The sequence below is a fragment of the Neltuma alba genome, unplaced genomic scaffold, assembly GCF_004799145.2.
Source record: "Neltuma alba isolate B1F8T4 unplaced genomic scaffold, ASM479914v2 tig00003199_pilon, whole genome shotgun sequence".
In the NCBI taxonomy this organism is placed as follows: domain Eukaryota; kingdom Viridiplantae; phylum Streptophyta; class Magnoliopsida; order Fabales; family Fabaceae; genus Neltuma; species Neltuma alba.
In genome coordinates this window covers 34,058-105,538 of record NW_021633185.1, presented here as the reverse complement: position 1 = coordinate 105,538, position 71,481 = coordinate 34,058, and the positions used below count along the sequence as shown (strand labels likewise).

The window sequence follows — 71,481 nt, the reverse complement described above, 5'->3', positions numbered from 1 at the left end:
CGTTGTTTTTTTTTTTGCCAAAAAATATCGGTGTTTATGTCTGAATTCCGAGAGGATTGTCCGAATTTAACTAGGGGAAAGTGACATTTAAATGCTTACTGCTAAAATAAATTTTTAAAGATTTTCAGATGTGAAAAATAAGAAAATGAGAAATATTTAAAAAGCATGACCAACTATTGAACCATTTTAGATATTATTTCATCATTCAATGGTTGCGTTGTGATCCAGTCATAAATAATTAGTATGTTTCAATCAATATCTGCTAAAAATAATAGTTATATGTAATAATGTTAATAATAGAAATGAATATTTAAATTGAAAGAAAAATAATATAACAAAAAAGGGCAATATGCCAATATCCATGAATGATTCACCTCTTCGTACAAATTATGTATACTTCTTTCATAAGTTACAATTTTAGAATACACACGTTTGTGGCGTATTTGTTAGCTTTCTCTATTTCCCACCGCTTTTTCGGGTACAATTATTTCCCCCTGTTTGTTAGGTACAAATATGCTTTTGCTAAAATACTCCTCTGCTCCTTAATATAAAACCCATTTAACTAATTTGATTAGATTAAGGAAGTTAGGTAAGTTAGTTAATTATAAAAAAAGTGACGTATTTTTCCTAAAACATCATAATCATCTTTCTTAATACCCATTCTCCTTTTTCTACTTAATTATGGTTGAGAGAGTATCTATATGGGTAATTAAGAAAAAATTGATACATATAACAAATGGGTCTTATATTTAGGACCAAAACTAACTCAAAAATTGGATCCTATATTAAGGACCGGAAGAGTATTAGCCAACAATAATTAGTTTAGATAATAAAGAGTCGGTTCATAATTTACAAGTTCGTGAATTTAAATCTTATTATCAATATGAGAATTTAATAAATATATTACGTACAGATATGCATAACCGGCCCACCATCGATTCCACTAGCCCGGGGTGGGTATTCTTGTCCTTCGGTTTGGTTTTATGTCTATTAGACACTAGATTGATTTCAATCCCATCCCGTCAGCTGGATTCTTATAAAAATGAAATGAATAGTGAATAAGGAATTTTATTTGGGACAAAAAATGAATATTGAATTTAAGAAATTAAATTATGATGAGATTTTAATTTAATATTAATTTGGGAAAATCTCAAAAAAGGCCCTTGAAATATAGAGAATTTCAGATTGGGCTTTGGAATTGTGTAAATAGCAAAAAGGGTCAATGACCTAATCTATCATTTGTAAAATCAAGAAGAATTGACAACTTTGCCCTCATTTGTATTCATTCACTACAATAATTTAAGGAATCACTATAAGGGTTTAGACATTACCTAGATTCGTGTAGAAAATAACTACTTACTTTTTCGTAGTCAAGTATCTTGTTATTAACTACAACTAATCAAATAATCACTAGAACAGTATAAGCATTACCTAGATTCATATAGAGAATAACTACTAACTTTTTCGTAGTCAAGTACCTTATTATTAACTACAACTAATCATGTAATCACTAGAACAGTGTAAGGGTTACCTAGATTTGTTTAGAGAATAACTACTCACTTTTGCTTAGCCAATGCAAAGTTGTCGGTTCCTTTTGATTTTACAAAAGACAGATTGGGTCATTGACTCTTTCTGTCATTTGCACAATTTCAAGACCCAGTTAGGAATTTCCTATGGAATTTTCCCTATTAATTTTCTTATAATTTTTTTTTTTGTAACAATTTTCTCATAAAGTTTTGAATAGTCGTTTTCCTGTCAATGTAGTTAAATGAGGACCAGAGAGAGTGGGAGGAGGAATCCATAAATGGTTGGGCCCAGAAGGCGATCAGGGAACAAAACACATTGATGCCTATAATTTCGATTTTCAACGGATGTGGCTCTTTTTGAGTTTTAAAGGTCCTTTGGCTGCTGCTCCTTCTTCGTCTTTAAATCTTAGAGAGTTGTTTCAGAATTAAGAAAAGGAAAGGAAATCCAGAGACTTGTCAAATTCGGGCAGATCACATGACGGAACGTGTGCACGAAAGAGCACATGGACACATTCTTATCACCACTAATCCATTCAATTTGAGACTAATCAACCCATCATTAATGACACGTGCTAATCATTATTTTTTCAAAATCATCTTATACGTCTGACGTGGGGACACACCAAAGTTTATATCAACTGGATTTAAGCTTTGTGAGAGGCACGGACCATGGGGTGATTAATTTCTAATAAATAGATAGCTTAATTGCTCCAAGAAACCAAGCCTAATGTCATGTTGTGTTAATTTATTAAACTCCAAGATGTTCAAACTGTCTTAGGACCTGCTTGGTTTGAGAGGGGGGAGGGAAGGATGAAGTAAGGGAGGGTGAGGGAGGTTTTAACCTTACCTTATTTAGTTTGATTAAAAAAAACGAGAGAGATATTTAATGATCATTTATTTAATTTAAGGGAGGGAAGGAAGAGATAGTAATAATCAATTTATCATTTTACCTTTACATATTAGTTTATATTTTTATTTATATATTATATAAATTCATTTACATCTTATTTCTAATAAATAGATAGCTTGATTGCCCCAAGACTAGTGTCATGTTGTGGTTAATTTATTAAACTCCAAGATATTCAAACTGTCTTAGTTGGGCTATTGAGAAATAATCAGTATTGGGCTGAAATTTACGGTCGCCGACCGAAGTTGGAGCCCAATCCTACTGGGCCACTCCTGATCTTCCAAGTCTTGCGTCAGATTTAGTGATTTTGTGTGGGTTTGGTATGTTTTTGCTACATGAGACGCATCAAACTGTGGGCTAAAGTTGTAGAAACCATTATTTTGGGTCCGAAAAAGGCAAAAATATATTTGCATTTCTAAACACATATAATTTCTTCCCTTTTTTCAAAAAGTTTAGATTGATAGGGTTGTAGAGGCCCATCGAGGCATGACATGTCTCCAGACTAAAAAAAACACTTACAAAAATATTTATAAATGACCCGTAAACAAACTTATTACATTGATAATGGGATCTGAACTCATAGGCTATGTTTGGATTGCAGTTAGAGAAGCCAAAAGCACATGGGAAAGCGTGAAACTAATGTTAGTGGCTTATTGGGACTTAGAAGATTGTTTGGATGGGACTCCTTTTCTAACTGACTTATAGTAAAAAGTAACTTTTCTAACTGACTTATCCAACGTAATCTGAATCAACTTTTCTAACTGACTTATGAGAAAATTGTGCAAAGCTTACAATCTAATTAATCATGTAATTTCGTTTACTTTAATTAGAGACCAAATAAATTTTAATTTATATTCTTGTTTATCCATTATGTATATTTTATTAATTATCTACAATGTTTTTTCAAATTTTTCTCCATAACAAATATTTTTATTTTATAATCTCACAAATAAACTATTTATATTTTATCGTAATAATTTTACATATTTTTTAAACTATTATCACATTAAAAACATTAAATTTCAAACACTACTATTCAATAAAGTCCATGCCCTTTTCGGTCATTTACAACTAAACTAACTTTTCTATTAATTATCCAAACAACTTTTAACTTTTTCAACTGACTTTTTATAAGCACCTATCCAAACATAAATCATATTACACTAACTGACTTTTACTCTAACTTCAGTTATAAAAGTCAGTTAAACTATAAGTCAATTTTGTCCAACGCCAATCCAAACATACCCATAATTGTAATCTTATGAATTAGAGACCAAATTCCTATCAAATGCTCAGGATTAACTTCTGTGAATCCACTCACTTTCTAATGGTCGGGAGGCCCGAGTATTTAATTAGCTGATGATTTTCTTCCTTATGCTTGTGGTGAATTAGTAGTTTATTATTACTTCCGGTCCTTAATATAAGACCTCATTTGATTTTTATTTTAGTTCTAAATATAAGATTCTAATTCACTTTGTCTCTAATATTTATACATTTTTTTCAAGGTAATCCATCTAATAGTGGTAGTTTTAACCAACACCTATTTATTACAAATAACTAACTTAACTTATTTCCTTAATTTTCTTAAATTAGTCAATTAGTTCTTATAATTAGGACCGGAGGTAGTATTATAATAGCTGTTCCCTATTTTCTTTCACCTCCAAAAATACCAATTGAATCCCCAATCATTTGAAGCCTCAAGTGTACTTTTTATTCTTTTAGTTTTTACCTTCACTCAAGTGTACGTTATTTGTGGCGTGAGATAAAAATTTTAGTATTTCAAAGACCTAATATTGAGGGTATGGTTCAGGGTTCCTAGTGAAATTATTTAAAATTGAAGTTTATTTTATTATGACTCCGTTAATAATTGACATGGATGGACCCATTCTTAAACTCCTCCAGAGAGAGGACAATCTAATCTCACTGTGCACAAAAGTTGACCCAAAATACTTTTAACTGTGATGGGGGCCCCTAAATCCTCCACCCTTTTGTCCCTTTTTTTCTTTTTTACCCTTTTAAACATAATGGATAACTCTCCCTCAACAAATCGATGCATACAAAAGAATGAAATATCAGTCAGGAAAAACAAAATAATCAAAAGAAAGCAAGGGACGACCTTTTCTAAGATTTTAAACGAACAACAGGTTCAGTAATCAGCAAGTACCTATAATTTCATGTGATTTTTAATCAGCCTCGTACTTTTTCTAAGTAATCATGTAAAACTACAGGAATCTAATTAAGAATAAGGCAAAACTGTAAGGGCCTCCTAAGAAAACCACATGAAACTAATAAAAAATTAGGCGCAACTTTAAGACCTGAGCAGATTAATTTTTGTTTTTATTGATCATCTGAAGTTATAGGGATCTAATTAAAAATAAGGCAAAGCTTTAGCGATCTGTATGCAAAAAAAAAAAACACATGACACCAATTAAGAATTAGGTTGAACTATAAAAACAGATAGATGAGATCAATTTTTCCTTGAAAAAACTGAAGAGCGAATGAGGGAACACAATCCAATGATGATGGTGGGAAAGCAAAAGAGATGTAATGAGGAAGCAAGTGCTTTAAGGTACAGAGAAAAGATGGAAGGAGAGAGGCATGGTTGAACACAGTGAGAAGGTTATGGGCAGTTCTTGAGACATAACAGCAGAAAAGGGGGAATTTGGCGCCATGAAAGGGTCCAATTCTAGTTAGTGATGAGATTCCAAAATGATTCAGATTGTGTGCCACCGAAAGAAGGAGAATGGTGGATTCAGTTTAGGTGATGAGATTAATTTAATGAGTTAGTTAAGGTGTTTGTGGCATCCACCAGACAAAGATCCCTTTTAGCTGTGGACACAGACACACACCAACGTGGTAGGCAATCTGCATGAAATATATTTCTAAGTTGCGACATCACATTACGGCTCTTATCTTAATCTCCTTCATTTGATGTCCACCTTACTACTAATTTACAGCTATATATATATAATCATTGATTTATGAGAATATCATAACCTTAAATTATGCACACTTTTGTGGTCAAAAGTTGTTTGATTAATTTATGTTGTTGCCCACAGCACGATCTCGATAAGCTCATTTTAAGCCCACCCAACAACCCGCTAATCAAGGTGACATGTTCCTTCTTCCCCTTTCTTCCGTGTTCCCCTTTCTTTTTACAACCTAGCTTCACCCAACTCACTTCTTTATAATATCTTTCATCTTCCACAAATTTTATTTTGTTCTTCTATCCCAACACTTTTTTTTTTTTTTACATTATATGTAACTTGAGGTGAATCATGTTACTTATAAGGATGTTTGGGTAAAAAGTAATTTTATGGTATATAAAACAACTATGTGAGAAGAATTTTGTTTTGACTTGTATGATAAAAAATGATACGATATGTTGTTATAAGTTGAAAAGAAATAAGTTATTTTACCTATTTATAAGTCACATTATTAAATTTTTTATATTAATTAATGTATAATTCCAACTTTTTTTATTATTATGTAGACTGTTATTTTCTTAAAATATATAAAATATAAATAAAATTAAAAAAGTTATTAGATTTGAAAACGGAGTTTATTGGTGAGATTTAATGTTTTTTCTTTCTTATGATAAAACATGCTAGAAGTAGTTTATAAATGGGATTTAAGAAATATAGTTCAATACTCCCCATATTAAATATAGATATTAATTAGAGAGCTGATGTTAGTTTTAAATATAAATCCTTAATCAATTTTATTTCTCGTCTTTATTATTTTTTTCTTAGCAAATTTATCGAAATGATATACAATTTCATGTTACATAAGGTTAGTTTGGGAACATCATATCATATTTGTTAAAATTAAATAATTTAATTAATTTTGTAATCTATCTAAATTTTTTTTTTTGATCTGACTATCTAAATTAAATGAGTAGTTCTTACATTACATTAAGAAATGATGAAGTACTGTAATAGGTTGGTTTTCAACAAGCGAGTGATTTATGGGAAATGGACTTTTAGTTTTATTTTCAATGCTGTCCAACGTTTCTTGTCATACCTAAAAAACAAAAAAATGACATTATTCGCATAATTTGGTATTTTCCCAAATATGTATTTCTTTCTTTGTTTTGACGGAACGGTTTGTTTAGGCAGAAAAAATAGGATCAAAGGATTGAAAGTGGGGGACTAAACAGGGTAATTAAAACCTAGGACATGATTATATTAAGATATTCTATTTTGTGTCTTACAATCTAAGATTCAAGAAAAATTATAAAAATGTTCAACTTGGGCATGCTAATAAAAACATTTTTCTCAAAAACCTAGGACATTTTTTTCTGCTTTAAAAAAACATTTTTCTCAACACTGTGAAACAAAAATCAAACAAGGGGCGGATATATAGGTTGTGGAGGGTCTCCTGATTAATGAAAGTTTTAATTTCGTTAATCAATAATCACAAGGGAATGATCACATGGGATTGCGTAAAGAAAGAAAATGATGACCTTTCTATTATAATTACTACTATTAAACTTCATTCCTACGCCATCTCTGCTTATTTTTGAACATATTCTTCATTCCCGATCCCGCTGGCAAGAATAAAATTCTTGATCCCTCATACGCCAACACACAACCATATTTCTTCATTAAACATTAAACATGTGTCATTATATATATATATATATATATATCCTATTTTCAAGCTTTTGATTGTAGCTGTTCACTAAGATTTGACGATGAAACAAATTCAGTTTTCCAGAAGAGTCACAAGCATGTAATACTACCTTCAGAATTTAATATAAAACCTCATTTAACTTTTATTTTGATCCTAAATATAAGATTGTAATCTATTTTGTCTTCTATATTTATCTATTTTTTTCTTAAGATAGTTTTTCTAATAATGGTAGTTCTAGCCAACAAACTTGATTAACAAAGATACTCCTCCGATCCTTAATATAAGAGCCATTTAACTAATTTGATTAAATTAAGGAAGTTAGGTAAGTTAGTTAATTATAAGAAAAGTGACACATTTTTCCTAAAACACCATAACCATCTTTCTTAATACCCTATCTCCCTTTTCTACTTTATTATGGTTGAGGGAGTATCTATAAGGGTAATTTAGAAAAAATTAATAAATATGAGAAATGGGTCTTATATTTAGAACCAAAACTAACTCAAGAATTAGGTCCTATATTAAGGACCGGAGGAGTATTTTAGAAAAGACGATATTTATTTATTACAAATAACTAACTTAACTTATTTTCTTAATCTATTCAAATTAATTAACTAGTTCTTATATTTAGAACCGAAAGTAATATCTAGTACGAATTAGGTTGGATATTATAAACCATTTTTTGTCAGGCTTGGAGTCTCTACTTGAGCAATATTGTTAGGTACACTTTATATCTCAGGTTTTTTAATAAAAAGAAATAAATAAATAAATTTAGGAATAATAAGTCGTATCATTCATCATGCGGAATTACGGATTGATATGGAGTTACGGACCTTATTGACTTTACAGAGAAAGGACCTTATTGGGACATATACACACACTTCTTCCGGTCCTAATTATAAGAGTTAGTTGACTAATTTGAGGAGATTAAGAAAGTAAGTTGAGTTAGTTATTTATCCTAAATAAATGTTGTCTTTCCTAAAATATTTTTACTAATCAAGTGTATTGACTAAAACTATCATTATTAGAATGACTACTTTAACAAAAAATATATAAATATAAGAGACAAAGTAGATTAGGATCTTGTATTTAAGATTAAAATAAAAGTCAAACAATATCTTATATTAAAGACTGGAGCTAGTATATATGGATGGATCATCAATTTGAGTTTGCAGAATCAATTCTTACAAGCTAAGCTTTGTGGCCCCCCCTTGTTTGTGAAAAGAAAAGATTAAAACAGAAAAGGGAAAAGGGGCGGTGCCTTGTGATCTGATGAACAAGAGATTCTGGACTATATAAGTCTGATAGTTTGTTTTTAGTTGATTATTTTTAAAAACTAAAAAATCAAAATAATTTTTATATGTTTTTTTTGTTTTTGTTTTTATATTTTATATTTTTTGTTTTGAAAAATTTTAAGAAACCTTCTTCTCTTCTCTCATACTATCCACCACTTATTATTACCAGTCACACCCATTACTTATTAAGTGTGATTTTCTATAGATTTTTTTCCCAACATGATTTTTTCAAATTATTATCCAAGTAATTCTTTTGTTTTTTTTTTTTTCCAAAACTTGTTCTAAGAAACACGCAGGTAGTACAAATTCCACCTAATCATTATACTATCCTCTTCCGATGCTTAATATAATACTCAAATAACTAATTTAAAGATATAAAAAGTTTATTAAATTATTTAATTATAACACATTATGATCTCTCTAAAATATTTAGATGTATTATTAGATTACATATTGATTTATAAGTGAGGCAAATTAATTTCAAGAAAAACTATAAATATAAATATTAAGGAATTTACTAACTTTTTTTAATACCCTCAAATTATTTAATTAGATTTTATATTAAAGATTAAAAGTAATTTTTAAATTAAATCTCTCATCATTCTTCTTGTCCATATTCTACACACACTCCAAATATATAAAAATATATCTATAAATAAAAGAAAAATGTGAAAGCGGGGGGCTTTGAATAGTTTAGACGAAACTTGATACTTACTCAACATATTAGAAAGGAATGGGAAACAAGTAAAGTCTCCAACTAATTTTCAGCAGAATGTGTTTTTAATGGTATTGCTATTTCACTCTTATATGTTTTAATGAGGCTTGACCTTTTAAATTTTAATTATAGAGAGACATGAAAATTGGAAAGTGTGACCCACAAATCCATCTGGATTCCACTCTCCCACTTTCTAAGGGCTCAGGCATCTCCACATGGGTATGCATATATAATTACCAAAATATATTTCATTGTCTATTTAAAATAAATTTTGCAATAACGATGTTTGCAGATTAATTAAAAAAATAATAATAAATTCTAGAAGTCCAAGTGATGTTACAGACAGTTTCTGTGATCAGGTAATCTGAGTTAAAAGAAGTTTGCTCCATGCTTCTCATAATCCGTAGCAAACAAAATAGATTAAAATATGTGTGATTTTAATTTTAAGGTTGGATATAAATATATTACCATAAAAGAGACCATAAGGGATAAGGAAGAGGAGACATATATACGAGGCGTTGAGCGGCGGTTGTTGGAGAGCAGCAGCAAGCGATTGGGCCACGTGGACTCAGTTCGAGGCAAGGGCCCCACCAGAATGCGGTCTCCATGTGCGCGGGCTCACCGTACTGCAGACCTTCTCACGTGCCGGCGCTGCCTCTCCCTCGTTTGGCCCCCAACCCTCCCGACTCCCTTTTTTTTTTTTTTTTTTTCTTTTTTTATTGCTTTCTTTTTATTATAAAAAAATTATTGATTAATGTACAAATTTGTTCTAATTATTTAAAATCATAATAATATTATTTTATCTTATTAAAGATGTTAATTATCAGTATTATTATTTTAACAGTTAATGTTAGTTTTTTTATAATAGTGCTACAATTTTAAATTTTTTAGATAAATTTGCTTCAAAAAAAATTTCAGATACTCAAGGCTCCTGAATAAAAACTTTCAAGACAAATTTACACTTTAATCTGAAAAATTAATCGCCATCTTTGTAATTCTATACTCCTCAACTAATTTGAATATATTAAAATAAATTGAATAAATTACTTAATTTTGATTAATGTCACACAATCTCCCAAAACACCCATGTGTAACACTACCTTGGTCTTATTTATAAGACACTTCTAACATATTTCATATAATCAAGAAAAACTTTAAAACACATTAACTTTTCATTAAAATATAACAACTTTTTAACTTTACTCCTATTTAAATATACATCTTTTTAAAAAAAATAACTACCTACACTATAATAACTAAAAGACGAAATATTATAGTCACACTAAAAATTTAATCAAATGACTTATAAATAGGCAAAAAAAAAACTTTATCTCTGCTTTATAAATAGGACCAGAGGATTATTAAATTATATATATGAGTTTTATGAGTTATATAAATTAATTTTTAAAAAAAGATAAATATGTGAGATAATATGTAGAGAAAATGACAGATAAGGATTGTAAAAATTACAAAATCCCAAAATAGGATTCATTACAACACTTTAACAAGTTTTAACAACAACTTACCCATGAATAATAGCACATTTTTGTGAAAATTTCTAATTTAGGATTTGTACTTTTATAGTATTTTTTTATCATCTTTTCTAATTTGTATTGAGGAATTTATTGAACTTTTTGATTGGTTTTTATATTTAGAACAAAAAACATAATCCATTAAGCCAAAGGGCGTCTTCTCCCATCACTTGAAAGCTTTTCGGATAATTGGTTAATTAATCAACCGTCACGTACCCTTTGTTTTAACTTTTGGGTTGATGCTCTTCATTTTCCTTCTACAAACTTACTCGCCCCTCTAATCACTCGCTTCTTCCCCAAGTTTTCTCTGTTGCTTACATATCCTTAATCAGTCATTCACTCCACGTAATCAATTAATCCTGCTCTAAATCATACAGTCATTGGATGGTCAATCAATTGCAATATAGCTCTTGGAATTCATAACTAAATGATCAAAACTCATGAGTGATTATATTATGAATTTTAAAAAAAGTATACTCTATAATTATAAGTTTTGTTCTTTCTTTATTTTCTGAATTTAAGGTCAAATAAAATCATACAAATGAAAAGAAAAAGATTAACGATTAACATGAGCTCTCTACATTTAGTTAGAGACCGTTTGGAATGACTTATAGGTAATTTCTCAATCATAACTTACGAAATGTGAGATAAACATGTGATAGTAGTTTTGTCTCGATTTATGTAAAATATGCTTATAAGTAATTTTAATTATAATCCCAAATAAGGCCTTAGTATGTTAATATCAAGAAGTTTATTGCTCGCATCCTTATAATAAAATATGTGAAATGAGTTTTATTTAGTAAAATGTAAATTTCTTTAATTAATTGTTGTACTTCACAAGCAGACGCTACAGGCCTATTTATATTAATATTTGGAGTAAAATCTGAATAGTGTAATGCAACTTTTCAGATTAAAAAAAAAGTTAAAAACCAGAAATTAGAAGTTGCCTCTAGCTTAGCTAATATAAAAGTATATATAAATATCTAAGAGAAACAGGCGCACACATAATACTTATTAAACGGGGCAATGGTATTGGGTGGGGATTGGGGTTCGTCCAACAGTGGAAAGGCAGGCTAGGGTTCCATGCGCCGCCGGATTTCTCAACCCCATCTCCATCTCATCCAAATATGCCATATTTCTAAAGCGTTTCCATCAAATATCCAAGGCGAATGCGTTTCGGCCATTTGCAAGCCTCCTTTATTTTATTACTCCTCCTGTCTTTATTATAAGACCCTATTTGACTTTTTATTTGGTCCTAATTATAAGACCCTAATCCATTTTGTCTATTATATTTATGCATTTTTTTCCAAGATAATCCTTCTAATAATGATAGTTTTAGCCAATATACTTAATTAGCAAGGATATTTTAGGAATGACAACACTTATTTATTATAAATAACCAACTTAACTTACTTCTTTAATTTCCTCAAATAAGTCAATTGGGTTTTATAATTAGGACCGAATGAGTATTATTTTATGAAAGCGCGTGCTTATTTAGAATTTTAGATTGCACGCTGTACACGCGGAGCCAACCAAAATTCCCCCCTCCCACGAGTGCGCGGCACGTGATCTCTATCTTCCTCATTTTTGTTTGGTTTTCTCGTTGACTTCCCCCCGCCCTGTGTCAATCTATCCTGGAAAATTTAAACAAATTTTTATCACCTGTTATTACTTATAGTGCCATATAAAGCATTAGTTAAATTTTCTCGCATATCAAAATATGTTAGTTAGGTTACCAAATACTATCTCCGGTTCTAATTATAAAAGCCAATTGACTAATTTGAGAAAATTAAAAAAAGAAGTTAAGTTAGTTATTTGTAATAAATAGATGTTGTCTTTTTTAAAATATCTTTACTAGTCAAGTATATTGGCTAAAACTATAATTATTAGAAGGATTATTTTGAAAAAAATTGAATAAATGTGATAGACAAAATGGATTGGGGTTTTATATTTAGGGTCAACATAAAAATCAAACGGGGTCTTATATTAAGAACCGGAGGTAGTATGTTTTAAATTAATAAATATTATCTATTTTATTTTTACTAAAGAGCGTGGTCTCATCTTTCTTATCCATTTGAAACTCTTGTTATTCCTTATAAAAAAGAGTAAAAATAAAAAACTATCATTAGTTACTTCATGAACTTCTTATAACTTTGGATCAAACTTTTCTTCCAGAAGACTTTTTATATCATGGAATGGGGAGTGGTTAGAAGAGTTATTGTTAATAACACTAAATAAATACTAATTAATATTATTTTTAAAAAAACTCCTCTAATCCTTAATATAAGACATATTTAATTAATTTAATTAGATTAAAAAAATTAAGTAAGTTAGTTAGTTAATTATAAGAAATATGGTATGTTTTTCCTAAAACAAAATAATCATCTTTCTTATTATTCTCCCTCTTTCTTCTATTTGATTATGGTTGATGGAGTATTTATAGAGGTAATTTAGGAAAAACTGATAAATATAAGAAACAGATTTTATATTTAGGGCCAAAATTAACTCAATAATTAGATCTTATGTTAAAGACTGAAGGAGTATCTTCTTTGTGCCAACTGGGCCAAGTTAATATTTTAAGAGTTTTCCACATTCACCAACAATATTTTAATTGAATTGGAAATTTATTTTATCCTGTCTGCAAATAATCATGACTTGTTACTTTGTGCGAAATGAAATGCCATCTATAATCTACACACCTGCCACTATATAAAATTCAGAATAACTAATATTCATTGAATTTAACATGCATTTATAGGCTCACCACTTCTGGTGGAAAGGGAATATGAATTTGAACTTAGGCTTTTTGGTTAAAGGAAAAAATACATATTTTTCTCCGAAAGAACTGGATACAGCTCAGAAGTCTGACTACATATTTATTGTCCTATTGCATGAGACTTCACAGAAAAGGAGATAACTGGCAAAAATTATTTTGCAGTCCAGATCCTTTTTTTACAGTGAATTCACGATATTACTACTATTATGAATGTGCAATATTTGAATTTTTCATTGACAAAATCTTACGTTTTTTCAAACCAGATCATATAAGTGGGTTTTGTCTCTCCCAGTTAGGTCTTGTTCATATGCTAAATTCAAGATTAAATTTTTTCCCAATCATTTAGAGAGATTTTTTCCCCATATTGCAAGTCTTTTAAAAACTCAAAGCAACAGTTATGAATATTATCTCCGATCCTTAATACAAGAATTCGTTTAACTTTTATTTTAATCCTAAATATAAGACCATAAATTCACTGTATCTATCATATTTATCTATTTTTTTGAAGATAGCCCTTATAATAATAGTGGTTCTAACTAATACAATTAATTAGTAAGGATATTTTAGAAAAAACAACATCTATTTATTATAAATAACTAACTTAATTAATTTTCTTAATTCACTCAAATTAGTCAACTATTATATTAAAGACTGGAGGTAGTATTTTCCTATTTTAGATTTATTCACCTCAATAATTTTAGACGAGGATAAAATTTACGAAAATAAATGAGGGGCCAATTTGACAATGCAGTGAATAATACGTTTTAAAAGACCGATATTATGAAATGGAAGGCGGAGGAACACCATGGCCCCGAAAGAAGTATCCTAGAAGGCAAAGCCCACTGGAAAGGGAAGATATTAGCTGTGAACCGTGCTTTTCGAGATTTCTCATCTTTTTAAGTTTCCATTTTACCCACGTTACACCCCGTCAACTGGCAGAGATATGCAATATTACCTTCCATCCTTAATATAAAAACTAATTGATTAATTTAAGTATATTAAAAAAATTTACCAGGTTAGTTATTTATAATTATTTATAATAAATAAGTGTTGTGTTTCTTAAAATATTTTTAGGAATCAAGTGTATTGATTAGAATTACTATTATTACAATAACTGCCATGAAATAAAATAGATAAATATGAGAGACAGAGTGGATTGAGGTCTTATATTTATAACCAAAATAAAAGTTAAATAAGTTCTTATATTAAGGATCGGAGATAATATTAGAACAGATGATTTTGCAGAGTTCAAAATTTTTATTTAAAAGCAAAATGTTTAATTATAAATTTGATTGTTATTATTATAAAGTTTATCAACCTATATCCGAAGACATAAAATTGTCTAAAACTTTTTTTTTCCTGGATAATTGTCCTTGAAAGGGCCAATGAAACATGAACTTATCCAAACGAAATGGAATAAATTAAATCAGATACGAGCTACTCCTACCTGAATTTCCACAGGATTGTCATTCACATGATTCGCAATCAAAGCTCAGACATACTTTGACCAAAAAAAAGAGGTGGAAATAGTCACATAGAAAAAAATTAGTGGGAGGCATGCATGATGCATGAGGGATGATGCAGCGGCAGGAGGAGGCCGTCCAACGACGGCCGTTTTTGAGAGGGTTTACAAGATGCGGTGTCGGTACCATGAAAACGACAGCGTTCCGCAAGGCCTTGAAAATCAGACCCAGTACACGTGTAACGTTAGGCCACCCACACAGGACTACTGTTGCCGCCACGTCTGCCCTATCATTCCTCCTCGTCGTAACCACCACGGCAATTACCACCACAGCGTATATTCAAATTTTTTTGAAAAAAAATATAGAGAAAATCCCAAAAAAATGATGGTTAAATTTTAAAATTCTAAATCAATTTTTGTTACTGTGCTCATAAAAAAAAGATTATATTCAAAAAACAAATGACAATACATTTTTGTAGTAATTTCTAATTTGAAATTTTGAATTTCAACAATTATTTTTTACTTTGGATTTTTGTCAAAAATATAACTGTCGATCCTCTTAAATTATTATAAAAATCAATTTGAACAGGAACAAATTATTGGCCCCTCTCCGCACAGTCATTTTCTTAACTGCCGCTAATACACGTTTTCTACGCAAAACAATGATTATCCCTTTCGACGTAACGTGCGAATATTTGCTTATATCACACAGAAATACCAGAAATTTGGAAAACCAATCCAATAGTACTAAGCGTAATCCATGCGCTACGGATTTATTCCTGGTCACACGAGCGCTTACCACTCCTTCTTCTTCTTCTTCTTCTGCTCGTTGTCCAAATTTCTCCCTCGTTAAGATTTTTCATTAAAAAAAAAAAAACACGTCCACGTGTCAAATTCTGATATATTTACACACGCGTATAAGGAAATGACCATTTGTGAGAATAAATGGATTTGACTAAGATAGGTTAGACAGTTGAATGTCCTTTAAAATCAAGGCCCACGAGTTTTTGGCTTTTTCTTTATGGTTTTAAAAGGGGTTTAAAATTTAAATGTTATTGTTGTGTGTTGGTGAAGGACTTATTAGGGGGGTTAGGGAAGGGACATTTAGAGTCTAAAAACGGAGAAAAGGCGGAAATAGGTGACAAAAACAAGTCAAAAGAGAAGTGCAGGCTTGGGCATTTAGGCAAATATGAAAACTTACAAGCAAAGGATGCCTTAGCCAATGTGTTTTCATTCCTTTTCTTTTTTAATTTATTAAATATATATATTTTTTAATTGCTAATGGGGTCGTGGGTGTAATGCCAAATGTAGTACGTGTAAAAACAAATGCCAAATGGCAGTCCGACTTCACCGCCGCGTTTTCTTTTCTATATTTTCCTCCCAAAAAAAGAGAGTACAATGTCTTTTTATATTACTAAATATAAAATAAAAAAGTCATATTTTTCTGCCGGTAAACCAGAAATAAGATTCAAATTTCAATCTATTTTTTGAAATATTGGGAAATATGAATAATGAATAAGAAGGATAGAGAGAGAATCAGACAATGGAGGGAGAGGGGAAGTGGGGGCCCACGGGGAGTGTATAGTGGTTAGTGGGGGGACGCCTCAACCGCTAAAAGCGAAGGGAGCGGAGAAGGGGGGCAGGGCACCAAAACAACGCCTCTCCCACTCACGTCGTGCCCAGCATACACACATACATGCTTCGCTCGTTTCATTTCCGGATTTAAATTAATTAATTTCAAATTTAAAAATAATACTGCGGAGTGGGAGCAACTGGCAATCAATCATCTTCACACCTCGCACATGTGAGATGCACCTCCCTTCTCTTTCTTGCCTTTGTCCGCTTTGGAAACCCTAATTTTGCCCCCCCTCCCCTCCCCTCCCCTTTTGCATGTCTTGCGCGTGTCTCCACCTTCCTCTTCGCCATAAAAAGCCTCAATTTAATCCTCCTTCCTCACCCCTCTCTCTCTCTACCGTCTTTTGCTTTTTTGATTTCCCTGGGACCCAGACGCCCTGCATATCCAGGTGTATAACCGGCTGGGCACTCCCCCCCACCCCCTTCTTCACTATTAAATCTCAGCGAAGCAGCAAAGCCCTCCATTCATAGTCCAAATCTCTGATACTTTCTGCCCCTGCTTTCTCCTCGCTGTCTTCCCCCTCCTCCCCCCCACCACGCCCAAAGGAATGGCTGAGAATTTGGATGACGGTGAGTTCTGGCTGCCTCCGCAGTTCCTTGACGACGACGTTTTCCTGGAGGACACCACCGGCGGTCTCAAGCTCAACTCCAATGCCCTGCTTCGTGCTGTTTCCCCCAAGGATCTCTTCTTCCCTTCCGAGTTTCCTTATGACTTCGAATCCTGTGGCGCTTCTTCTGATCTCAGTTCTCCGGTTGAGTCCGTGGTCGGTTCTAGTGAAACAGAGAGTGACGAGGAAGAGCGCGTGCCTGACCTCACCCGTCGGATGGCTCGCACCGCTCTTGAAGTTGATTCTACTTCTGACAAACCCAAGGTTCTCATTATTACTGTCATTTTTTTGGTGGATGTTCATTTGGCGCTTTTTCCCCCGACTCTTCGATTTTCCCCCCTGCTTTCTTAACTATTGAGTGCGACTAATGGCAGGAAATGTTCGTCTCTGGTTCGCCGCAGTCCACCCTCTGGGCCTTTGGAAGTGGGTGTGGATGCCGGAAAGGTTCGAGCAACGGTAGCCCCAATAGTGCTGGGAAGGTGTCGTCTCCGACTGCGACATGGGATCTACTGCACGCAGCCGCAGGGGAAGTTGAGAAGATGAAGCTGGGCGACGAAGTGTTTGCCTACAATCATAACCAACGCCCCTTGGGTGCCTATCCGTTGAATCTCCCTGTCAGTAACTCAAACCCTCCTGAGTTTAAATTGGTCACCCATCGCCCGCTTTCTCACCAGCAATTGCAGATCCTTCGAGTAAGTTACCTGCTTATGCTGGGGTTCATTTGTTTTTCCAACTATCACACGCGTCCTTTAATCTATTTTAACTCGAGCGTTGTTATTTCTTGTCTCAGTTTCAGATGCTGAGGGAGCAACAGATGGCGAAGTTGCGGAATTCCTCTTTTGGTCTCTACCAACAGAGACGAAGTAACCTAATAGCCCCAGTCTGTGGAGGGAATAGTGAAATTTCTGGTCCCAGAAGCGCTTGCCCTGTGAGTTTCTCTTCACCTGCCTGGCCTCAACAGGCCAAGTTCCCGGCTCAGACTCAGCAATTTGGATCCGGAATGAGAGCTGTCTTCCTCGAGAACCCTTCTGGTAAAAAAAGGGAGTGTACTGGAACAGGGGTTTTCTTGCCTCGTCGTGTTGACAACCCATCTGAATCAAAGAGGAAGCCAGGTAGAGAACAGGGACACTGTTTTCTTCTCTATTGAGCAATTTTCTTGAGTAGGCATGCATATTTAGTTGGATTTAGGTCGGTCGTTGACATTTTTACTAGGACGAGCTTGTTCGATTTAAATCGTTTTCGCGTATAAATGTTTGCTGCTGGTTCGGCATGGAATTTGTGGGGATTTATTGCTGTTTCTTGAAATTTCTCATGGTTCTTGTTGTTTCAATAAATGCTCCTAGGTAAGGTCATTATTAATCTATTTCTGAATCGGAATTTAATGAGCTATTGCCTTTTCCCGTTTGCAGCATGTTCAACTGTTCTGGTGCCTGATAGAGTGGCGCAGGCCCTAAACCTAAACCTGGACAAAATGAGCGGCCAGCCTCAACGTCAAGAACCCCCTCGATTTAATGTGGCGCCTAACATGGACAGTGGTACGCAAAGTTAGTTAATGACAATTTGCAACTGTAATTTATTTTCGCATGCCGTCTTTTTGGGTTTGGACATAAAAATTTCTAGGAGAAATTTATTATAGTATTTTGCAATATCTCATTTCCGTAGTAATTTTTTGTTTCCGTATGCCCTGGAGTTTCTCCTTGTTTTGATTTAGCGAGGAGAAACTCAAGTCAAAAAGTAATAGTCGTATCGCCAGTTAGACCAATTGTTTGTGTATGAAATTGGGACTAATGATTTTTTTGCCCGGTGAAGTTATTCTTGTATTCATCAAACATCAATTTTTGAAGATTATAAGCGATTTATTTATTATCATGTGGCCTTATTGAGCCGTGTGAATCTTTGATTGTGCAGAAGCAGCTTTTCCCAAGCTTCAGAGAAATCCGGGACTTCACCACCAGAAACGCAGCTTGCGGCCGCAACCTCCGCTGAACCACGACCTGCGGCTACCACAAGAGTGGACCTACTGATTATCCAAGTGCTTCTTGTTGGATGCTTTGGTTTTTTGTCTTCAGAGCTACTATAGGAATAGGGTAGGAATTCGATTCGGGGAATAGTAAAGTTAGTTTTTCTGTAGCTTTCAAAAGGAATAGTGTTACAAGATGAAACAGGTTTTTGTTTGGAATGAAAGAAAGAAAGGGGGGAAAAAAAAGAAAAAGAGATGAAAGCGATATATATGATGTAGGAGTGGCAAAAGATAGTGGCATTATTAAGGCATTATTAGGTAGAAAATAATGCTCAGGGAGAATGAAGAACTGCTAATACAGCAGAATATTACTAGCAGTAGAAAATAAGAAAGGGTTGGACCGAATTTGCAGGGCAGAAAATGAAATATGAATGAAATCTGATTCCAATCTGCAATCTCTGTTTGTTAACCCGACATTGCTATAATAATAGTAATAGAAGGAATAGTAACATGTCTTCTCTGCTTCTACAATCTGTGCATATCACTGTATCTTCTTTGTTATCCGTTTGACTTGGATGATTCTTGATTTATTGGTATTGGAGAAATGGGTGGCAATAATGGAATTAAACGAGTTTGACGATTCTAGATGTTATAAATATTGGTGAAGGTGCATGGTGCCTGCTTTTATAAATGCAAGGTATAAAGCAAATAACTTTTGCTTTGTCCAAGACGGTGCGGTGGCAGCTGTGAATGAAGTGTCATGCTCATACATCATCTAAAGTCTAAACCTACCGGGGATCTTTCTGCAATCAAGGCAAAACGGCGGGGGGGGGGTGTTCGGTTGGATATGAGATTTCCTGGTTGCTAAAGGGGCAATGAAAATAAATTTTTGGTAATTGGGAATATTAATCAATAAGATTTGTAAAGATTCTATTCTAGCCAAGAGGCATGACGAGGAGTAGACGCAAGAGGAGGGGCTCTTTGGGTTGTATGTGAGCTTTTTGACTTGGTCTTTACAATGTGCTGGCATTACTCTGTCATCCCTCCTGATTGCTTTCTTATTCGTTTAATGAAATTTAAAATAACGAGTCTTGTATACTCTCCGGGAGTTGGTTTCTTGATTAAAATGCAATACAGGGTAAAAAAATTTAAATATAGAGTTTCACCAAAAAATAAAAACAATCTAGAGACCAGTTAAAATTTGAACAAAAATTAAATATAGGTCATAGCCTCTTTCCTGTGCTATACTGCACTACAGCTGGCCTTGCCCTTTTTCCAAGATTTCACATCACAGCTAACCTTTTCCGGATTAATTTCTATTAATATTTTTTGAGCAAGTAGAGAAAGTAATTTATGATATGAATATATGATTTTATTTATAATTTACTTTCCTTTATATGAGAAATATTTGATCAAATTACGTGAACAAAAGTTTAATTAAAAATAGCACGCAAATATGTAAAAATGGCAGTTTCATTCTAAAAAAATTTCATTTATAGGGGAGAAAATATAAGGAAAAAAATACGAAAATTACTAAAATAAAGATAATGATGTTTCAAAAAATGAGATAATAAATATATTGACTATTAAAAACAAAAATTAAAAAAATAGGAAACTAGTTAAAAAATTTGAGATATCTTGTACTAAATATTTCTTATAAATAGAGACAAGATAGATGATTACTTTTTATATGAGAGAGAGAGAGAGTATTATTTTGAAGCCTATTATTTTTTTTAAAGTGTATATATATCAAGGGTAGAGTTGAAAACTTTTTAAAATTTTGCAATTTAATTTTTTTCTTAATTTTAATTAAACATTAGATATACCGTATAAATAAGGCTTTCTCTGAAAGTTACAATGTCTCTTCGACTACTAGTGACAGAGAGACTGTCGGAATGTCCCATTGAAATAGTCATCGGTGACATTTATGAGAAAACTAATGAATATGCTAATTATTTAGTTAAGCATGAATGTCATTTTATTTTATTTTTTCGTTTACAAATCCAACCTTGGCAGGCAGGATATACTTTGATTGAGTGAGATCATCAATTAATTAGCTTGCCCTGTTTTACATAAATTAAGAAATTTACAATAAATACATTAAAATGTTGATTACATCACAAAACTTGTTCCTACCTAATGTGCGAAAATAAATTAAAGTTATTAGAGTAAAATAATTAACAAATACTGGTTTGAACTTACAAAGGTGCAAATAAAACGAAACAACAACATTCCTCCAAAAATTCTGTGAGGGAATATATGTACTACCTTCGGTCCTTAATATAAGACCTCGCTTGACTTTTATTTTGGTTCTAAATATAAGATCCTAATCCAGTTTATTTCTCATATTTATATAATTTTTTCTAAGATAGTCCTTTTAATAATGATAGTTTTAGCCAATATACTTGATTAACAAGGATATTTTAGGAAAAACAACACCTATTTATTACAAATAACTAACTTAACTTATTTTTTTAATTTTCTTAAATTAGTCAATCAGTTTTTATAATTAGGATCGGAAGTAATAATAAGTTTAAATTTTATGATCTTAATGCGACTCCCTCTGAACAGTGGACTGTGGACGCTAGAGTACACAAAATAGAGTAATAATAATAATAATAAAGTTGAAAGAAGAAATATGTGTGTGGATGGATGGGGAAGAGGAGTCGGAAATAGGAAGGGTGCATCAGAAGCAAAGCAAAGGAAAGGAAAGCGTGTTTGTTACTCATCCATTTCATAGAACTTTATGATTCCGCACAAAAAACCAAGAGACCACAAAGCAGAGTGGATATGTGTCTGTGTAGAAATTTGCTTATATGTCTAATTAATGGGGTATTTTATGGTGGGAGTGACAATAAATAATTATGACAATTCTCCGTTATAATGTGCCTGTTTGTCATCACTTATTTTGAGCTTATAAGTAGCTTATAAGCTCTATAAGCTCGATTGACACAATTGGGTCTGTTTGGATCAGCTTTTTCTGCAATCGGGCTTTTGTCTGAAAAGCTACAATAAGCTATAAGCTAAAATTAACAGCTTATGACTTATAGCTTATGGCTTATAGCTTTTGAAATATGGAGAGAGAAAAAGTTAAGAAATTTATTACCTCTTTTGGTTCTTATTATAAGCCTCAAATAACTAATTTGTAGATAATAAAAAATCAGTTAAAATTAGTTGAAAGTAATGAATAAGTTAGAAATATATATATATATTTTAAATATGCTCCTAAAAATATACTTTTATTTTTTCATGTTTCACTTTATATTTAAAATATTTTTATGACTTCTTCATATTAAATTATTTTAATTTCATTGTATTATGTGAAATTATTTTTTTAATCATGTTTCATTATTTATTAAAACTCATATCTATTTTGGTCATTTTATAAGCAAACTTAATTTTACTCAATCATAATCCAAACAACCTTTTACCAATCTCACTTTTGCAATCTAGTTTTTCTGAACTCTAATCCAAACACAATTCAACTTATCCAATTTAGCTTTTATCCAATTTCACTTCTCTATAAGCTACTTTTTTAATAAGCTGCTTTTCCAATCGCTGATCCAAACGGACCCAATATCCCGTTTTAAATTTATTTACTTATTTATTTATGACTCATTTTCTATGGAGTATTTATTAAAAGAACACAAAATGAAAAGAAACTTAAATTACTAATTAACACTTTTTTGCTATTTATAAGTCACTTGCACATAAAAATTTTGTTTCTGAATATAAGTAATTTATAAAGTAAATAATAAATTTCTTTTTCAATTTTACCCATATTGATTTAATAAATATAAGGAGAAAGATAAAGTAGATAGGTGAAAAAAAAATATAAAATACATTTTTAATACCAATAGAGTGATAGCTTTTTTCTCTCCAGAAAATATGATATAATGACATTTTAATCATTTGACTACATTTGTAAAATATTGGATCAGACATAACTTTCTCTTTTAATATTTTGACCTCTTAGGTTGTTTGAATTGGAATATTATAATTTTTAAAGTTTTTATGTTATTTTTCCAATATCTTATATATGAATTTGATATCAGGAAAAAAAAACAAAGAAAGAGGGGCCGAATGCAATAAAAGAAGAGTCCAAGAGTGGCCGGCACAGATTCAACGGTTAGCTCAACTCCCAACCGACCCTTTCACTATCATCGCTCCTCTTTTTAGGGTCAAACCTCCTTCCTCTCCCGCTTTTAAATGTATCCACCTCTTCTTATTGCATTATTTTCCCTCCCCCAATATTTTCCGAAATAATACTAGTAGTGCTACCATCTGAACTTTACTTGCTGAAGACCTAAAAATATCGTAATTTTTCTCTCTCTAAATCTACTCTTATTAAGAATTACATATTACATTAGGTGAAAGACGACGAATTAATTGTATAGAAGTATAAACTATGAAAAATAATGATAAGTGCATTAGTATGTACTCCTTTCCATTCAAAATATAATCATCAAATAAGTAACTTACGTTTTGGCAGGAAAAAACTAACTTAAGCACCTCAAAAAATTAATGAAAAATAATAAATATGTAAAAATTACAACTTAGTTTTTTATTTATTTAAAAAAACACCCTTATTTATGGAAAGGGTGAATGGGAGAGAGAAATAGAATGAGTGAAAAAATAAATAAAAGAGAATGGGTAAAAAAAAAAAAGATACTACCTCCAGTCCTGTTTATAAGACCTCGTTTATAGATTATGAATGAGGTCTTATAATTAGGACCAGAAGTAATAGAAGAAAGACATATGATTAATTAGCGGTAAAACTTAAAAAATACAATAAATGATTCAATAAATCAAAATTTTTTTATATATATAAAAAAAACCTTTCAAATGTTTGATGCTTAAATTTTGGACAGAGGGCGTGTTAGTGAACGATAGTTGCTGGTAAAAAGAAAAAAAGAATGATACTTGATATTTTAAATCAAGACAGAGTTGACAAAAGATCACCTGCATATTATGGGCTATAGTGGGAGTTGATGAAAATATTAAGTAATTGCGCAAAAATTATTATATTTTTAAATTTATATTATATTATAGTTATCTTAGGATATACTCACATAGTAATATTCTAGTTATGTTTGTTTGTTTTCCTTGCAGGCCTGTATAAATTGACATGAACCAGGAACACACAAAAGATTGAATTGAGTCGATAATCAATTATTGGAGGTCAGCTCCGTTGTCATAGGGCTCGATCCCACCATGTCGACCTTGAGGTCAACCAACTTTGTTCTGTTTATTCGGCAGCTTAAACAAATGAGATTTAGTTCGTTAGATTGCATCATTTCTTTGAAGATTTACCTTCTAAAAAAGATATTAAAGTAGTAACGAGAAATCCCACTTCACAGTATGAGGTGCAATGAAAATGCCCGACATGGTTGAGTTTTATCATCAGCAAGTCCACTGCCAATTAAATTCCTTGGAATGAACACCGAAGCTCCGATAAGCTAAGCGGCAAGCATTTATTGCTGGGAAGGACGATGATGAACAACTCATATCCCACTCAAGACCTGCAAATTCTGGACTTTATACCTATTTCATGCTAAAAGCTGTGTACCCGTACCAGTCTTTTTGACTCTGATTAATGTCATCTCCAATATGATGCATGCATGTGAGATGTTTTGATATCACAAAAGTATTGAAATAAAAGGAAGCTGCTGTATTTTCCTGTCTCCGTTCTTTCCTTATAAGCAAAACAAGCTCGTTCACAAAACGTAGACAACTTGTACAACCCCAAGAATTCATTTACTGAAATTAGGAGGTGTTTGACTATTACCAAAAATATTTTTTAAAAATATTTTTTTATAAAACGAGATAAATTTCTTAACATATTTGTTTTGTAAATTGTAAAAATATTTTTGAAATCTGATTTTCATCTAAATATCTCCTAAATCTTATTGCTCTGTTCTTTCTCTTTGCCTTTCCCGACTCATCCTTTCTTTTCTTTCTCCATGGCTTCCCCTGTTCCTCTTTCCTACAGCAACATGATTTCTATCATTTTACTAACTTCCAACGATTTCTTGTATTAACTCTGCCTTTTCATCTTTTTGACATTTCTTTCAAGGATAAACACAAACTCCCAATCTCCAAGGCGTTTTCCATTAACGTTTTGCCTCTTTTGTAATCCAGCGTTTTAAACTTCATATTTTTTCCCCTTGGAAAACACCACGTTTGACACTTGAATTTCGTGCCGCCAGCATGTTGACGAAATCAGCTGAGGAAGCTGACATAACTTGAACGGTTCAATGCAGAGGCTTTGCAATTGAAGGAATCGGCATACTTTGAGAGAAAGCATTAAATAACGATTCAGTTCATACTCGTCGAGATTTACGATGATTATCTTTAGTCCCTTGTCTCGATGAATCACACATAAGGCTTTGCTAAGTGAATCCATTCTTTAACCCTTGTTCTTCTGCGCTCATGAAATTAAAGACTGTTTCTTGGTATAGCTGAAGTAGAAGTTCTGAAATTTGAGCAAAGAATGTGGGTAGGTCCCATACACAAGAAGAACCACGTTGCATTATGTTTGGAAAATCAAAGGTAGTCACCTCTCTTAACAGTTTTCTCTAATCTCATTATGGGTCCCTATATTGTAACGAGCGGTGAGAGGAAAAAGGAAAAGTTGAGAGAAAATATTGAATATCGTGGAGTACACGTGTCCTTATATACACAAGTGGTAGGCATAAGTTAGTGACAGCTGTAATCTAAAACTTCCTCACTAAAACAGTTATTAATACTCTTATACTACCGGTCCTAATTATAAAATTTTGTTTATAAACTATAAACGGGGTTTTATAATTAATACGGAGGTAGTATATTGCAGCAAGCATGTGAAATCGTGTTGTTTCAGTTTTATATCTTCTTATCCTTTCTTCTTATTTTCAGGTCCTTCTCTACCATTCTAAATTTGAAAGAAAAACGACTCACGTAAGAGCAATGTATTAGTCCTATCTGTCATAAATATCCAAACTCTGTTCTTCGCTCGTTACAAATCTTGCGATTTTATAATTGATATTTGATGATTTGAGAAGCCCTGCCGTTAGAATTTTGTAAATACACAAGCAGCTGGTTTTTATTATGACCTTTGATACGCACACATACATATGTAGGAACCTTAAATTGTCTCTACAGGGCATATTTTTCAAATTTCAAGTTAAAAGAAACAAAGAAACTTGACAAAAGAGTTTGAGTTTAAGAACGAACAAAGATATTCAGACTTCGGATCAAATATAAAGACCATAACAAATGAACATTTTATTTTGGGGGGCCAAATATAAAGAGGGTTGTAGCTGTAGTTGTAATTTTTGAAAAATTATGATAATTATCTATACTTGTGAGGACATTACAGATATAAATCTATTTAAATGATTAGATCATGTGACGTATTTGTATTATTATTGTTATTGTTTTGCCTTGCATGTAGTTCTGCTATTGAGATCTCAATCATATTCATATATTACCTCTAGTTTTAATTATAAGACCTCGTTTGCAGTCTATAAAAAAAGTCTTGTATTTAGAACTAGAGTCTAGAGGTAGTATTAATTAGTTAATGCCCTGTTCGTAGTTCATGCGATGCTTTTCTCATTAGATAATAAGCAGCCCTGTCTTTAGACAAGTTCAGAAAGATTGAAAACAAGTTTAAGGGCTTTTGGACAACAAAAACAGGACAGAACAGGGACATAAAACGTTTAGTAAAAATTCTTCATACGTAAAAAAAACCAAACATGAAAACCAGAAAACAGCTGGACAATTCAATAAAAAGTAAACCCAGAAGCTTGCTCGAGAACCAACAACAAGTTTAATTCACAGAACAACAAGGACAGCCAGGCCCAGCCAATAATGGAAAAGAGAAAAAACAGCAAAATCAAACATGAATTTCTGCTCAACTCTTTTAAACCTTGTGATTAATAAGGGAGGACCTGTTGTGATCATCTGTGTCGGCCTGGTCTGTATTAACTTTCTTGTATTAACTCTGCCTTTTCATCATTTTGACATTTCTTTCATGGATAAATATAAACTTCCAGTCTCCAAGCCGTTTTCTATTAACCTTTTGCCTGCTTTTGTAATCCAGCGTTTTAAACTTCATATTTTTTTCCCCCTTGAAAAACACCACGTTTGACACTTGAATTTCGTGCCTCCAGCATGTTGACGAAATCAGCTGATGAAGCTGACATAACTTGAACGGTTCAATGCGGAGGCTTTGCAATCGATGAAATCGGCATCCTTTGAGAGAAAGCATTAAATAACGATTCAGTTCATACTCGTCGAGATTTACGATGATTATCTTTAGTCCCTTGTCTCGATGAATCACACATAAGGCTTTGCTAAATGAGTCCATTCTTGAACCCTTGTTCTTCTGCGCTCATGAAATTAAAGAATGTTTGTTAGCATAGCTGAAGTAAAAGTTCTGAGATTTGAGCAAAGAATGTGGGTAGTTCCCATACACAAGAAGAACCACGCTGCATTATGTTTGGAAAATCAAAGGTAGCCACTCCTCTTACTGTTTTTTCAAATCTCATTATGTGTCCCTGTATTGCTGCAAGAATGTGAAATTCATTTGTTTCAGTTTTGTATCTTCTTGTCCTTTCTTCGTATTTTCTGGTCCTTCTCTACAATTCTCCTAAATCTAAGAGAAACAAGAATCATGTAAGAGCAATGTATTTAGTCCTATCTGTCATATAAATACCCAAACTCTGTTCTTCGCTCGTTACAAAATCTTGTCATTTTATATTTGATTTGAGCAGCCCTATCCTTAGAATTTTGCATTATGTAGGAACCGTAAATTGCCTCTACCGGGCATATTTTCCAAATCTCAAGGGAAAAAAAAACGGAAATTTGACAAAAGAGTTTGAGTTTAAGAACAAACACAGATATTTAGACTTCGGATGTTGTAGTTGTAATTGTAATTGTAGTGTTTTGAAAAATTATGATAATTGTCTATATTTGTGAGGATATTACAGATATAAATCCATTTAAGTAATTAGATGATGTGAAGTATTTGTACTACTATTGTTTTTGTTTTGCGTTGTGTGTAGTTCTGCTATTGAGATCTCAATCATATTCATATACTAGTTAGTTAAGGCCCTCTTCTTCATAGTTCATACGATGCTTTTCTCATGAGATTATGAGCATTGAGCAGCCCTGTCTTTAGACAAGTTTGAAAAGATTGAAATAAGTTTAAGGGCTTTTGGACGACAAAAACAGAACAGAACAGAACAGAATAGGGACATAAAAAGTTTAGTAAACATTCCTCATACGTGAATCGATGATACATCAAGACATTGCTTCATGCTGATAAAACAACCTTTGAAAACCAGAAAGAAGCTGGACAATTCAATAAAAGTAAAACCGGAAGCTTGCTCGAGAACCAACAACAAGTTTAATTTACAGATCAAGACGGACAGCGAGGCCCAGCCAATAATGGAAAAGAGAAAAAACAACAAAATAAAACATGAATTTCTGCTAAACTCTTTTAAACCTTGTGATTAATATGGGAGGACCCGTTGCGATCATCTGTGTTGGCCTGGTCAATATGTCGATAATACTTGGAGATAAAGAATCCCAAGGTGTGGCCAGCGACAGCAGCTATGAAAATGCCGAGGTTGAAGGACATAACAGCCAGCATCACCAAATAAGAGAAGCTGATATGAAACAAATGGAAAACAGCCTTATATAAGCCTGCAAGGAGAGGGTTAGTCCCACGTTTAAGGGCAGGCTGATTGGAAACAAGTTCAGAGAGAATGGCCAGAACGAAGACGAAGAAGATAGCCAAAATATACATTCCAAGACTGTGGTTGGGCCAGTTAGAGAAGAGGACTATGGCATCTTTGCCCCAGTAGAAGCTCATCTTCATCTTCATGGCGGACTCATTCGCCATTGGCATGGGATCCATCGATAAGACAGAGGGATGGATAAGTGTAAGGGTGGGTGGTTGTTTGATTTGCGTGTAGGGTTTTTATGGTATTGATGACAAGATGGAAACAACGTAGGAGCCCAGCACGCATGAAAAGGGGTGATAATTACAAACAACTAACAAAACTACGTGATGTTAATTATCCAAGGGTTGATTATGGGCAGCCTAACTGAACGGTGTTGTTATTATTGTTGTCGTTGTTGGTACGTAATTAGCATCCATTGATGATGATCCAAACCAACGATGTCCTCGAAGGACATGTTCGATTGCCATCTCCAGCTGGCACATATGATTCATTATTTTTTAAAAAATAAATAAATTATATTTTCATATCTAGGAAACCCATGGACGGTCTCTTGTTTTTTCACCTACGATATATAAAGAAAGTTGATGGGGAAAAAAAAACATAATGAAAAAAAATCTGATCCCTCCCATAAGTCCACATCACCCGACGGTGTGGGTAATTACTAATTGCCAGCACGGTAAAGTGACGTTTAATCCAAGGAAAAATTGGTAATTTTACTCATTATCATCGCATAATATAAACATATTAAATTCTTTTTATGCTGCCTTTTTGCATGAACCAAGGAGGAATATCCGTTGCTCTGGAAAAATTAAGAAAAAAAATCTCCTATTAAAAATTTTATTTGTGATAATGACTTAAATCATCAGAATTTGAGCCCATATGAATACAAAGAACACTTTTAGAAGAACTACTGTTAATTAATCTGACTTATAATAACATAGTCAGATAACTATATTAAGAAAAAAGAATTTGTGTTATTCATCAACTTATAATAATTTCTTTCTATTACAAAATCATACATATTTTTTTTAATTTTGATGTACAGATTGATATACATGAATTGACGATATGCTGAGACAGTGTTCTTTTTGGCTAGATGTATCTGAAACCTGACGAAGCTTGACAAATGAAATCACACCAAAAAGTCCAAAAGCTTTCTGAAAAATCAACAACAAAAGAGCCTTACCACTAGAAGAAGAGGAAAACATTAACAGAACCACACTACCTTGCATGATACATGAATTTATAGAGTACTTGAATGGATAGAACGAGGAAAGACTTCTAAAATACTTCCTCTGGTCCTAATTATAAGACCTTATTTGTAGTCTATAAACGAGGTCTTATAATTAGGAACAGTTGTAATAACTATTTTTTTATGCTATTTTTAGAAGTTTTCTGCCCTAGTATTCTTTCATACACCGGGGTCCTTGTTGGTGCAGTGAATAGCTCGATACTTGAGGATAAGGAAGCCATGGGTGTGGCCAACCATAGCAGCGATGAAGATGCCAAGGTTGAAGGACATAACAGCAAGCATCACCAAATAATGGAAGCCAATATGAAAGAAGTAGAAAACAGAGTGGGACAACCCTCCAAGGAGATGGCTAGTCCCTGGTTCTAGGGTTGGATTTTTAGAGAAAAGCTCACAAAGCAGAGCTAGGAGGAAGGTGAGGAAGATAGCTAATATGTACATGCCGAGGCTGTGGTTTGGCCAGCCAGAGAAAAGGGCTGTGGCATCTTTTCCCCAATAAAAGCTCACCATGTGCATATTCATCTTCTTGGTTCTTTTCATGGACCTGTGCATGTGATCCATCTTTTGCTACCCAATTGCTTGTTCACACACACAGATACAAGTGCGAGACAAATTTTGAGGCTGGTGTTTATATATTGTTTGGTTTCCTTCCAAAGATTAGATCTTATTTATAATTAAGCTCATGAAATATCATGCTACAAAATCGCTGGCCCCTCCATTGTTAATAATCAAACTCATATATAACTCAATGTCTCCTCAAAGTACGTACATGTCACAATGCTCATGTACAGTGTCTTGTTGACTATATGGTAAGTGAATTTTTTTTCACGACAATATGGAAATGACTCAATATATATAACCTCAAAGTCTTGGAGTACTTTAACGTTTTAATCAATTAGACTATATTTATATCAATAATTTTACCTCGCAAGTGGGACATGCATCATATTGACTGTTTAATTATTCTCGATCTCACGCCTTCTAATGATTAAATCAAGCAGTATATCTTGATTTGATGTGGTAATGAAACAATGGGTTTATTGCTTTAATAATGAATATTGGTCTTTCATTCACCACAAATTACAAAACTGGAAGAAATCGACCGTCAACTAATTATGTCGAATTTTGGCCAAAAAAGAAAAAAAACAGAATATGCGCGTGTGAAATTGCAATGATGTCCGCCAAGCACCAGTGCCTGAATTGCAATATTGGCCCCCGGTTTGGCCATGTAAATGAGATTAATAATTATCTGCTATGTGTGATTTTTTTTATGAGAAAGAAGTAATACACATGTACATATTACTACGATTAGCACCGAAATTGGTTCTTTTGTTGCGATGGGAAACATGATGAAAATTAAATATGAATTCACGGAGAACCTCCGTTCTACTTTAATTGTTCGGTCACTTTAATCATGAAGTCTGACTTAAAGTTTTTTTTTTATTGCTCAGAATATTCTCCCACCCGAATCATGAGAGACTAATATCTCGGAATACTGTCAGGCTCCATAACGGGAACCCCTCCTAATAATATTTGTTCCATATACACCGTTTCAGGAATCAAACTCAAAACATGATATTTCAGGTACCTAAGTTTCTTCTACTTAGACTAACACTTATTAGTGTCTGACTTAAAGTTTTGTGTATAAAGTGATGAGAAACATATTTTCAAGTCTTTTTTTTTTTTTGGTAAAGGGATATTTTCAAGTCTTTGGGCTCGAGCATTAGCTCCCATTTAATCATTTGCCCAAACTGGAGATATGGTGGTGGAAGCAAAAGCGGGGTCAAGCATTCTCTGTATTTTTTCCTTGGGTCAACGGTCAAGTATTCATATTGGAATAAATGTTTTTCTCCACTGAATTGGTTTCTTTACTTTTTCCCAAAAAAAAAAATCATGACGGTGTTATGCTTGTTCGGCTCTAAGTTTGAGTTCTGGTATGAGGAAAGATGAGCTGAGCATAAATATGAAGACACATGGTTTGGGTTTGCTTTCTTATTAGTTGAAAAAAAAAGTGATTAATTAGGTCCATGTATATATATTTTATTACATCTAGCTTGTTTGGGTTTTAAATTAAATATGTGGCTATGATTTCATACCTTGCTTTGATTCAGATATTGCTTTCCAACAAGGAAGGAGAAAACCGAAGGAAGAGGGGGGCCAAAATAGAATTTTGTTGGGGATATTCTGGTCTTCTTACTTCGGATCTGATTTAATTTGCAAGGTATCAAAGTAAATATTTTTCCAACATTCTTAATGCTATAAAAATCATCGTATTTATTTGGGTAAACACCACCATTTCATTTCATTCCTTTCTATAACCATCCATTCCATGAACGAAATGGACCCATATTTCTTCTTTGTCTATACAAGCACAAAACGAGAAAATGGCTGGACGAAATTAAAGCTTCCAAGAAAATTAACCAAGTACAAAAAAAGCTTGAGAAGTCGAGATTCACAGATAATTAAACACAGAGACATGTATACTACTAATTAATAGAAGATCAGGAACTAAACATGAACAAAACAAGGCTAGTGTTTATGATACGTGACTAATTAATTTCTGCTGCTAAACTGTTTTAAACTTTAGGGGAAGAAGGGACGGAGGACACGTTGGGGTCTTTGTTGGCTGATGAGCGAATAGGTCGATAGTTGAAGATGAGGAAGCCAAGGGTGTGGCCAACCAAAGCAGCTATGAAGATGCCGATGTTGAAGGACATAACAGCAAGCATCACCAAGTAATGGAAGCCAATATGAAAGAAGTAGAAAATAGAGTGGGACAACCCTCCAAGGAGAGGGCTAGTCCCTGGTTTTAGGGTTGGATGTTTAGAGAAAAGCTCACAAAGCAGGGCTAGGAGGAAGACGACGAGGATAGATGATATGTACATGCCAAGGCTGCGATTAGGCCAGTTAGCGAAGAGGACTGTGGCATCTTTTCCCCAGTACAGACTCAGATGCATCTCCATCTCTTTTGGGCTATTCATGGACGTGTGCATGTGATCCATCTTTTAATTACCAGAACGCAGAATCACAGGGAGAGAGATGGGTTTCTGGTTGGTATTGCTTGGTTTCCTCGAAAAGTTTATGCTCTGTTTATAACTGAGATATGATAGAAACAGTTAAGTACAATCGGCAATGTAAAGTACTCACTTTTGCAAAATGATGCATGAATTGTGCCATACAACTTTGACGAATTGTTTACTAATACATTTTGCTATAGATTAAGAAATAGGTTGCACTATTCATGAACGGAAAATGGTGCAACTTGTTCAAAAATATTATATAATACTTCTGATCCTAATTATAAGACCTCGTTTGTAATCTATAAACCTGGTCCTAATTATAAGACCTTATTTGTAATCTACAAACGAGGTTTTATAATTAGGACTAGAAGTAGTATTTTGTATTATTAATAAATATGCCTTTAATTAATAGGGATAAATTAAAATGCAAAGTTGAATGGGTGGAGCTTCTAGATGTCTCAAATTTAATGGCAAAAGAAAGTCAACATTAAAAATAAAAAATAAGAATAAAGTCGTGGAAAAAAAAAAGAAAGTTATGACAAGTTCGAATAAATTGCAGTTATCTCCTTCATAAATTGTGCCAATAATAATTAGGAAAATTTTCAGTAGATTGCATGAATTTGTGAATTTAGATGTATTGTTGTTTATATATACAAATAATACAAGTGTGGCATTATTAGCATGCCGTCCATCCGTTGGGACCAAAACTGAAAGAGTTGACCTTCCAGTTTGTGATAAATTTAATTAATTAAAGGCCAAAAAATGGCAATATGTCCCTAGCGACCATGAGTTTTGCCACAAAATCTAATGTTTATGGGTATGTGATGCCATGTTTATATAGCATGTTTAACTCCATTACTTATTATAAATTTTATAATTTTAATTTATGGTCTTTATTTTTGAATGGGTACATCATTGACATCTCCTATTAGAAGCAACATATTCAAAGTACTGTCGGATACTAAATGTAGACATTTCTCCCAATAGGGATCCAAGTCTTGGTTCACCATATTGTGGGAAACCAGCCTTTTCTATTAGACCTAACCTCTGATAGTATGCATCATTGAGATTTATTTGCATATATAATTCTTGCATTTTTCTTTTTGTTTTTTCCCCATCCAAGCAAATTACACAAACTGAAAGAGCTGACCTTCAAGTTATATCAAATCAGAAGACATAAAAAAGTTCTATCTTTTTTTTTTTTTTAAATGTGCGATCACATTGATATCCCTCACGAATCATGCCTTAAATTCATGATGAGTTATTACTAAATAGGTGTGGATATTTGTGGCATGAAATTTAAAGGACTAGAAAAATTAGAATGCCCATACTTAAGTAAAATTGAACCATGTCTGACTTAAAAATGTTGGAGCTAATCTTATTTGAAGTATTATTAGGAACTAAACATGGGTATATCTTGCAACAGAGACTTGAGTTTTAATTGGCCACTAGACTCCGTATTCTTTTTCGGTCTGAGTTTTTCAGATGCTCTATATGTGTGTGTACGTATATGCATATGGGTTAGCTTAAAAATGAAGACCCGATTCTGTGATTAAGAAAAAAGCATTTTGGGCCCATTACAAGAGTATGCGTGGTGGAGTGGAAGCTTAAATTATGTTTTTCGCTGAGACAATCATATTCAAAATACTGTTATGTACTACCTTCGGTCTTTAATATAAGATCCCATTTGACTTTTTGTTTGTCCTAATTGTAAGACCTCATTCCATTTTTTCTCTCATATTTATGCATTTTTTTCCAAGATAGTCCTTCTAATAATGATAGTTCTAGCCAATACACTTAATTAGCAAGGATATTTTAGGAATAACAACACTTATTTATTACAAATAACTAACTTAATATACTTCTTTAATCTCCTCAAATAAGTCAACTGGGTCTTATAATTAGGACCGGAGGTAGTATTAAATGTAGGTATTTCTTTATGTGAGAATTCAAAAATTGATTCACTATATTATAAGAGATTAGCCCATTCCACTAAATCCAAACCTGTTAGTAACTTAAATTATATGTTATTCTATACAAAGTTTAAGAAACATCAATGAACTTCACCTGCCCATTTTTGTTTAAAATTAAATTTCTGCAGTTTAAAAGTACTGTTCAAATTTACCAACGTAACCAACTATATGCGATCTTTATATTTTTTTTAATATGTACTTGTTTAAATTGATAAAGAGATAAAAACTATATACGGAAGCGAGATAAACATATAAAGCTCACGGGTATGATATGTATTCAGCTTTTTAATTAAGGGGCTTGGGGAAATTCATTTCAATCAACCATATACCAAATACGAAGATGATATATGTATAGTTTGCATAGTTGCGCGGACAAAATTGTGATGATCGAACTTTGCATGAACACGAGTTTAAATTATAAGAACATGCATAGCAAGATTTTTAATCTTGTACTTCTCCGGTCCTAAATATAAGATCTCTATATACACTTGTATAGGTGTCTTATATTTCAGACCAGAAGAGAATTAGACTACGTTCTATTGTTTGAATACGAAATTACAAAGACAAGTCAAAGCAGATTGGAGGCCTTCACTTATATAAGTACAATCCCGGACCGTCACCCATATATATTGGAAAGAAGAACAAAAATCCACATCTCTCACACTCTAAATTATACATACATATACATATATATATATATAGCATCAAACTTATTATGTGATTTCAGATACAAGCTAAGAGGATATACATATATAATTATGTATATATTATGAAGTTCAAATAAAGGAAGACAGAGAAATTAATCTGGCTTATTATCTTCCTAATTATTTATGTAGATTTCATAACACCATAGAGCCAGCAAGCAAGCTTTCATTCATTATCTTGTAATTATTAATTACTACGATATTACTAGCTGGATGGAAGGTTTTGCTTTCAGTTGCCAGAAATGTTAATGAGTCTGGGCCTTCTGGCCTGATTATAGTAATTAGCAACCTCGTACTTGGGCACAGTCACCGTCAGGACACCGCCGTCCATGTAGGCCTTGACTTGGCTCATCTTGGCGTTCTGCGGCAGACTCAGACGCTGCACCATCCTTCCCGTGCTCCGCTCCATCTGATACCAATTCCCCTTCCTCTCCTCCCTCTCCAGCTTCTTCTCTCCGGTGATGACAACCACCCTCTCGTCCTCCTCCACCTCCACCTTCACCTCGTCCGGCCTCAGCCCCGGCAGGTGCACCTTGTACACATGGGCTTCTGGGTTGTCCTTCCACTCTATGTGGTTCGACGTCAGCGCCGTGTGCAGCTCTGGGTCGTCGTATGGACCATTCCGTATTTGAGGGACGGATGGTTCATTTCGCCGATTGCCGTAACCACCGCCGCCACCGTAACCACTACCACTTCCGTAACCACCGCCGCCACTGTAACCACTACCACCTCCGTAACCACCGCCGCCACCGTAACCACTACCACCTCCGTAACCACCGCCGTCACCGTAACCACCGCCGCCACCGTAACCACTGCCACCGCCGTAACGACCGCGGGGAACAAGGGACATTTTTGTTTGCAGGCAAAGTGGTGTTTATTTATGTGTTAATGATTTGCGAGTGAAGAACAAGTTATTTATAGTGTAGTTGATTGGGGGTGATGACGAAGGTATAGATATATATGAAAGAATATGAGATCGTTACGTATGGGGTGTCACAGATTAAGACGATGGAATCCAGGCATCTGAGGGCCACAGGCCAGTGGAATTGGTTCCTTTTCTCTTGATCGAACACATTAATGAGCAGCTTGATTGATGTCTAGTTTTGAATTTTTTTTTTGTTATATAATTCATGATCAAACTAATTTCTTATTAATTTTTCTTAATTCCTGCGGCTCATATTCAATTGTTCAAAACATGTTAGAAAAGGAACATTTCTTTTAAATTTAAACTAATTTATTCATATTGCCTGCTTGCATAGTGAGAGTGCTACAAATAATTAATTAATAGCTATTAAATTTGGCTTAAAATGACTTTCGTAAGGTGATATACACACGCAGAGACAAATCTTTGCTTTCAAAATTTAGTAGTAAAGTGTCTTGACAATCGGAAAAATATTGGTATGAAATATCAAATTTTATAAGAATTCAAAGTTCAAAATAAATTCAAATATTTTTTAAAAAAACTTAGAGCTAATATTTTCCAACAAAATTTAAAATTTTAACGAGGGTGACATTTTTAATTTGCGATGGAAAGCAGAAATGAGCGATGGAAAATAAAAATAGAAAAGCAGGGAATACTTTAAAAAAAGAGAAGATCTTTAATTAGTGGATACGTCTCTTCAGCATATATAGGAATTTGAAAGCAGCGTGAATATGAAGTTGAATGGCGTTGTCGTGGTGTTGTGCTATTCACACACACGTTTTTTTAGCTATATTTAGAAGTTACTTCTAACATCTTTCACACAGACCAATAAAAATCTTAAACTTCATTAACTTTCATGTAAAATTTAACTACTTTCTAACTTTATTCTTATTTAATATACAATATACCTCATAAAAACAAAGTCAACACAATAGTAAATGAAAGTAAAGTTATATATTCATATAAAAAAAAATTCTATGTCCTATAAATAGGACCAGAGGAGTATATATACGTGATGTTTCATTTCCACACAAGTTTCTTTTTTCTAAAAATAAATAAATATATGGTTGCCCAAAAGATTGCATTATATTACCTCTGATTTTTAATATAACAGCTCGTTTAACTTTTATTTTGATTATAAATATAAAACCTCAATTTACTTTATCTATCATATTTATCCATTTTATTTATAAAATAGTCATTGAAATAATAGTAGTTCTAACCAATATACTTGATTAGTAAGGATATTTTAGAAAAGACAACACTTGTTTATTACAAATAACTAACTTAACTAATTTTTCTAATCTGATCAAATTAGTCAACTAGCTTTTATATTAATAAGCGAAAGTAGTATTATAAAGAGCACACACATATATACTGTTGCTAGTCATAAAATGGAATGAGGAACAGAATATATAAGAGTGAATGGATTGTGTACTGATAAATAAGCATCAATTCTTTCTATAAGATAAATCCTCCCTCATTATAATGCTGCTTTACCCAGATTCCCTGTTGGGTATAATTCGCAGTGCCATTCCTTTCACTATCACAGCTGTGTACATATATGAATGCATAATTTAAGTTCTAGAAGCTGGAAAATTATGATGCGAGTGTAAGAAAACTACGATACCTGGTTCGTTGAAACTATATGTTCATATGATTTAGAGAGTATTTGGGTGAAAACCAAGTCACCATTTTAGAAGTAATTTTACAGAGTTAAAGATAAATATGTAAGAGGAATTTTGTGTCAATTTGTATGAAATTATTTTTTTTGGCAGGTGCAAATTTGACATATTTCTATCAATACGGCTATCAAATTATTACTTGGATGAGTGTTGTCCTCATGATCATAATTGTTTTCTTTAATTTACTTCTTTTCAAACTGCCCTCATGAAACTGTACTGTTCTTTGGAATTGATTTTGGGCCATCAGCACATGACTTTTAGGTTGCGGTCATAGGCCCAATTCACATAGAAATAGAGTCTTAAATAAACTATAATTCAAAACACCTAAGAGGTTAAAGACTTATTTGGAATAGCTTATAAGTTATTTTTTAATCGTGATTTACAGAATACAAAGTAAATATGTGACAAGAATTTTGTTTAGGTTTACTTTAAATGTGTTTATAAATAATTTTAATCGTAACGGCAAACAGGGGCTAAATCTAATAAAAAGTACTAATTCCTTCCAAACCAAACAAACTACTATTAGATTACCATACGAAATATTCCTCCGTGATGTGTGATGTGCAATTAGGCGTGGTTATTTTTTTTCAATAAAATGCTTTTATAGGGGAATCGCATCTAAAGTTGGTGGTTATGCTGTACACAAAGTTTATAATTGACAATCAAAGTACAGATTTTAAAACACTGCTGTAAAAATGAGCTTTTTTTTTTTATATAACCATTTTAGATCTTATTTGACAGTTAATATTCAGGGCTCATTTGAAATCTTATTATTTGAAAGCCCATTGAATAAAAATTTAAAATTTATTTTGTTGGGTTGTAATATTTCCATGGCTTTCATGTGGGTCTGTAATTTTTTTTCAAACCCCATCTCCTTCAATTTTAGTCTTCTGAGCAGGAGAAGAAAAGCTTATTACGTTTAATGGTGTGTTTGGTGGTTGGTTATGTGATAAGATAGGAGTGAGCATGTTTTAAAGATTCATTGAAGTGTAAGAAACATAAAAACCCTTTTTGATATTTGCATGTGGGAGGGTAGTCATAATGAGGCACGATCCTTTACAAGGATATAATAATATTTCTGATAAGTTAAAGGGCTCGGAGCCTTGATGGAAGCCACCTACAGTCATAAAAGCTTCTATATTAATTCTGGCGACTTCCTCTCTTTGCTTCTGGAAAAGGCATGCTTTATCTTTAAGATAGAGCTTATATATATAGTTTAATGGAACACCTACACACACAATATTAATATACTAATACTCCCTCCCTTTCATCATGTATCCTTTAATCCCTTCACTCCTAATCGAATCATAAGAGTTGGTTGAACGGTTTACTTTAATTTTAGATATGGAATCCTAATATATTTTATTCTCTAAATTCACAACATTTTCTGTGAATTATTATGACGGATCATACTTATTAAAAGGGTCTTGCAAATGAAACAAATATGATAACGAGAAAATAACACAAAAATGATACTTAAACTTGGAAATCTTAAAATGGTCATTTAAACAAGTAAAATTTCAATTTAGGCATAAGTAACCAATTTGGAATTTGCAAATTTGCTAAACTGACCATATTACCCCTTATTTTTTATTATTTTTAAAAACTAAATACTCTCACTGGCTGTTCGGTCGTTGGAGTTCTGGTGCCGGTAGCAATTATCAGGACTCATGTGGCTGCTGACACCAGAGCTTCGGTGGCTAATCAACAATCGGATTAAACTTATTAAAAGTGTTTGCAAATGAAACAAATATAATAAAACCAAAGAAGTTATAATAATAAAAAAGTAAATTAAATAAATAAGAAAAGAAAGATGGAGGAATTGATGATGAGGATGACCCAGCTTTAGCAAGCAGGCCAACATTAAAAATGTTAATATGAGAAGGAGAGGCGGAGAGGGCAGGGCCGTAGGGCCGAATTTATTCCACGTGGCTGACTCTGCGCTCACATACGTTACATCCATGAGAGACTATGACCGCGTCACGCCCTTCCCGCGAAAAATGTGGAAATTATTCCCACAAAGTTGTCGCTTTTAATCACTTCATCCCTACCAATCCCGTTATTAATACTCACCTACATTTTACAACAACGTAGTAAGTGGTGAGTTCAATTTCGTCCATTCATCACGATTATTTGTTACGTTTGCCAAACATTTGTGCTTGGACTTTGGATCAGTGAGAAACTGGGCACTTCAATTTGGACTTAATTAGTATTTGGATACATCCAATTCTACTGAAGACATGGTGCGACTCTTGTGTGCATATATTAGAAATATTACCTCCTATTCTTAATATAAGGTATTGTTTAATTTTTATTTTGGTTTTAAATATAACATCTTAATCTATTTTATCTCTAATATTTTTACATTTTTTTAAGATAGTTCTTCTAATAATATTAGTTCTAGCCAACACACTTGATTGACAAGGATATTTTAAGAAAGACAATACATATTTATTACAAATAACTAAATTAAATTATTTTTTTAATCTCCTCAAATTAGTCAACTAGCTCTTATAATTAGGACTGTAGATGATACTTAATTTCTTAGTATAAGAGCTAGTTGACTAATTTGAATAGAGTAAAAAAATTAGCTAAGTTAAATAAATAGGTATTGTCTTTCATAAAATATCATTCTTAATCAAATGTTATTTAATAAAATATTTAACATGTGTAACTATTACCAAACTACCATAAAAAAATAAATAAATATGAAAGACAAAGTGAATCTAGAACTTATATTTAAAATCAAATTAAAAGTCAAACTAACTTTTATATTAAATATCAGAGATAATTTTGTTTTTTTTTTTTTGGGGTGCCTGGAGCTAGTATATCTCAAGTATCTGGGCCATCAATCTTCAATATTACTAGTATTCAAACACACGGACAAGTTATGCCAGGAGAATAACTTATTTTTACAAGCTAAGTGTGAATTTTTTAAACGGCGCAATTCAAGCCTTTTCTTTTTTTTGGCCAGCAATTCAAGACTTTTAAATATAAAAATTTTAAACCTAAAATCTACATCTGAATTCATTTATAAATGACACCGTCACAATTGACGGAAGGCTTATCCATTAGGGCAATTAGGTTTTATAGGATTTATTTCCAAATTTTCTCAAAAAATTGGCTCAATACAGCCCAGAGCATAATTACAATCATGATAGTGATAAATTTAAATAATTAAAGAATGAAGCGTCAAGGCGTAAGAGTTGTTAGAGGCACCCGAAGGGCTATACGCATAGGGCTCCCAGGCCGCAGAGCCCCTGACGCTGACCTCAATTCCTCGGGCGTCACTGGGACCCACCTCGGGATTCGTGACAACGATGCAAGTCTCCTTCTGTGGCCCCACCACCTCATCCCCACTACGAGACGCCGGCTCCACCCTCCCGCTTTCCCCTCTTTTAACAACCTCCATCCCCATTTGAACAAAATAGCCCAAAAACAATCTTCTTCCTTTTCAGTTTTCACTCCCTGCTGCGTTACTGTCCTCTGTTTCCTCGCTTTGGCTTCCTCTTTAATCCCCCAATTCCTTTCTTTTTTCTGCTCTTCCGCCAAGTATGGGTGGTTGCCTGAATAGTGGTCTACTTGATTTTCCTATCCCTTGCCGCTATTCTTTACTTCGCTTGTAATCTACGTCCACCTCCACCGCCTGAGACTCGATTACGCTTTTCATCTTTATCACTATCCTCCTTGCAGTTTTGCTCAATGCCATACCCTCATCCCCCTCCTAGGTTGGTGGTGAGCTCTTGTTTGTTCTTGATTCCGGAGAAACATCAACGTTGTTTCCGATGCTGCATTCCCTGAGATCCCTTGGCTTTTGCGTTAACACAATTTGATCAAGTTCTTCTGATTCATTTCTCTCTATGGAACGGTCGGCGCCGCCGGCATCAGTCTTCCGGTGAGTGGGTTTTCTGTGTCTCTGTTTGTGTTTGTTTTTAAGGTTTTCATTGCAGAACAGTTCAGCCTTCTTGTTAATTTCCAGTTTTATACCGTATTTGGTGTCAGAAGTCCATCGTTTTCCTTATTAAATACTACTTAATTGTTTGCGCAAGCAAATTCACGCTTATCTCTTTTTGGGAGTGAATGTTGAGGTTCATCATTTTGCTCCTTCAATCATAACGTGCACATCATGGGCAAGTCCACTACTATCTTCTTTTCTTAAATCAATCAATCAATCCCCTCACGTGCCTTCCTTGCACAATCTGTTCGGGAAAATGTCAAAATCAATTAATTGTTGAATTGAATTATGAATATATCACGATGGGTGGAAAGCTCATTTCCATGTTTTCCACACCGTCATTGTCTTTTGCCCCTTGATATTTTCTATATTAAGTACGCCATTTATGAATTATGACTCTGGTAAAAATCTTAAAATAACATTTGGAAAATTGGAATTGGAGACGTAGATTTCTCCGACTTCGAAATCAATTTGCTCGTGTACCTCCTTTTTCTGTCTTTTTAAAATCCCTTGTGGTGCCTTTGCTTATTTGCCAGATGTATTAAAGTAGTGAAAAGTTTTTGGCAAGTTATAGCCATTCTGCCATATTTTCCTCCTCCCTTTTTTTTTTTTGGTTGTTGAATCCTCACTTCTTCCCGTTTTATGAGTTAAGTCATTAAAATGAGAAATTTTCCAGATACATAATTGCAAGATGGGCTAGAAACTCTCTGGCAGCATGAGGTCCTCTGGGTGATATTGGGAAGCAAAGCTTGAGCATATTATTCTACCATGACATTCGGTATACAGCGAAGCGATGAGTATTAAACCCCGCTGAGGACATGGCATTCCATTTAGAACCAAAAAAGATGAGGTCAAAAGAGCAATACAGCTCGAAGAAAGTTAAGGAGAGGTTTGATTTGCCTCAGTTCGAGAATGGTTTTCGTCCACCAGTCGGGAATCCCAGTCATAGAGTGAGGCAGGATGCAGATGCTAATATTTTTGTTCAACCAACCAGAAATAGCAGACGGCAGAGCTCGAAGAGAAGGGCAACTAAAAATGATGAGCTTGTCAAGCACATGACTAATGTGCCACATTATCTCCTGCATGCTGATAGAGAAGAAAATATTCCAGACAACCCTTTAAATTTTGGAGTTTTAGATTGGACGCAACTTGAAAAGTGGAAACACAAGCAAAGCCGTAGGCCAGCAAAATCTACCAATCTCACATCATTTCAAGACGGTGAGTCATCATCAAGAAAAGCCACCAAGTCATCTGCTGCCGCCACCATTGGAACATCTCATAAGAAAGGCCTCTATGAAGGTGCCAAACCATATTTTCAGAATGTCAGGAGATCCCAACAATTTGAAACTGAAGAGAAGAGGAAAGACCTGGATCAATCAGTTTCAGCGGTGAGAACTTTTGCATCCTACTTGAGGGAGGACGGGGTCTCGCTAGTTTCTAATGAAAGCAAATATAGTAGGGACAGTAAAGCCCAGAAGAGCATGGAGGGTTTGCAAGAATTTACTCTCAAGAAAAAGGAGAAAAATCGTGACTTCGGGTCTGATATGGGATCGCGATCATCTAAGTTCAAGAGTAAAGGGGTCTCTGAAGGTTCCAAGAAAAATGGTAGTTCCCGCAGCAACAAAATGAACATAAAAAATGAAGAGTTGCAAGAGTCAGATATTGATGTGATGGAATCACATGATGTCAATAACAAACGAGCCCATACCAAACCAAATAATATTGTGCTGCTTCGTCCTCGAGAAATTAGTTCCAGCAGCAACAAAACCAAGATAAAGGATAATCAGTTGCAAGAGTCAGATACTGATGCCAATCATAAACAAGGCCATAGGAAGCCAAAAAATATTGTGCTACTTCGCCCCCGACCGAATCCCCAATCGAGTTCTAACATCTCTGATTTGTCTCGTAGAAGAACGTCATTTGACGAGTTTTTGGCAGGGTCAGGTCGAAGTAGTCTGTCAATTGTTTCCCTTTTTGAGGATATTAATGCTGAAGGCTCATGTTCTCAAATTTCACATTCAAGTGAACAGTGTTCAATGGCTCAACCTGTTCCAACTTTGGGATCATTGCTTCTCAGAACTGAAACTGATCAGGGTACAGATTGTTCTTCTGTTGCATCTGAGACACCTTTTTCATCCAAGAGCTCTAGTCTGCATTCTGAAGGTGCTTACTTTGAAAGGGATGCGTTAAGCGATAAGTTGACAAATCAGTGTGATCTTAGTGACTTAAAGGAAACACTGGATCAGGAAACTGCTGAGCTGACAGCAAAGAGGGGCAGGAATCTATCCAGAAGTCGTCGGTTTAGCTTTAGTTTAAGCCGAATTGGAAGAAGCTTCAGTTTCAAAGAGGGATCTACTCTTCCTCAACTTAGCTCCACATATGTCAGTGCAAAGTCTGGTCCCGTGACGTCTTCATCTTCTGCTCGTTGGTATAGCTCTAGTAAAGAGAAGGATAGTGGTCATGACAGAAGCAGGTCCAGCCCCTTACGAAGGTTGTTAGACCCAATATTGAGGCGTAAGGCATCAAAGGTGCGGAATTCAGCTGAAAGCAGTCAGGTACAAAAAGGAAGCTTGGACTCGATCAGCTTTAGGACAACCAGTGTTAGTGAATCACTTCCAGACGAAATGAGCGAGGGTTCGTTAAGTCAAGCCCATCTACAGGTTACAATAAAAAATGGACTACCTTTTTTCAAATTTGTGCCAAATAATGAAGCAGAGATTCTTGCTGCTGCTATGAAAAGCGTTGAATCATCGGAGAAGGATGATTCCAACTGCTATTTTACTTTCTACCTACTTAATGAAATTAAGAAAAGGAGTGGTAGATGGATAAGTCATGGAAGCAAAGAAAAGGGCCGTGACTACGCCTACAATGTTGTTGGTCAGATGAGGTTCTCTAGCTCTACAATCACTAAACCAAGCAACCAGGACTCTAAGACACTGTCTGTGCAAAGAGAATATGTCTTATTGAGTGTTGAAATTGACCAGACAGATGAAGGACCACCAAAGGTCATCCGAAGTGGGGAGCTTGCTGCTGTTGTTGTTGAGACTCCATTTGAAAGCCTAATCAATAAAGGACTAGAGTGGGATAATAATTTGGTGAAGGGATGTTTAAAATGTTCGGCAGCAGAAAAATGTACGTGTAACTTAGGAGAAAATGACGTCTCAGGGAGCACTACAGTCATACTGCCTGGCGGCCTTCATGGTTCCTCAGACAGAGGAGAACCTTCACCACTGATTCAGAGATGGCGATCGGGTGGATTATGTGACTGTGGGGGTTGGGACATCGGTTGCAAATTGCTCGTCCTCTCCAATCCGAAGCTAACTTCAAAATCTCAACGTGAACGTTTTCAACTTTTTGTTCAGGTATCATGCCCTTTTCATGTATGCCATTCTAAATTTACTGTTCTAACGACCTTGTGTATGCCATTTACAAGTCCTCTTTGTCCTTTCTCCTACTTCTAGGAAGGAGCCGAGCAAGACAACGCCGCTTTCACTTTGGTGCCATTGAAGGAGGGATCGTACTCGGTTGAATTTAATTCGTCGATCACTCATTTGCAGGCATTTTTCATTTCTGTTGCTGCGTTAAGCTGCCAGAAACTAAGTTCATTAGAAATGACCATCATGCAAGAACAAATTTTTAAACAACCCAGCGGTCTGAAGAGCGGTAACAACCTTACTGGGAACGCGCCTGTAAATTATACTCCGATTCCACCACCCTCTCCTGCAGGAAGAGTTTAATTTTTGAAACACGAGGTTTTTTGTTGTTCATAGATAGCTGGTAAAGATCTCCAGAATCCTGATTGCAACGGATATACCTTTTCCCTCCTTCTCTCTCTCCACAATTTCGTTGCTGCTATGTCATAGAGTTTTTTTCACTGCTGAGTAACTTGTGGCAAGAGGTATGGTCATTAAACCTTGTTCATTGTGGTACAGCACATCCGTCTTTGTACAAATCAATATGTGAATAAATAAAATCAGTGGGGGTAAATACACCTTATAATTCAACAAATGATTATGGGGACTTTGTTGTTTGGCTTGGATATTTTAAGGCAGGATTCCAACGGATGGCGCATACATAATTATAAACATCACTCTGGGACTTGGACCCCAGAGATTACATCGTATTGCCAATTCCATTGAGACGATAATCTTATTCCGTTCAGCGTTCAATTGTTTCGGCCGAGGGCCACATTGGGCATGGCCTTTGTTTGATTGAATAGGCTTTGAGTGGGAGATAAGATTGGAGATAGTATGAGTTTGGATTGGATCTTGTAAGTGTTGAGCCCAACTTGAGTATAGTCCAACTCGGTTATCATATGAGCTCTTCGGGTCTCAATTTAGAGCCCAGTAGAAAACTAATTTCACTGATATGTTGTTTAATTATTTAACTTTTTTTTTTTAAGTTTGAGTCAATAATCACATAGATAAAATTGCTTCAATTAACAAGAATTAATAGCTTAAGGGAACAAAGTAATGCAATAAAAAAAATTTAATTAAGGATTACTTTTGGAAAATTTAAAAAAAAAAGAAGAAGAAAAATCACAAGTTTTTGTATTGACTCCTTCATAACATTAGATCCCAAAAACCACAATTCAGTAGCAGCATAAAGCGAGGGTGATTCTTAATTCAAAATTGTACAGAAATATGTCTGCTTTATTAGGTATTTTTAGTGGATTTTAAATTTTTTAGCCATTTGGAGCTACTTTACGTAGTAAGGGAGATAAGGTAAAGTATAAGTAAATGTTAAGGTTCAATCCTTATGCTGTAACCAAAAGGATTCTATATTGTTACCCTAATTTGACGTAACAAAGATGGTGAGTGTCATAAAAAGCAATATAATATGCATGAGATTTCAATATATATATATAGTTTTATATTTTTTGCCGGAAAATTTTATTTTTAAATGACTATATGCAGTACCCTACGTTGGTCGAACTCATTTAAAAAAAGTGAGGAGATGTGTTGTGCATTTATTAAGATGTATGGTTAAAATTTAAATACTACTCCTCCGGTCCTAAATATCAGACCCTTATACATACTAGTATAAGGGTCTTATATTTATGACCAGAGGAGTATTAATTAGAGGCATCAAGCATGGTTGCCAAAAAAATTTGTATTATGTAATACTCATTGTAACAACTTTTATTTTTGCCAAACATTTGAACAACTTTTATTGATTAGTGTGGTTTTGTGATTTAGCAATCTGGTATTTATTCTTTATACTTGGATCGGAGCGAGTAATAATACTATCTCCGGTTCTATTTATAAGAGCTAATTGACTAATTTGAAGAGATTAAGGAAAGAAGTTAAATTAGTTATTTGTAATAAATAGGTGTTGTCCTTCTTGAAATATCTTTACTAATCAAGTATATTGGTTAGAATTACTATTATTAGAAAGATTGTATTAAATAAAATACATAAATATGAGAAACAAAATGGATTGGAGTCTTATATTTAGAATCAAAATAAAAATCAAACAAGAACTTATATTAAATACGGGAGATAGTAACTCATTTATTGAGAGAGCAGCTATTGTTTTTGGGATGTATTTTTAACTAACCAGGAAAAAAAAAACAAGGGGGAAAAAAAAAGAAGAGAAGCCATAATTGAGGCATAATGGAGCACATTGGGACTTAAGAGGAGAGGTTATGGTGCTTCAAGGCATTTGAGGGCCCAAATGATCAAATGTGGGTTGGCACTACAAACAATTTGAGAGGCCATTTATGGAGATGCTAGCCCCACCTCAACAAATTCCCATGCTTGTTCATGACATTATTATTGATCTTTTCATTTTATTTTATTAATGTCACATGACATGGTATTAAGATGCTATGCAATTCCTCTGTATAATTATTCTCATTCACATATCTGCAATTGAATATTAATTGAGTCTGATATAAGGCGCTACTTACGCGGTCGCTTACGTTGTCATTCACTCTTTCAAATTTAAATTCAAATTCCAGGGAACCAACTAACTCCAATTTTAATTATAAGTAATAACAGATTTGATGACCAGTCCAACTTTGAATTCTAACTTCATCTAATAATTTTATTGTATTATATATGTTCTAGATTCGAACTTTTAAGACAATCAATAATCAAGAAAGCTTTCCATCGGTTCCAATTTTGTAATTGCAAAATACCAACATGTCTTTGATTTTATCTATTTAAAAAAAGGGAAGGTCAGAATTAGAGAGTTCAAACCCTCTTACTTCTAGATTAGATATTGGGTACTACCTCTGGTCCTAATTATAAGAGCCAGTTGACTAATTTGAGGAGATTAAGAAAGTAAGTTGAGTTAGTTATTTGTCCTAAATAGGTGTTGTCTTTCCTAAAATATCCTTATTAATCAAGTATATTGACTAGAGCTCTTATTATTAGAAGGGTTACTTTGGGAAAAATGTATAAATATAAGAGACAAAGTGGATTGGGGTCTTATATTTAGGACCAAAATAAAAGTCAAACAGGGTTTTATATTAAGGACCGGAGGTAGTATTATAATTGCTTCAGGCTCGAGCCACGATTTGATCACAGATTGATGTGTTGGAGGATATTTTGAAAAAAATACTTAATCTAATCTTTAATTCAAAGCCGCATTATTCATTTATGAATATTAAAAAATTAGTTATTTATAATAAAATATAATTAATTTATGAAAATGTTTTTTATGATTAATTATGCGCATTGTAACAATCGTTTGATAAAAATTCTCTTACTAGTTATAATTTATATAATATCTTGGAAAAAAAACCATGAATAAGAAACAAAATTTAGTAACATCTTATAATTAAAATCAAAATAAACTACTATTTAGTTTATATTTAGCATTAGAGTCCAGAGTTGTCACTGGAACCTGAAAGCAAAACTATCAATTTCTTAAGTGAAGAGTAATTAGGAAACTAATGAGAAATATGCATGAATTAATTAACAAGGGTAGGGAAAGAATAAGATGCTAATACGAATTCCAAGGGATTCAAAGTCCAATGGCAGGTGGATTATATTAAATTGTTGAAAGCAGAGATTTGTAGGTATGTGGGCTGTGATTAGTCCAATGCATTATCTCGATGGCATGAAAAGAACTAAATTATAAAATTAAAAAAAAGAAAAAGAAAAGGATGGTACTACTATACTAAAATATTATTATAATTACCAAATGAGCAATTTGGTTTATAAGGAAGGTGGGGCATAGCGCTTTATTAGCCGTCATTGCCGTTTTTATGTCTGCCAAATTGCTTCCAGGCCCAATGTTAATTGAATTCCCATAAACGTTATTCTTTTTTAACCCTAAAAAGACCCCCACCGAGTGGGTTTGATTTCTGAGCTGATCAAAACACTAGGAAAGGCAGATTTGAAGTCAAGACTTTAGCTTCTAATATGTGATGATCTTTCATGTGGAGCTCTTTCAGTCCCAGTTTAAGCTATAGTATTGGATAGGACGGAGTCAAGAGCTAGTTTCTTGTCTTTAGATCGTGGGTGCGCTAGACCCTTTTCTTAAAATTCTATCACTAAAAAAATAAACCCTAAGAAGACCCCCCAAAAAAAATCCACAATTATGCATATTACAAAAAGTATAAATGAAGTCATGAATGATTTAACATTTTTTAAGAATTACTATATGTGATTAAACATACTTCCTATGCATTATGTTTTGAAAAATAATTTGCATTATTCACGATTTATAAATAGGTTATAATTTTATATATCACGAATAGGTTATATTATTAGTTGTATTAGTCATTTATTTTCTGTACCCGTCTAGTATAATTATTTGAGACTTTGATTCAAGAGATGTAAAAAGAGAGAGGTTTTGATTTAATATAAGACTATATTAACTAATTTAAAAAATATATAAAAAGTTATAAAATTATTTTCTTATAATGCGTATTATATGATCTTTCTAAAATATTTATATGTATTATTAAATTATATATTAAGTTATATGCAAGTGAAATTAATTTTAAAAAAATAAATATATATTTTAAAGTAATTTAATAACATTTTTAGTCTCCTCAAATTTAATTAATTGGGTTTTATATTAAGAGTCAGAGTAGTAACATCTACAAATTACAAATCAGTAAACTCATAATATTGCTAATGAAATTTGAACTCAAAACTCTTAGCCACTTGGCTAATCATTGCTTGATAATATAATCCTATATTTTTACTGTTGATTATGTATAAGTGAAGAGCAAATAAATTTTTTTATTTTTATGTGAAGCATCAAATCTGTTTTATAGAGAGCGGAAAATTAAAGATCCTAAGTGACACGAAAATCATTCTTAAACGAATGAACCAAAGTAAGAACAAAATAAAGGGCAAACATTCAAACAACAACGATACGAAGTAGAGCCTAAAAGGAGTGGTTGTCGGTCATAGCCCCGCCGTGCTAAATGACCTTTGACCGTTGACCTCACGTGCTAATCCTAATTTCAATTCTTTTTAATTATTTTATTTCGCTAATCAATCATAATCATTAACATAACAACATCCTGTTGGAAAAGAAACAAAACAAAACAAAAAACAAAAAAAACAACATTCAACTTCTCCCCGTTGAGGAATACAGAATACTCTTTGAATTACATGTGAATTTTCCTTTATAATTATAGGACATTAATTACGAGAAGGTTGCCAAATGGTTATTGTTGTTTGAAAATTTTATTAGTTAGAAAGATCTAAATTTGAATATACGTGTTTTCTGTGTATAAAATTCTGTAAAATTCATGTACTTTTTGTGTATAAAAATAATCTAGTTAACAAAATTTCCAAACTTGTATTTTTGAGCTATTTTACCTTAAATTATTCTCTTCATTAAATTGGAAAAAAAATCCAACACTTTTTTCTTGTGCTTGAAAACTTTACTCATTAAAATCAAAACGATCATTCTTATCATCATAATTACAATTAAACCACATACATCGCACGGGTGCACCACTAATTTTAATTTATCACAAGACCAAGAATTGATCACACTTGAATGATTGCAAGAATTTTTATTTCTGATTAGATTCTCCAACGGTTGACTTTGTTCCGTCAAAACTCGAATCACTTTGAAAGTCAAATTTGTCTTGCTTAATTAATGGTATAATTATCGCAGAGGGATCAAATAAGATCAGGAAAAAAAATGGGATTTTGGCATAAGAAAGGGACGCATGCCAACTTGGAATATGAATGCTTATCCTATCGAACTTGTTTGGAAATTCATCACTTTAAACCAAAAATCCCGCAATTAGCAAGTTTAAGGTAAAGCTGGTTCTTGTAATAATTAAAATTTAATCTTTTAAGTTTAGTTGTGCTTTAAATGTAATTTATTCCAAACACCATGAACTAGATTCGAATATTATCTAGTTTAAATAAATTAACTTTTCTAACATGATTTAATAAAATTTAGATTCGCAGTCCTGCTTAAATTATTAATGAGTCGTTTGAATTATGTATTGTGTTAGATGTCTTGATTTAAAAGGATATACTCCTTCGATGATTAATATAAAATTTATTTAACTAATTTGATCAGATTAAAGAAGCTAAGTAAGTTAGTTAATTTAAAAAAATATGACGTATTTTTTCTAAAACACCATAATCATTTTCTTTAATTTAGAAAAAATTGATGAATATGAAAAATAAATTTTATATTTAGAATCAAAATCAATCCAATAATTAAGTTTCAGACAGGAAGAGTTTTTTTTTTAAGTGGTGGGGCCTAGAATAGACGGAGGATGGGCAGGATAGAGAGGAAAATCTCCAAGGGCAATCCTATTTGATAGTAGTATTTGACTTTTTGCGAAAATAATAATATCTTCTGATTATTTTATTTATTAATTAATTTGCGAGGGGCGTGGAGCGTGGAAAGGGGGCGAGGGTTGGGGTCGAGTCTCCCACGACGCCTTCAAAGTTCAATGTATGGCTTATGTGGAGGGCTTGACCTCATCATCGTCTTTGACTTGGTCAACATTTCAATTTTCTTTTTGTTTGTTTCTAGGCCTGTCCCGGTGGCTTTATATGACCAAACAACCCACCTTTTTTTAATTGATGCAAAAATTTAGGCTTCACTAAAAAATTAAGGACAAAAAAAAAGCTAGTGACACACAACACACTTCAGTTGCCTGTTGGTTATACATTGCTAATTTGGCCAATCAGTGTGACTAAGTTATTGGTTAGGGTAGGGTATTATATGTAAAAATTAACTCTAAATTATATACTCCTCCCATTCTCAATATAAATTCTTGAGTTGATTTTGGTCCTAAATATAGAATTCATTTCTCATATTTATCAATTTTCTCTAAATTATCCTATGGATACTCCCTCAACTATAATCAAGTAAAAGAGGGAGGGAGTATTAAAAAAGATAATTATGGTGTTTTAGAAAAAATGTGTCACTTTTTTTATAATTAACTAACCTACCTAACTTTCTTAATCTAATCAAATTAGTTAAATGGATTTTATATTAAAGACCAGATGAGTATTTTATTTAATTGTGAATATGCCTCCCAAGTGCTGTGACGACCTCAGGAATCAATTTTTTTCTTTTTTGGAGACTGTCCAACCCTTTGATCAGACAATACACCTTCTTTCTTTTTTTTCCTGTCCAATTTTCGTTTGGGATAGTTTCCATGAATCTAGTCAATAAGAAAAATTGGTCTTTGCACCCTTGCGTGGATGATGCACTTGCAATCAAAGAAATTCGGTAACCGTGCATTTGGGTGTGTGTTTAAATTAGCGGTGGCAAAATTGATTTTTATTTTATCTGATTCTTGCAAATATGAATTAAGATAAAAGTTAGTTGATTTATGTTTGGATTGAATTTTATAAAAATCAACTTGATAAATTAAAACTTGTTTGGATAAGTAATGAAAAAATAAGTTAAAATATTAAATTGCCTGACTTATAAATTTATTTATAATTTAGTGATATATATAAATATTTTAGATAGATCATATGATATATGATATGATTAAATAATTTATCTAGCTTTCATAACCTTTTCAAATTAGTTTAATGGGTCTTATATTAAGAACCCAAGACAATATATTACATGTACATAATTTGGTAAATTTAAGAAAAATAATTAAATTATTATCGGGAAAAAAAATCATATTATTGGATCAAGATAGGATCTATTTAAATACCCTTAACCCTTATCATTATTTTCATCCTCCTCCTTTCTCTCTCCATGTTAGAAACGGAGAAAGCTAATGATTCTAGCGTTGTACTGTCGTCATTATACCATTTTTCAATAATATAGTTACATTGTTTTTCTCGTGAATGAAAAAGAGGGAATGCACTTTGTTAACTTTATAATTATATTTTCATTCGAAATCAGGGAATGTAACGTAAATTTGATTGTATTGTAAGAATGCACTTTTTTAACTTTATAATTATATTTTCATTCGAAATTAGTGAATGTAACGTAAATTTGATTGTATTGTAATTATAAAATGGATTACAAAACGGGAGACTATGCACTTGTTAGTCTCTCATTCCTTTTACTCTTTGAAAATGTTTAAAATTTCAATATACTTTTTTATTTTTTTCTTTAAATAATTATAATAGTTTTTCACCTGTTCTCTTTTACTTATCCTCTACGTAAAGAAGAGTATTTTTTAAAAAAATTTACATATTTATTATTTTAAACTGATTTTAACAGGCTTCTTAATATATGTATGTAAATTTAGTTATTTGTAATTTATATAAAAGACTGGAGAGTTATTTTGAATATAAAACCAATGAAAGAAAATATATACTGATCCGATTCTTAATATAAGATCTATTTAACTAATTTGATTAGATTAATAAAGTTAGGTAAGTTAATTAATTATAAAAAATATAATATATTTTTTCTAAAACACTGTAATCATTTTTCTTAATATCCTCTCTCTCTTTTTTACCTGATTATAATTAAGGGAGTATCCATAGAAATAATTTAAAAAAAACTGATAAATATGAGAAATAGTTCTTATATTTAGAATTAAAATCAATTTAATAATTAAGTCTTATATTAAGAATCGAAGAAATACTGTATAGTAGACATGGGGTAGAAAAGAAATATTGGCATTTTTTCCTTAAGAAAAGGAAGAAGTAGGAGCCAAGGCAATTACAGGTTGGAACTTGGAAGGAGGTAGGGGCCAGGGTGGGCTGAAAGGACAGTGATGCAAACTAATAATATATGTGCTACTATATTTACACTTTTCTTTTTTAAATTTCGCCAACCGGATTAATTGAAACTTGAAATTTATAAATTATATAATAATTATAATGTTAGCAGAAATACGTAGCAAGGCTGTATAGAAATACTTATTGAATATTTTAATGAAAAAATGGAGAATTGAGTTGGCGGTTTGGATGGAGATAGGCAATGGCAGAGTGGTGGCCACGTGGGGAAGGTGGTTGTCGGGTCGGGCATTGCCCGCCAAACGGAGTTTTGAAACAAAAGTGGAATTCCAGGTATGCCCTTCTTCTGGGAAAGAGAGAGAGCCGCCGATATTTAAATTCAAAACAGACGAAATCGGAGGGAGGGAGGTTCAGTTTCGGGCATGCTAACCTCGTAATTCGCTCCAACATGCCTCCCTCTCTTTCTCTAACAACCCTCCCTCCCTCATTTTTCCTATTATTATTATTTATTGTTTGTTCCAACTTCCAACTATTTACAACCAACCAAATTTCTTAAGTAGAATTACCCTCACCTTTATAATTAAACTATAAATTCATATGACAAAAATAGGATATATATGCATGTGTGATTAGAAAATTTAATACAATAGTAGATATAATAAACTTAACGCAAGTATTTTTTTATTTATATCTTGAATTAGTTAAAAATATATTATAATAATACAAAGCTTTTAACATTAAGGACCACATTGCACTTGGTTTAAGTTTTAGAATGGCACTGAAACATATTTTAGAGACAAAAAAAAAGGACAGAGATAAAAGTGGGGTTGGGATTAAAATCCAGATAATACGATAAAAAATTATCAATGCATCATTAATTTTGCAAGATATTACTTCCGGTCCTAAATATAAGAGCTAATTGACTAATTTGAGTAAATTAAAGAAATAAGCTAAGTTAGTTATTTGTAATAAAGAGGTGTTGTATTTTCTAAAATAACCTTATTAATTAAATGTATTAGCTATAACTACCATTATTAGAAGAACTATATTTAAAAAAAACACATAAATAAGAGAGATAAAGTGAATTGTGGTTTTATATTTAAGATCAAAATAAAAATTAAACGAGGTCTTATATTAAGAATTGAATGCAGTATATTTTGGCCAAATACATATGCACTATGATAAAATTTATAGTAACACATTAGGTTATTTGTAGATTTCCAAATTTTAAATTCTACACGATGTATATGATAGCATGTTTCGTTAATTTTATATGTATTGATATTGTATTTTGGAAAAAGGTTAACAAGTTATTTCAAGTTCAAATTATACTTAAAATAAAAATTTAAAACCCACTAAGGTGCTGCTTACAATTTGACAAGAAAAGTAATAAACTAAAATACTGACAATTAAGCCTTTTTTAAAAGGTTCCCCATAAAAATAAGATATCTGAAATTTCAACGACATGTAATTAAATAATTTATAACAAACCCAAATTACCATATTTAAGCATACTTAAATATAATCCATAAGCTAAATAAATTTGTATGTTGTTGGTTCAAGCTTATATCACTCAATTTTAAAAAACCGATAACGTTTCTCTTTAAAATTAGACCATCCAAAGTTTCAACATGCTCATCAATCATTAAAAAGCAAGTAAAATAATTCAAAAATTTTAAGCTAAACCCAAGTAAGAAATAGACAAAATCATGGGAGAGGGGAACCACTTTTTTTTTAAACCTTTTTCTCAAATCCTAAGTTCTTCAATCTTTGATTTCTCAACCAACTAATATATATCGCTTTTTAAGCTTACTTATGTGGATTTGCATAGTAAAATCAATTTGTATTGTAGTAGCGATGACTTGAGTAAAGTGAACTACTTATCTTCTTACCAAACTCATGAGTTGTTTAAGATATGAACACAAGTGCTAAGCTCACACTAAGGGATGCAGGACACTACGAAATGTACTTAAGAATATTAATTGTGGAGTTAATTTGGCATATTATAATTATAATCTTCTCATTCTTTTGTATTATTGTGGGCGTTTTCAATCAAAATATTCTACTGTCCCCTTGGATTATTGCCATCTTACCTTATCGTCTGAATGGTGTTAAAAAAATCCAGTTTATAAGACCTATTTCTTGATAAATAATACAAAGTTCTTTGCAAAATTTGATAACTGTTAATTTTAACAGTGACAAGTCCTATCTTTCTAAATAATTTAGTTCTTCACATAATGATTAATTATAAAAATATTAAATTAGCTCCTCAATCCTACGTTATATGGTATTTGCATCAGTTACATTTATTAAATTTAAATGGGTTGTCGTTTGCTATTTTTAAAAACTAATAAAAATTATATTAAGCTAACTCCACAATATATTTAATCCAGAAGATTGTGATGATAAAACTGGATAAAATTGATTTGGATTCATTTTTTCTAAATTTTTAAACAAGGACGATTCAAATATTTTAATTTTAATGTAACAAAAAATAGATCAACATATATCAATTTCTTGTTCAACTATTTCCTCACAGAAATTATTAAATATATATCACTTAGTTTTTATTTATATATATTTTTTTGGTTGGGACAAACCAATCAGCCTTGTGGCGTGTAGATTGCAGGCCGAAGCCGGAGGATTCGAGAAGATTTACGGCCACCTCTTCCAAAACTACAAAACGTTTTTTTTTAAAAAAAAAAGAAGAGAAAAATCAACAATATTTTCTTAAAAATATAATTTTGCCCCTAAAAATTTTAAACGCTGGAAGATTCTCATTCTCTCACTTTCCTTTCGTTTTCGCAGTACCAGCCTTAGAAAGAGAGAGAAAGGGTTCGCGTTAAGGAAAAGTAGCAAGCGGCGATTTTTCTTTTTTAAACTAATTTCAAAATTTAAATGGTCAATTGTCAATATAAAAAAGGTCTTTGCTTTATAATTTTCCTCCCTTCTCAACTGTCTCTCCGTGTTCATCTCGCGTGCATAGCAGTCAGACAAAGCGAGAAAGGCAACAAGAGAATCAGGGGCGCACAGCGAGAGGAAGAGATATAGAGAGAGAGAGAGAGGGAGAGGCAGTAGGGAGGAAAAAGCCCCCTTTTGTTAATTGTGCCTTCATTCCACACACGCACCCAACTCCTTAATTCCAGAGAGAGACCTCTTTTCTTCCTTTGATCGCCTGGGTGTTCACGATCTTCATCGCTTTGCTTTTAACTCGCTACCCAGATCTCTCCTGTTTCAGAATCTGATTCCAATCATACCTGTGGATAATCGGCGTTGTGTTTGTTTGATAAGAGGGTGGGACTCGGATTTACATAGTTAAAATAGAAAGGAAGGGGTGCTGTTATATTTGGGTTTGGTTTTTGCTGAGATTGTGTTGAGGGAAATGGTGCTTGCCTCAATGGTGTTGTGTTGAAGTATTATGGATGTTGTCATTACACGCTTACAAAGAGCAAAATAACATGTCGCTTTACATTAATCGCGAGGCCTCAAAGGTTGGTTTCCAAGTTTTTGACCCTTTGCTGCTACTCGTTATTCATCTACCCTCGTCCCCCCCCCCCCCGGTCCCCAATTAATCCCTGCCTGACTGTTTGGTTCTGATGCATAGCTATGGAAGAGAATTTGCGCGGAGACAACCACAGAGATCAACCTTCTTGCAGAGAATTGGAAATACATTCTCGGCGGTCTCATTTGTCAGGTTTCCTCATTTTGATCATGAATCAGTCCACAAAATAGATATGAGCTCTTATCGTTGAGAAAATAATGTGAAAGTTTTTTCTTCTTTTGCTTTACCTTGGGGAGAGGAAATTTTGAAGGTATTGGTCATAAGGAGTTCACTTCTCTTGAGCGCTTGAAAAGTGTTCTGCATGTTTGGGAACCACGTTTATATGTCTGAGTTTAATCATCAAATGTGATTTTGTTAATGATTATTATCATCAATTTGTTGGAGTTCTGAAATTCTGATATTTAATGAGGCAAGTCAAGAAACTGGTCACTATTGACTGCATCTTTTGTCATATTCTGTAGTCTGTAATTCTGGGAGTCTGGCATTCAATGCATGCGCAGCATTGAATCAATAATTGCCTCCCAAATGAATTGTTGCATTAATCAAGGATTCTCCATTTATTTACGCCACTAGAGCTGTGAATATACTGAAATCTATGTGGAACTCTCAAGCTATTTCTCCCACTGGATAATTTCATTCTTCTCATTGGAAGCCTTTTAATTGTTTACAGCTCAAGTACAACGCAGCATTATTTTATCAAAATGCCTTTCTGTGTTTGAGAAAAGGGAAGAAATAAGAATGGCTGCATCTGTAAAGCATATTTCTGTCTTGAAGTTTTATATCCTTGACCCTTGTGCATAAGATGCTACAGTATATATTGAATTTGCTCGGAAATTGACATGCTCTGATTATTTGATTTTAATTAATAACTAAATTGGAACTGTTTCTCAACAGTACTTGCATGGTCTAGCTGCCCGAGGAGTTCACTATTTTCATAAGCCTGGCCCTACTCTTCAGGATGTTGGATTCTTCCTTCTACCGGTTTGTATATATCTCTTCCTCTTCATGTAATGGCTTTGTCAATTCGCCCTTTTATTATGAATGCATTTTTAATTTTATTGTTGCTGTTATAGGAGCTTGGGCAAGACAAAGCCTACATCAGCGAAACATTATTCACCTTCATTTTTTTATCCTTCGTCCTGGTAAAGATTCTTTCGTTTCTAATTTTTCTGCATTCTGTTAACAGTTACTTTTATTTTATGAAAACTTATTATTTTGTCAATCATCATTATCAAAATCAATCATTAATATTTGGGAAAAATGGCTCCTGCCAGGGGTTCTATTTTGCCTAGATATGGCATTTTATTCTATAACATAAATTACGTAATATATTCTTGCTTGAATTTCTTAGTTTTGGGCTCAAAAAAAATGTATGAGCTAAACTTGGTTTCAGCAGTCATGTCTACTCGTGATTATCTGGTGAGACCGACATGCTTCTCTGTTTAATTGAAGCTCCATATAGCTAAGTTTTATTTGTATGACTCGATAAATCACAGTTTCAAATCTTTTTGCTGAAAATCCATTTAGTGTATTTATGTTAGTTTTTAGTCGTGAGTTAGAGTTATGGATGGCATTCCTTTTTTATTAAATAAAAAAGGAGAATTGCAAACTGAAAATTGATTTCTAGTTTTGAGATTTCTAGTATCCTTCTATTTTAGAGTGATTGCTTATCCAATAGAAGACATTTTGCTCACTTTCCTTTCTGAGTCTTTTCCTGATTCGTAAGTTCTGCGGTTGTTCCTCTTGAGTGTTTTTGTGATTTGTCAAGTTCTACCGAGTTTTTACCATTAATGTTTATACTTCATTTTGACGGTATGTGCTATTTTTCATGCTTTTGCAGTGGACATTTCATCCTTTCATTTTGAAGAGCAAGAAGATCTATACAGTTCTAATATGGTGCAGGGTTCTAGCATTCTTAGTTGTAAGTGATGAACACATCATTGTCTTATTATTATCTTGTTTGAATCTTAAGGACCTACTTTACTGGTCGTTTTGATTGTTTACTCCCGCCTCCCCTCACCTGTACTTGTTCTTTCCTTGTGTGATCTTAAGTATTTGACAAAAGGCTGGTATTTCTTTATCAATATTAAGCAATAAACAAGCATGTTCATACCTTGTTATCCGGGAAATGGTTCTCTGGGAATAGGTCCATTACCCTTGATTATTAATTAATGGCAATTGTTTACTGCAGGCTTCTCAATTTCTTCGTATTATCACATTTTATTCAACACAGCTTCCGGGTCCAAATTACCATTGCCGAGAGGTACAATTGTTTGAAAATATGTTTTTCTCAATTTCATGTCTCATGCAGTATTGAAAAATAATCTTACAGTTCGGCACTATCACTATCATGCTCAGGGCTCAAGACTTGCCACGCTGCCTTCTCCAAAGAGTGTCTTAGAAGTTCTCTTGATTAATTGTAAGTAGGCATATTTTTTCTTATATTGGAGTCATTTAGCTATAATGCTTTTTTGTTGTTCTTGTACTCATTTGATTTTGCGTGTGCAGTTCCCCACGGTGTGATATATGGATGTGGTGATTTGATATTCTCATCACACATGATCTTTACTCTAGTCTTTGTGCTGACGTATCAGAGATATGGCACAAGAAGGTACCCTGGCCTAGAGTAAACGCTTTTGCATGAGCGTGACTGTCTTTGTCAAAAACGAATCTTAGCTTCTAATTAAGTATTCTGGCTGAGTGCTTTTATTTTTATTTATGGAGCATCAATTTGGTTGTCTAACTTTCTGTTATTTGCAAGTTTTGATTTTCTGTGTTTATTGATGAACCATTGCAGGTGTATTAAGCAGCTAGGTTTCGTCCTTGCTATGATTCAGAGTCTCTTGATAATAGCATCTCGCAAACATTACACCGTTGATGTAGTTGTTGCCTGGTAAGAGTATGCTCTGATTTTCAATTGTTGAATCTGTTCAATTGCCATTTCCCTTTTAAGTTATTTCTATTATCTGCGGCAGGTACACTGTTAATTTGGTGGTATTTTTTGTTGAGAAGAAATTGCCAGGTTAGTACATTTGAGCTTGATGTTATTGTTGCGATTATAAATGTGCTGGTCCCAGAAATTTGTATACTTTTTGAATGCAGTTCCTCATTATCGATCCTTCTCATTCTAATCTAGTACTTTTGTCGTGCTGAAACCGCGCATTGTTAGTCAAATTAGTGAGAGGTCACATTGAAAAAGCCTTTATCTGTTTAGATGCTAAAGGCCTTTATCTGTTTAGATGCTAAAATAATATCGGCCGAAATACTGAAGTTTTGATTTATGTCAACCTAGTTGAGAAGCATTTGTGCTGTCCAGAACACCCAATTTTGCTGGACTGTAAAAAGATGTTCAATTGTCATGTTCTTATTAGACTCGAATAGCATACGCATAAAATCAATACCTAAGTTTTGCCGTAGGATATAACACTTTTTGTTAATTTAGTTGAGAAACAATGTGCTGACTTTGATGTCTTGCAGAGTTACCGGACCGGTCCAACGCTGCAGCAGCCCTGTTGCTTCCATTGAGCAACAAAGACAGAGATGTCCGGACCAAGGAAGAGAACCACAAGCTATTGAATGGGAATTCTGTGGATCCTGCAGACAGGGTATAGTGAAGAATCTACTTGTCCTTTCCCTATATCCATTTTCGTTGTAGTGTCTTTGTATGACATAACAGAGTTATTACTGTTGTTTACCTCAGAGGCAGAGAACTCAATTAAATGGCAAGATTCTGGAGGATGTTAATACACACCTTGCTGACTCTGCGATGAATGGTGCATAATAGGATAATAGGGAGCCTTCTGCTTTCAGAAATGGGTTCTACGGCAAGACTTTGCTGTAGGAAAAGCTACAACCTTGTTCGATTGAGGATTTAGTTAATTGTGAGATGTCCTGTTTTAATTCAAATCAGTAGGGCTAATTTGTATTAGTGAAATTTTAATTGGGTTGTGCTTTTTACCCATCGTGTTCCCCAGTTAAATTATTTATAGCATCAGCATGTGCCATAGGAATTTTCCCCCAAATCCTCTCTGTCTCCTCCATAATGTTTTTGTGGCCCCATGTGCCTAGTCTGCTCTTCATTTTCTACTTTTGGTTCTTTTTGCCTTTTGCAGTCACATGGGGAACTAATGATGAGGACAATGTAATAGGGCTTTTAATGTAAAGAGCAATTTCTTTTCCTAGACTGGCTATGCTAAAACTGGTCCTGTGAACATTTCTCCGAAGGGAATCTGAATCCTTCGCACCTAACAAGTAATATTTGGAGAGAGAAAAGAAACAGTGAGTCAAAAGAGAGGTACTCATTTTCAAGCGAAAAGATCTCAACTCAACCCTCTTGATAGGTTGATGAGGCGAATGAAAAATGATATATCTTGTAGGTTAAATCTAACATTATGCTAACTAAAGCCTATTTATTAGTTTAATACTGTCGATTCAAATAAAATAGGGGATTAATTGGAGATGGACCAGATAACATGGAAAGACGTTTTAAATGGTTTATCCGAGAAGGGATTTACCTATATCTTAGAGCCGAGAACGAGAATTTCTTCTAAGCTTTGTAAAGCCAGACTTGAATATGCCACCTAAGAATTCTTGAATGATTTTAAAAGTGTTGGGTGTAATAACTGGAGGGTAAAACAATGAAAGCAAAACATGCGGATCACAGTGAAATGGCATAGTGAAGTGTGAGATGAATTGATGTTTTGGGGGGAAGGAAGGGAATGATGGAGGTGAAAGTGACAGGAGAGAAAGGGGAGGACAGTGCTTTAAAGGGCATAATTATAAGAGAGGTCTTTTGATGGTATGGGGAGTGAAGGGAGTCAAGTTTTGAGTTGGGAAAATCACAATCACATGCATGTTTCTGCCGTGCTGCTCTCTGGGGAAGTCACATGGGGTCACCAGGACAACCCAACCCAACCCCTATTTTACGTTACTCTGCTTTTCCATGCAAGAAGAAGGAACAAGACGGTATCATTTCAATATTTCATAGACCCACTGACACCCACACTTTCATTCCTATGATTCATTTTGCTTTCCCTTTTTGTTGCCGTCCCTTTTGTTTCCCATCTCCTCATTATGTTTCATCATTTCTCACCTCTCTATCATGTCATGCTCTACCCTCCCCTAACCTCCCCTGGGGTTAATCACAACTTGAGGGTAAGCACTAAAGACTTGAAATTACAAATGGGATCAAAAACTCCTACTTGTAAAGAGCATTTATGTCATTAGGTTACCAAGTCATTTACTTCATAAATAACAATTGGCATAAGAATAAGGCATGCCTCTACTAATCAGATTCATAAAAAGAGTTTACATAATTCCTTCTTATCAATATCAATATTCAATATTATAATAAAATCTACAACAAATTATACTTTATTAGCTCTAAAGTATAACTCATTTTTCAAATTTTGCGTGTCATAAATAAACATGCTTAGATTTGGAGCAAGCCGCATGTTAACAAGTCATAAATAACGTAATTTATAAAAGAAAATAGTTTGGATAGTGAAATTACTTGTACGGACGTTAGAATTGCGGAAGGAAGTTTTCTGAAAAAGGGCAGAACTGAAGCTTCATTTTCTCCTATCAGGGGGCATGAGGTCCCAGAAAATTATGTGTATCTCGGAAGTGTTATTATATTTGTAGGATGAAGCGAGAATGAATTATGTTGTGTCATCATGCAGTCGCCTATAAAATGCGTTATATAATAATTAAAATGTTCGTGCGTTAATCAAATTTCTCCGCGAGCATGATTATTGTCTTTTTTAGGAAAATGTACGTATGGATTTTTTTTTTCAGGGGTGAAACGTGGGCATAGGTTTTAAAGCCAACCAATCTATAAGTCCTAGGATATAAAGAAATACCTAGCTCGGCCCATTCCAAGCACGACTAGTTGGAACTTGGAACCTTGTGGACTAATCTATAATATGATCCCACGGCTGAACCCATGGAAATTGAAGTTTACATCTATTGATACTTCCACTTTAGTTTACTCTCACTATGAATCTTTTTGTTCACAAGACTCAAAATTTAGGAAGAAAATCAAACATCATAGTTTTCTTCACACTGTTGTTAGGCCTAGGGAGAATCCAATGTAGAATCCAATTTGGGTTAACAACAATAAAATACAGACAAGTGCTTAAAACCTAAAAATAGTAAGTTGCAAGTCATATTTATATAACTCCTTTTAAGTCAAATCCACTTATCCTAGATGTTCTAGCAAGTAAAATAGGAAAAAAAAAAAACAAGTTGAAATTGATGATGAATTAAAATGAGGGAAAATTACTGTAGAGTCCCACAGAAGACAATTTACTACCAGAAGGTCCCATGAAATCCCCAAATTCCTATGAGGTCCCAAGGGACCTTATAGCAAAAAATTTGAAACTTGCAATTACTTTCTTACCCTTTTTGATTAGAGAAAGTAACCGAAGCACACTCAAAATCGTTTCGGTTTTCATCTTCGCGGAATCGGCCGCGCGCTCACACTCCGTCGCCCGCTCACACTCCGCCGCCGTGTCGTTGGTGCTTTATCCTTGTGTGCTCCGACAGGTTCAATCTCCGGCGAGGTCTGTTAGTTTCTGGTTGGTACATTGTCGGTCGGTGCTCCGCATTCGGTCACTCTCTGGTCCAACGCCTTCAATCCCCTGCGCGGTCCATCGGTCTCGGGTCTGCACGCCGTCAGTCTGTCGTCCGCAGTCCGTCGGTCTCTCGTCCGCCCGCCGTCGCCGTCTTCTCTGACGCATTGAACGGTTTCAATCTCCAGCACGGTCCGGCCGACTCTGGTCAGCACTCCATCCCTCTCTGGTCCGCACTCAGTTGCCGTCTGCTCCGACGCCGTGAACTCTCTGGTACAGTCCGGTGGTCTCTCTACTAACGCCTCAATCTCCAGACAACTAGTCTCTCTCGGTTAGAATATTTGACAATTTGAAGCTTCTTGGTCATATTTTGAAAAATGTTTGGTTTGGAATGTTTGAACATTTGAATTGTTGATTGTTCGTAAAAGCTGCTCGATGACCTGAAGTGGTTTGGAATGTTCGGTTGTTTCGTGTGTTTATATATGGAACCAGTGATAACCGTGACTTGTATTTTCACTGTGATATTAGAAATGTGATGTATGTGGATATTACAATGATCTGACATGCGAATAAAAGTTAGGGGCAAAAGTTGGGGCTGGTTGGTACAAAGTTATATTAGAGATCAGTTTGAAGAACACTGGTTAAAATTGTCAAAAATTTGATTTGGTAGAGCTTTTTAAACGCAGCAATCAGTTATTGTTAATATTGCTGAATTAAAAGGGAGAACTTTATGTAATTGATTTGTTCGGCAATAAAATAATAAAGGTTTTGTTTGGCTTTTTATGGTGGGCTCCATGGTGGAATGTTAATTTGGCCATAAGGTCAGAAAGGGAATTGCTTGTTGGATATAGCACCTATTGGCTCTATACTATAACCAATGAAGGGAAATTCATTCTGGTGGATTGATTTGTGATCCATATTATTTACTGCCGTTCATTGCTTTCTGTCATCCAAAGGGATATATTTTGATTTTGTTGATTAGTGAATAATTTGGTGGTGTTGAAGATACTTACTATTTTAAAATATATGTTGATGATAGTAATTTTTTTCCTTTTTGCAGTCGAACAAAATGACTAAAAAGAGTAAGAGTAAAGATGGACAAAGGGCTAGGAATTTCTCCGGATACATATTATTCACTGAAGAGTTTTATGAGCAGAACAAGAAGAAGTTTAAGTCTTTTGAAGAGGGCACTAACTCTGTGAAAAAGGCTTGGGGGAACTTAACAGAAGAGGAGAAAGAACAATATGGTGAAAGGGCTAAAGAAATGAGAGTCCCACCAAAAGGGAAGAATTATATTGTTCCCTTTCACACACGCTGTGCTCCGGGACAATTTATGGAAGTCTGCAAGCAATTAAAGAAAAGTAAAGAGAAGATGGAAAGACTGAAAAGAATAGGTTTTGATAAATTGGTTGACATATGCTGCTCACAGATCTATAGAGATTTTTGTGGTGAATTGATCCGTGTGTTTGACCCTGTAAGTAGGCAAATTTCAATTCGAGGGAAGACGCATTTAGTGGGGCCCGAAGATGTAAATGAATTGATGGGTCTACCATTTAAGGGGGAAGATATTAAAATAAATGTGGAGAATGAAGATGAAACGTTCAAGAAATTAAGGAGTGACTACGGGAAAGTGCCATACAAAACAATAGGAACATGGTTGATTGAAGGAAAAGAGGAAGAAAAGTTTGAATTCCTTTTTGTTATGTATGCACTAGGAGTCCTCTTGTGTCCTGGCTCTAGTGTATGGGTGAGTGATAAAGTGTTGAAAGTCATGGTGGTGACAAAGGATAGTTTAGGACACTATGATTGGAGCAGCTTAGTTTTGAAAGAATTCTGCAACTCAATTGCAGAGTTCAAGAAAGGAAAGAAGAAAGGAAAAGCTGATGGGACGAAAAATGTGGGAGGTTGCATGTACTTCCTAATGGTAAGTGTGGGTATGATTCATTTACTTTGATGTTAGTTTATTGTCAATGTGCTGTGTAGGTTGTGATTGGTTGCTCTGTATGTTGTTATTTACTACTCTGTTGTCAATGTGCTGTGTAGGTTGTTATTTACTATGCTGTCAACTGCTTATGTATAGGTTGTGATTTGCTGGTGTCAAGGTTGTTATAGTACTGTGTGCAGGTTGTTAATGGATTGTGTTGGTTTGTCACCTGGTTATGTATAGGTTGTAATTGCCTTTGTTCGTGTTGTCATTCGGTTTATCGTGGGTTGTCAATGGCTGCTGTGCATGTTGTGAATGACACAACTGTAGGTTGTGATTAGCTGATGTGTAGGTTGTGACTGTATGTTGTGGAGTTGTTATTTTCCTGTGTTCAGGTTGTCATTAGGATGTGTTGGTTTGTCACCTGGTTATGTATAGGTTGTAATTGCATTCTGTTCGTGTTGTCATTCTGTTGAGTATGGGTTGTCACTGGATGCTGTACATGTTGTGAATGGCGCAAATGTATGTTGTGACAGGGTTATGTGTAGGTTGTGATTGGTCACTGTGTATGTTGTTATTTACTACTTGATGTCGTCAGTTGGAGAAATGTACGCTGTGAACTGGTTATGGATATGTTGTGACTGTGAAGTGTAGAGGTTGTTATTGTCTTGTGTGCAGGTTGTCATTAGGATGTGTTGGTTTGTCACCTGGTTATGTATAGGTTGTAATTGCATTCTGTTCGTGTTGTCATTCTGTTGAGTATGGGTTGTCACTGGATGCTGTACATGTTGTGAATGGCGCAAATGTATGTTGTGACAGGGTTATGTGTAGGTTGTGATTGGTCACTGTGTATGTTGTTATTTACTACTCGATGTCGTCAGTTGGAGAAATGTACGCTGTGAACTGGTTATGGATATGTTGTGACTGTGAAGTGTAGAGGTTGTTATTGTCTGTGTGCAGGTTGTCATTAGGATGTGTTGGTTTGTCACCTGGTTATGTATAGGTTGTAATTGCATTCTGTTCGTGTTGTCATTCTGTTGAGTATGGGTTGTCACTGGATGCTGTACATGTTGTGAATGGCGCAAATGTATGTTGTGACAGGGTTATGTGTAGGTTGTGATTGGTCACTGTGTATGTTGTTATTTACTACTCTATGTCGTCAGTTGGAGAAATGTACGCTGTGAACTGGTTATGGATATGTTGTGACTGTGAAGTGTAGAGGTTGTTATTGTCTTGTGTGCAGGTTGTCATTAGGATGTGTTGGTTTGTCACCTGGTTATGTATAGGTTGTAATTGCATTCTGTTCGTGTTGTCATTCGGTTTATCGTGGGTTGTCAATGGCTGCTGTGCATGTTGTGAATGACACAACTGTAGGTTGTGATTAGCTGATGTGTAGGTTGTGACTGTATGTTGTGGAGGTTGTTATTTTCCTGTGTTCAGGTTGTCATTAGGATGTGTTGGTTTGTCACCTGGTTATGTATAGGTTGTAATTGCATTCTGTTCGTGTTGTCATTCTGTTGAGTATGGGTTGTCACTGGATGCTGTACATGTTGTGAATGGCGCAAATGTATGTTGTGACAGGGTTATGTGTAGGTTGTGATTGGTCACTGTGTATGTTGTTATTTACTACTCTATGTCGTCAGTTGGAGAAATGTACGCTGTGAACTGGTTATGGATATGTTGTGACTGGCTGGTGTAGAGGTTGTTATTGTGCTGTGTGCAGGTTGTCATTAGGATGTGTTGGTTTGTCACCTGGTTATGTATAGGTTGTAATTGCAGTCTGTTCGTGTTGTCATTCTGTTGAGTATGGGTTGTCACTGGATGCTGTACATGTTGTGCATGGCGTAAATGTATGTTGTGACAGGCTTATGTGTAGGTTGTGATTGGTCACAGTGTATGTTGTTATGGGGCAGTGTGTAGGTTGTGATTGGTCACTGTGTATGTTGTTATTGGGCAGTGTGTAGGTTGTGATTGGTCACTGTGTATGTTGTTATTGGGCAGTGTGTAGGTTGTGATTTTCCGCTGTTTATGTTGTCAGTGGCCTGTTTGGATGATGTTGTTGTATATCTAAGTTATCATTAACTTCACATGCAGATTTATTGCCTACAACACTTTCCTCTCGGAAAAGAAAAGGCGGCAAAAAATGAAAATGCCATTACTTATTGGGATGAGGAAAAAGTGAAGGCAAGAGTGAAATCAGAAAAGAATAGCGACAGAGGCATACTGCATGGCGTTCCGAGTGTCGGTGGGGCTTCAACAAGTGCATCCAACACAGGAATAAAGCTAACTCACCCTGTAAGTAAATCATGTGAAGCTTATTTTGGTGCTGTGTAGAATTTGGAGTAATGATAACTTTCATTACTGTTGTTTTGCAGGAAATCAAGAGAACGTATGAAAGGTTGATGACCATGGTTGAAGGGTTGGTGTCGACAATTGGAGAAGAGTTGGTTTCCCTGCAGTTGAGGTTGACGGATGAGATTGACAAGGAAGATGTGGTGGAAGCAGTAAGTAGCGAAGATGACAAAGAGAAGGCAACTGAAGATGAAGAAACCGGTGAAGAAGGTAAAGGAAGCCCAAAAGATTCAATTTTGTCACAAGAGGAACAACAGAGTGAACCAGAAGGAGATGATAAAGAAGAGGGCAAAAGTGCTTCGCGTGAAGAAGAGAGTCAATCTCAACCTGAGGAGAAAGGAGAAGGGAGTCACTCTGGATCAGAGGATGATGGAGAAGAAAAAACACAAGACAAGTCTAGTGATGCAGCAGCAGAAGAGGATAAGGGTGTAGGCGATGAAATGGAGGAAAAGGATGAAATGGACCAGCAAGCACAAGGGCAAATGGATGTAAGAAGATCAACACGGGTGAGAAGCCGTGCAATCAAATCTCCCTGGTTAGAGGAGGTGAAAAAAGGCCGTGGCAAGAGAAAAGCTGACGAGAAAGAGGAATTATTCCAGATGTGCACGAGAAGATGTGATCAAGATGAAGGTGCCAAGTAAGTGTTGGGACTGATTGTAATTGGGACAACTGATTGACAACAATTTTACACATACAACCCTTGTGCTCATTGTTCCTTTTGCTGCAGGTACATTGTAGAGATGTATGGGTACTTCTTGACACGTGCTGAGCTTTGCTGCCTACAAGACAGGAAATGGATGAACGACAGGGTAAGACAGTTGTTTATATAGATAGAGAACTGCGAATGTCATTATGATCATGACTAACTGTTTGTATGTGTGATATAGTTCATGTCTATGGTGGCGAGAACCTTGGTGGGAGATGAAAAAGAGAACCACAGTCGTGTCAGTAGGCACATTTTTACACCCGAGTTAATGCAAACAATGGCCGCTAATCCTCTTAGGTGGAGCATGGAAAAACATGAACATGAAATCTTACCGGAGCACATAGGATATAACATTGGAGACTGTGACTTCATATTTGGCCCCACCCTTTTCAATTACCATTGGTTCTGTTACGTGATGGATGTAAGAACCATGCGTTTCTATGCCCTTGACTCGTTGGTGGACAATTTGACGATGTTGAGATTACAAAGAGAGGAAGAAGAAGCAATGAAAACAGGGAAGAAACCACAAAGGAAGCAAGGGAAGAAGAGAGGACAGATAGATCCTAAGCAATTCATGGCGAGAGGGATTGTATGCACAACTTTACATTCATTCTATAACTTGTTAATGCGTTATGGTTGCTTGTCTGCTTAACTGTCCTGGTTGTTAATGCCTGCTGATTACTTGTCATTCGCTACAGCGAAGGTTGTTAATGCTTCCTCATAACTTGTCATTCACAACTGTCAAACTTGTTTCTTCTGTTTGTCCCTCTTTTGCAGAGAGATTGTTTCTGCCAAGTGCTTCGTGTGCTGAAGCCATCACTGTTTGCGGAGGAGGACAAGATTGACGAGGAAGTCACATGGGCAAAAGTTCATGTGCAATCTGACACGTGAGTTATTTTTCAACACAACAAGTACTTGTGTCTCAACTTTTGGGAGCTAATGTTCATTCACTAAAGTACTTGTTTTTCCTTTGTAGGGACTCTTGTGGGGTGCATGTGTTGAGCTGGTTACAAACATGGGACGGCACTGAGTATGGTGATGACGGCTACACAATGCCTAAGTACTCCCCTGAAGAAATCCATGACTTGAAGGTTGGATGCTTGTGGTGGCTCGTGACTCATCGGAACAACCTGCATGGCGATGAAGTGCTATCTTTGCTGCGAGGAAACCCCCAAAGCAAGAGGAAGAAATAAATGACAAGCATATATTGTATTTACATTTATTTATTTGACAGCATAGTGACATGTGAACGTCAAGTTTACATTTTATTCTTTTCTTTGAGCATGTATGAATCCTGGATGTTAAGATATGTTAATGTGTTTTGATATCCTTTACTGGTTATCAAGTTTTTGTAAAGGCATTCATGTGTTTTCATCATGGCCACAAATGCAGACTGAATAAGACTGGATAAACAAATGGTACCCACGGTGACATCATAGGCATATATCAGAGTCCTCTCTGCCACATCTGTTTACAACCTCAACAGGGGTTGTTCACAACCTCAAAAGGGATTGTTGACAACCCGAACAGAATTGGTTAACAACTCAGTCGGGGTATAACACAGCTGTTAACTTAATTATATTATGAGCACATATAACGACCTTAATAGCAAAAATTGGGAGCATTTTAAAGTCATTAACAGCTTTAAAAGAACCAAATCATATTACAGCAGATTTTTATTCCAGCAATTCATTTACAACCTCAACAGGGATTGTTGACAACCCGAACAGAATTGGTTAACAACCTTCGCATTGCCCCTGACAACTGACGCTGGGGATACCACAACCTCCACATGAGATCTAATTCTAACCAAATCATATCATATTATGACTTTAACACAGCTCGAATGTCTTAAGAAATCACTGAACACTGGAAGTAGGAGAAATTGTCACTTTATATCAGTAACATAATTGAGACTGCTAATGACAACCTGCATGGCGTCTGATAACAAGTCCATTACAACCTATTCACCAG

At 34.1% G+C, this 71,481-nt stretch overlaps 8 protein-coding genes across 8 annotated transcripts; 4 read left to right on the top strand and 4 right to left on the bottom strand.

Moving 5' to 3' along the window:
* Positions 1-16,921: 16,921 nt before the first annotated feature.
* LOC114740917 (uncharacterized) lies at positions 16,922-19,572 on the top strand. Its single transcript, XM_028929173.1, has 5 exons — positions 16,922-17,352; positions 17,463-17,780; positions 17,879-18,200; positions 18,498-18,623; positions 18,997-19,572. Exons 1-5 carry the CDS (start codon positions 17,029-17,031, stop codon positions 19,110-19,112), a joined length of 1,206 nt encoding a protein of 401 aa, XP_028785006.1. The 5' UTR covers positions 16,922-17,028; the 3' UTR covers positions 19,113-19,572.
* An 8,960-nt stretch (positions 19,573-28,532) lies between these two features.
* On the bottom strand, positions 28,533-28,952 carry LOC114740926 (copper transporter 2-like). The gene has a single exon (XM_028929181.1). The coding sequence runs from the start codon at positions 28,950-28,952 to the stop codon at positions 28,533-28,535; it is 420 nt and encodes a 139-aa protein (XP_028785014.1).
* A 1,238-nt stretch (positions 28,953-30,190) lies between these two features.
* Positions 30,191-30,589, bottom strand: LOC114740925 (copper transporter 1-like). Its single transcript, XM_028929180.1, has one exon. It carries the CDS (start codon positions 30,587-30,589, stop codon positions 30,191-30,193), a length of 399 nt encoding a protein of 132 aa, XP_028785013.1.
* A 2,015-nt stretch (positions 30,590-32,604) lies between these two features.
* Positions 32,605-33,009, bottom strand: LOC114740924 (copper transporter 2-like). The gene has a single exon (XM_028929179.1). The coding sequence runs from the start codon at positions 33,007-33,009 to the stop codon at positions 32,605-32,607; it is 405 nt and encodes a 134-aa protein (XP_028785012.1).
* A 2,567-nt stretch (positions 33,010-35,576) lies between these two features.
* On the bottom strand, positions 35,577-36,623 carry LOC114740927 (18.1 kDa class I heat shock protein-like). The gene has a single exon (XM_028929182.1). The coding sequence runs from the start codon at positions 36,573-36,575 to the stop codon at positions 35,955-35,957; it is 621 nt and encodes a 206-aa protein (XP_028785015.1). The 5' UTR covers positions 36,576-36,623; the 3' UTR covers positions 35,577-35,954.
* Positions 36,624-43,132: 6,509 nt separating this feature from the next.
* On the top strand, positions 43,133-46,279 carry LOC114740923 (uncharacterized). Its single transcript, XM_028929177.1, has 2 exons — positions 43,133-45,649; positions 45,749-46,279. The coding sequence occupies exons 1-2, from the start codon at positions 43,133-43,135 to the stop codon at positions 46,022-46,024; spliced, it is 2,793 nt and encodes a 930-aa protein (XP_028785010.1). The 3' UTR covers positions 46,025-46,279.
* An 11,089-nt stretch (positions 46,280-57,368) lies between these two features.
* LOC114740918 (phosphatidylinositol:ceramide inositolphosphotransferase 1) lies at positions 57,369-62,134 on the top strand. The gene is made up of 12 exons (XM_028929174.1): positions 57,369-57,882; positions 57,996-58,085; positions 58,848-58,934; positions 59,027-59,095; positions 59,794-59,874; positions 60,145-60,216; positions 60,312-60,372; positions 60,462-60,564; positions 60,751-60,846; positions 60,929-60,975; positions 61,431-61,558; positions 61,654-62,134. The coding sequence occupies exons 1-12, from the start codon at positions 57,814-57,816 to the stop codon at positions 61,732-61,734; spliced, it is 984 nt and encodes a 327-aa protein (XP_028785007.1). The 5' UTR covers positions 57,369-57,813; the 3' UTR covers positions 61,735-62,134.
* A 3,763-nt stretch (positions 62,135-65,897) lies between these two features.
* Positions 65,898-70,700, top strand: LOC114740922 (uncharacterized). Its single transcript, XM_028929176.1, has 7 exons — positions 65,898-66,449; positions 68,544-68,744; positions 68,825-69,438; positions 69,529-69,610; positions 69,689-70,096; positions 70,285-70,394; positions 70,484-70,700. Exons 1-7 carry the CDS (start codon positions 65,898-65,900, stop codon positions 70,698-70,700), a joined length of 2,184 nt encoding a protein of 727 aa, XP_028785009.1.
* The last annotated feature ends 781 nt before the right edge of the window (positions 70,701-71,481 follow it).

Excerpts from the sequence above, each read along its gene's own strand:
- LOC114740927 (XM_028929182.1), bottom strand. The coding sequence starts at position 36,575 with ATGTCCCTTGTTCCCCGCGGTCGTTACGGCGGTGGCAGTGGTTACGGT.
- LOC114740923 (XM_028929177.1), top strand. The coding sequence starts at position 43,133 with ATGAGGTCAAAAGAGCAATACAGCTCGAAGAAAGTTAAGGAGAGGTTT. Across the intron at positions 45,650-45,748 it reads GTTTTCAACTTTTTGTTCAG|GAAGGAGCCGAGCAAGACAA; the intron begins GTATCATGCCCT and ends TCCTACTTCTAG.
- LOC114740924 (XM_028929179.1), bottom strand. The coding sequence starts at position 33,009 with ATGAATAGCCCAAAAGAGATGGAGATGCATCTGAGTCTGTACTGGGGA.
- LOC114740925 (XM_028929180.1), bottom strand. The coding sequence starts at position 30,589 with ATGGATCACATGCACAGGTCCATGAAAAGAACCAAGAAGATGAATATG.
- LOC114740922 (XM_028929176.1), top strand. The coding sequence starts at position 65,898 with ATGGAAAGACTGAAAAGAATAGGTTTTGATAAATTGGTTGACATATGC. Across the intron at positions 68,745-68,824 it reads GAATAAAGCTAACTCACCCT|GAAATCAAGAGAACGTATGA; the intron begins GTAAGTAAATCA and ends GTTGTTTTGCAG. Across the intron at positions 69,439-69,528 it reads GATCAAGATGAAGGTGCCAA|GTACATTGTAGAGATGTATG; the intron begins GTAAGTGTTGGG and ends CTTTTGCTGCAG.
- LOC114740918 (XM_028929174.1), top strand. The coding sequence starts at position 57,814 with ATGTTGTCATTACACGCTTACAAAGAGCAAAATAACATGTCGCTTTAC. Across the intron at positions 58,086-58,847 it reads TCGGCGGTCTCATTTGTCAG|TACTTGCATGGTCTAGCTGC; the intron begins GTTTCCTCATTT and ends GTTTCTCAACAG. Across the intron at positions 59,875-60,144 it reads GGGTTCTAGCATTCTTAGTT|GCTTCTCAATTTCTTCGTAT; the intron begins GTAAGTGATGAA and ends TGTTTACTGCAG.
- LOC114740917 (XM_028929173.1), top strand. The coding sequence starts at position 17,029 with ATGGCTGAGAATTTGGATGACGGTGAGTTCTGGCTGCCTCCGCAGTTC. Across the intron at positions 17,353-17,462 it reads CTACTTCTGACAAACCCAAG|GAAATGTTCGTCTCTGGTTC; the intron begins GTTCTCATTATT and ends GACTAATGGCAG. Across the intron at positions 18,624-18,996 it reads GGCGCCTAACATGGACAGTG|AAGCAGCTTTTCCCAAGCTT; the intron begins GTACGCAAAGTT and ends TTGATTGTGCAG.
- LOC114740926 (XM_028929181.1), bottom strand. The coding sequence starts at position 28,952 with ATGGATCCCATGCCAATGGCGAATGAGTCCGCCATGAAGATGAAGATG.